This window comes from Quercus robur, chromosome 6 (assembly GCF_932294415.1).
Source record: "Quercus robur chromosome 6, dhQueRobu3.1, whole genome shotgun sequence".
NCBI lineage: Eukaryota > Viridiplantae > Streptophyta > Magnoliopsida > Fagales > Fagaceae > Quercus > Quercus robur.
In genome coordinates, this window is record NC_065539.1 from 48,987,616 (window position 1) to 49,048,563 (window position 60,948).

The 60,948-nt window shown below is 35.1% G+C and overlaps 3 protein-coding genes and 1 long non-coding RNA gene across 13 annotated transcripts; 2 read left to right on the top strand and 2 right to left on the bottom strand.

Annotated features, from left to right (window-relative positions):
• The first annotated feature begins 32,528 nt into the window (after positions 1–32,528).
• LOC126689223 (protein DMP2-like) lies at positions 32,529–33,563 on the top strand. Its single transcript, XM_050384341.1, has one exon. It carries the CDS (start codon positions 32,742–32,744, stop codon positions 33,357–33,359), a length of 618 nt encoding a protein of 205 aa, XP_050240298.1. The 5' UTR covers positions 32,529–32,741; the 3' UTR covers positions 33,360–33,563.
• Positions 33,564–38,790: 5,227 nt separating this feature from the next.
• On the bottom strand, positions 38,791–40,669 carry LOC126689220 (uncharacterized). The gene is made up of 5 exons (XM_050384328.1): positions 40,601–40,669; positions 40,193–40,507; positions 40,021–40,108; positions 39,212–39,931; positions 38,791–39,064 (listed from the first exon to the last, which is right to left on the bottom strand). Exons 1-4 carry the CDS (start codon positions 40,615–40,617, stop codon positions 39,326–39,328), a joined length of 1,026 nt encoding a protein of 341 aa, XP_050240285.1. The 5' UTR covers positions 40,618–40,669; the 3' UTR covers positions 38,791–39,064; positions 39,212–39,325.
• A 68-nt stretch (positions 40,670–40,737) lies between these two features.
• On the top strand, positions 40,738–44,384 carry LOC126689221 (uncharacterized). Of its 10 annotated transcripts, none has more exons than XM_050384337.1 (10): positions 40,743–41,485; positions 41,579–41,625; positions 42,079–42,100; positions 42,202–42,283; positions 42,410–42,503; positions 42,595–42,934; positions 43,044–43,136; positions 43,235–43,339; positions 43,430–43,774; positions 44,181–44,384. In XM_050384337.1, exons 6-10 carry the CDS (start codon positions 42,803–42,805, stop codon positions 44,265–44,267), a joined length of 762 nt encoding a protein of 253 aa, XP_050240294.1. In that variant the 5' UTR covers positions 40,743–41,485; positions 41,579–41,625; positions 42,079–42,100; positions 42,202–42,283; positions 42,410–42,503; positions 42,595–42,802; the 3' UTR covers positions 44,268–44,384. The 10 variants fall into 10 exon arrangements, with proteins under 10 accessions (XP_050240295.1, XP_050240294.1, XP_050240293.1 ...); XM_050384336.1 differs by having other exon boundaries at positions 41,582–41,625; XM_050384332.1 differs by having other exon boundaries at positions 40,743–40,933; positions 41,028–41,485; positions 41,582–41,625; positions 42,079–42,283.
• Positions 44,385–57,403: 13,019 nt separating this feature from the next.
• On the bottom strand, positions 57,404–59,103 carry LOC126689226 (uncharacterized). Its single transcript, XR_007644445.1, has 3 exons — positions 59,037–59,103; positions 58,810–58,870; positions 57,404–57,650 (listed from the first exon to the last, which is right to left on the bottom strand). It is a non-coding gene; the product is annotated as an uncharacterized LOC126689226 (long non-coding RNA).
• Positions 59,104–60,948: the final 1,845 nt, after the last annotated feature.

Below are 60,948 nucleotides of genomic sequence, written 5' to 3' on the forward strand. Positions count from 1 at the left end.
AGCATGGACCACAGCCAGTATGGCTTTCTCCAGGGGTAAGTATCTGACTTCAGCTTCATGCAGCAACTTGCTCACGTAATAGATTGGCTTTTGAAGGCCATTGTCATCCCGTATTAGCACCAAGCTCACAGCATGAGGGGCTACAACAATATATGCGTATAGGACTTCATCGGCCTCAAGACTAGACATGATAAGTGGCCGTGATAGGTATTCCTTGAGTTGCTGGAAGGCCACAATGCAGTCCTCGGACCATTCAAATCCTTTCCACTTGTTGATCAAGAGATAGAACGGTCTGCATCTATCCACTAACCTGGAAATGAATCGATTCAGGGCTGCGATCATTCCAGTAAGCTTTTGAACCTCCTTGGGGTTTCGTGGTGGTTTTAAATTATTAATAGTCTTGATCTGGTCAGGGTTAACCTTAATTCCCCTATGAGTAACCATGTAGCCCAAAAATTTTGCCTGATCCCACGCCAAATGAGTATTTGGAAGCATTTAGGCACAACTTGTACTTCCTTAAGACATCAAAGGTGCTGCCGAGGTCCCCTAAATGCTCGGACACCACTTTACTCTTCACAACCATATCATCGACGTAGATTTTGATGCTCTTGCCCAACTGCGGCTCGAACATTCTTGTCATCATCATTTGATAAGTGAACCCTACGTTCTTCAGACCGAACGGCATTACCTTGTAGTGGTAGTTCCCAATTGGTGTTACGCAGGCTGTCTTCTCCTGATCCTTCAGGGCTAGCGGTATTTGATGATAGCCTTGAAAGACATCTAAGAAGCTCATCCGAGGATGGCTTGTCATTGCATCCACCAGCTGGTCTATCCGAGGCATGGGGAACAAGTCTTTTGGGCAAGCTTTATTTAGGTCCGTGAAGTTTACACAAACCCTCTACTTTCCACTTTTCTTCTTGACCACCACAGTGTTGGCCAACCATTCGGGGTAAAAAACCTCTTTGATAGCCCCTGCACGCTTAAGCTTCGCCACTTTGTCCCTAATCTCATCGGAGTGCTCTCTTGATGGGCACGGGGTGGCTGCTTCTTAGGAGTGATGGACGGGTTGACATTGAGATGGTGACAGATGAAGGCTGGATTAATCCCGGGAGCATTGCAGACATCCTATGCAAATACATCAATATTTCTTTTGAGAAACTCAATCAACTCCTCCTTCTCCTAAAGAGGCAGCTGAGCCCCTATCCGAAAGAACTTCTCCGGATCACCACCAATAACCACCTCCTCCAAATCTTCGCATTTCGTCTCCTCGGCAATTGTATCAAGAGGCGAAACCGGGGCCCTTGATTGCTATAAATTCTTTTCAGCAGAGGCCGAGGACTCCGCATCGAGCCGATGTGAGATGGCAGCCACCACACACTACCTTGTCGTGGATTGGCAACCACGGATTTCGAGAACTCGGTCCCCTAACGGGAATTTCACCTTCTGATGCAACAAGGAAGCAACAGCCCCTAAGGTATGGAGCTAGGACCTACCGACGATGGCTATGTAGGGAGAGTAGGTGTCCACCACGATAAAGTTCACCTCCACTATCTCTGGGCCGGTCTGGATGGGCAGCTTAATCATGCCCTTTGGAATGACAAGCTTCCGGTCGAAACTTATTAGAGGAGAGTTATAGGGCATCAAATCTTCTGGTTTTAACCCCAATCCCTTGTAGAGGTCGGGGTACATAACCTCGGCCCCACTGCCACCATCACCATCACTCTTTTCACATCATAGTCCCCGATTCTAAGAGTGATCAACAGCGTGTCGTCGTGGGGCTGGATGGTTCCGATCTTGTCCTCTTCTGAAAAACTCAAGATTGGATGAAAATTCATTCTGGCCTTCTTCGGCTCTGGCTAGGACTCCTCGACAGGCCGTCGAGTCACAGATTACACTCGTGAAGGGCGCGTGCCTGTTTTTCCTAGCGTGGCCAAGATTACATTGATCATCCTTACGGGTGGCCTTAGGGTAGTATCTCTCTGGGGTTCCTGATTGGTCTGGCCTTGGTGACTACTGGGATGATACAAAAGGTGTTTCAGCTTTCCTTCTCGGACCAGCTGGTCCAGATAGTTCCAGAGGTTCCTGCAGTTCTCCGTGGTCCTGATGGTATTGGCAATAAAAGTTTTGATTGCGCCTCATGGACTCTCCCGCCATCTTATTTGGCCACTTAAAGTATGGCTCGTTCTTGATTTTTGCCAACACCCGATGTACCAGTTCTCGGAATATAGTGTTAACAGTCTGTGTGTTGGTTGCTCTAGATTGCCCTACGAAATCTCTCCTCGGACGGTTTCTGTTATATCAGTCCAACGTGAAATCCCTCCTCTCTTGAGGGATAACTTTCTCTTTTCCTCTACCTTATAGTTGGTCTTCCTCCACTCGTTTATACTTATCGATCTGATCCATCAGTTGGCGCATACTGGTGGCGGGCTTCCAGTCAGAGACTTCCTCAAGCCGTGCTCGGTTGGGAGACTATTTTTGAAGTTGCTGATGGCGACATCATCAAAATTGTCGTTCATTTCATTATACGTCTCCCAATATTTGTTCGAGTAGGCCTTTAGAGTTTCTCCATCATGCATGCATAACGACAACAAAGCACTCAAAGGCCGAGGAGCTCTGCTGTTTGTAACGAAACGGGAACCAAAAGCTTGGGTTAGCTACCTATACGAATTTATGGAATTCGTCTTTAAGCCATTGAACCACCTCATTGCCACTGGTCCCAAGCTAGACGAGAAAACCTTGCACATCAGTGCTTCGTTTTTAGAATGGACAGCCATCCTTTGGTTGAACTGGCTCACATGCTCCACGGGGTCTGTTTTGCCGTTATAAATGGTGAAAGTTGGTTGCTGGAATCGTCGAAAAAGTGTAGCCCCTTCTATGTGGTGTGTGAAAGGTGACTTGGAGAGTTGATCCAATGCCTTGCTCATGGCATCGTTTCCCAAGCCCCTAGGAGATGGGCTTTTACGCTTACGCCTCCGGTAGTACTTTTCTTCATGAGAAAAGGTCTCACTTGGGGGAGTCCTCAATCTTTGCCTATAGTCATCGTCACTTTCATCATTAGAGGGTATGTCAGGCCTAGAATGAGATCGCCTTCGTTGTGTATGGCACAGCTTTCTCTTCAAATTGTCTATCTCTCGCTGCATGGCTTGCTTATCGTTCTGTTTCTGGGATACATGACTCCTAACTTCTTCTGGTTGCATGGCCCGGTTGTAGTTTTGTCTCTGGAGCACGTGACTACCCACACGAGAATAGCTTTTGCTGGTTTGAGTGGTGTGTACACTTCCCTCTCAAAACCTTCCATTCTCTTCATTTCGATCATGCTCAGAGTTAGGAAAGTTACCCTGTTGTTGGGATCTAGCCGGTTCGAGCTGATGGGAGCCTGCTTGATGAGAGCCTGATCCTACCATGCTTGATTGTTGCCCTTACTAACACACAAGTTCTCCCCATAGACAGCGCTAATTGTAGGGACTGGGTTTGAACACTTCTTCTATTGGATGAGTGGAGTTAAGCCCAACTAGCCCAATACAATAAATTTATAGAGAACAGGTTTAAGAACTAGGTTTTAGTGAGGATTACAACAACTAGACATGGTTATGAATGGATTGAACAGCAAGGACATGGACTAAACTATGAAAGTCTGTCCTCGGGCATTTCATCCGAGGGACATAGTGTTCTTCTTCTTTCTTCAATGATAGGTTACAACCGTTTCCAAGATCCTACGAATTGCTCCCGTATTCCCTTTTTTTCTCTACCCCCTTTCTCGGAGGATTTCTCACATTATATATCCCCTTTCAGTCGATTTTGGCCTTCCATCTGTTGATTATGCAGATTACTACTCGCGTGTCTGTCCCATCAGCCACCTTCCCAAACCTTCAATGAGTTGCATCAACCAAGACCGCACTGTTCAGGGGTCATTTCCTCATTAATGCGGCCAGAATGTTAGTTGTGGGCATTCAATATGGAGGTGATAGTTTCTCCTTGAACTGTTCCTACACCATGCTCTTGTGGCTGTCCTACAGTACTTGTCCTTCTTCTTGGGACGCTCTAGGAGGCTGCCATTGATGGCGAGTCATTCTTCCCTACTAGGATCTGGGTTGGCCAAGGATATAATTGTCCTCAGCGATGTTTCTGGGCCACTTGGACTTTCTTTATTCGTCCTCGGCCATTCCTTCCTCCTCGGCACGGGCCTTGGGCTTAGTATGAGGTGGGCCGGGGTTGTCAAATTCTTTGACCCCACATAAATTGTAAGGTTGAATTTATTCAACCATCTAATTGGCTTTATTCCGTGCCAAATTTGCTTGTAACTCAGCATTTAGTAACCCTGTATTTAGGTGGGTTTGTTGTAAGGGTAGTGAGTGAGATAGTGTGAAGATTGCTCAAGAGTGTGCAAGAAAACAGAGTGTCGCGGCTGGGACTCGCGACTGGTCTCGCGGCTTCAACCCGCCAGAAGATGCACACGTGCCAAGCATGCTGGAAGATGAACAGTCATGCTAGCTGGAGCACTACAGGACAAAACAGGACAACTGGCCATACGGTTAACTCGCGACTGGAACTCGCGACTTAGTCAAGCCGCGAGGTCAAGCCGCGAGCCACCCCTGTTTTGGTAAAACCTGACGTTTCGCATTCCACTCCTCTCCAGTATAAATACCCTTTTAACCCACGTTTGAAAGAGAGCTTCCAGAGAGAATTTTGAGAGAGAAACCCTAAAGAAAAACCAGATTGTTTCACCCACAATCTCTACCTTAGAGTCTCATCAAAATCCCTCACTCTCTTCCTCTCCATTGTCAAATCCTTGAGAGGCCATTATACCAAACCTGGTTCTCACCATTATCATCTCTGTGAGACAGACGTTTGGAGTTCTGGGAAGCAGTTAGGAAGGAGCCAATATTCATTGGTTGATGCTACGGTGTAGTAGCGGAATCCGGAAAGCTAGAAAAGAAAAAGGTTCGGCGCAACCTCGTTGGAGCAAGAAGCTTGGAGGGCTTAGGTGCATTGGGTAGATTAGGCTTGGAGGGTCTATTGCTGTCCTTGTATCCCAACTGTATTTTCTAGTGGATTGATTACCGCTTGGAGGGCGGCGGAGAGGTTTTTCGCCGAGGTCTTCGGTTTCCTCTTCGATAACATATCTGGTGTTATCGCTGTGTTTGCATCTTCCTTCCTCTCTATCTCTGCCTTTACATTATCTGCTGTGGTTTATTTTGTTGTGGCTTAGATAGTTGTTTAATCAATACCATGTTATAGCATATGTTAAGTTTCCGCACACTATTGTTTAACATATTGCGTGTGTTGATTAAATTGGTTTTTTGGGGGTCTAAACGTTCAAAAGTGTTTTTGTACACGTTTTTGAACTTTCAATTGGTATCAGAGCGGGTACACAGTTATTTGGTTTCATTACCATTGTGTGATCCTTGACTCCTTTTTTTTGAGATGGATAGGTCTCAATCCCTTAATGCACCTCCATATTTTGATGGAAGTAATTATGCGTTTTGGAAGGTTCGTATGAGAGCTTTTCTATGCTCTATTGATGAATCCGTGTGGGATGCTGTTGAGATGGGTTGGACCAAACCTGAGGCAGCCAAATCCACATGGGATAAGGCAGCTCTTGCTGCATCTAATGCTAACAGTAAAGCACTAAATGCTATCTTCTGTGGTGTGTCTCCAGATGAATTTCACAGGATTTCTCACATTACCATTGCCAAAGTTGCATGGGAGATTCTGGAAACAACTTATGAAGGCACGAAGAAGGTGAAAGATACCAAGTTACAAATGCTGACCACTCGGTTTGAGGAGCTCAAGATGAGTGAGGATGAGTCTTTCGACTCGTTCTATGGGAAGTTAAATGAAGTGGTTGTCAGTAAGTTTAACTTGGGGGAGAAGATGGAGGACTCTAAGATTGTCAGGAAGATCCTCCGATCATTGCCGGAAAGCTTCCGTGCCAAAGTAACAGCCATTGAAGAGAGCAAGGATCTTGACGATATCAAGGTTCAGGAGCTGGTTGGTTCTTTACAAACCTATGAGATGACTCTGCCAAATCAACGGAAGAGTAAATCCCTTGCTCTAAAGACCACTAATGAGAAGGTGGAAGATCAAGGCACTTCAGGAGAAGATATGGTGGACAAGGATGTAGCCTATCTTGTTAAAAATTTCAAGAAGTTTTTGAAATTCAAAAACAATGGAAAATTTGATGATAAGAGAAAATTCCAAAATTCTGGAAGGGAGAAGAGGGATTTCCAAAGGAAAGATGGAAAAGAATCCCAATCCACACAAGGTGTTACTTGTTTTGAATGCAACGGGCATGGACACTTCAAGAGGGAATGTCCTAACTATTTGAAATCAAAAGGCAAGGTGTATGCCACGACCTTGAGTGATTCAGACTCATCCGACTCAGAATCTGAAGAGAGCTGTGATGGAGAAGGGAACTACTCAGCTTTCATGACTATTGCTCATGTTGAGTCTTCGGATGAATTGAATTTGCTTGTTCAAGACCTTGGAGAACATAGTGAGGATGACTCACTAGGAATTGTTGAAGAATCGGAAGCTGAAGAAGAAGAAAGCACAGCTACTCTTCAAGAAAATTACAACTCACTTTTGGAGAAATCTGGTGAATACACAAGGGTGGCCAAGGCTGCTGTGAGAAAGATGAAGAAGGCTGAGGAGGACTACAAAAGTCTCCTAATCCGGTATAGGGAGGCCAAATGCGAGATTGAAACTCTTAATGGTGAGCTGTCCGAAGCCTACACTAAAGTGAGATTCCTTGAGAATGAGGTTGTTCAAGCAAATGCAAAAATAGAGAGGGTCACCACCAAGAAGCTTGATGATGTTATATCATCTCAAAAGAGCTTCTCAGACAAATCCGGACTGGGATATACCGGAGGAAGTAGCTCAACTGGAAATGTCACTAAAGAAGTGAAGTTTGTGAAATCCAAAGATTCAGTTGTAGCGGACTCTACTAGTGTGAACCTCGAGGTGGAGGAGAAGAAGAATGTGGTGGACCAACGGATGCTGAATCATCATAATCAGTATGTGGGCAGGTCTGAGTCTCGTGCCAAGTCACGTCCTCGACCACAAAGAGGTCCTAGAGGAATGTATGTGTGCCATTACTGTGGACTTCAAGGGCACACTCGACCAAATTGCCAAAAGCTAAGAGCAAAGAACAGTGCTACTCCTCAAAGGTCAGGAGGACCAAGAGTTGATAGGAGAACGTGGGCAGGGGATCAACCTAGAGAGCAAAACGGAGATCCCGGAATGATGAACGTGATGAAGATGATTGGTGCATTCACCAACTGCTTGGAAAGCTTCTCACGAAGGTTTGAAAGCCCTAACTCCCGTACCCAATCCTCTAAGGAAATCACCCCAAACGCAAGTGTCGTGTGGGTGAAAAGGGGTACTCATGCATAAGCATTACAACATGTCCATGCATTAATACTTCCTATGCTTTGTGACTATGTTTGTTTGGTATGCTTGTTGTTTTTAATCTTGGTTGTTTGTTTGTAAATATTTCTTAAATGTGATTTATCAATCTTTTTGTTTCTTGAGTCAAAAATCCAAAAATTACATAAAAAAATTTGAAAATCAAAAAGCTTGATTGACTTTGTTGGGTTTTGTCTTAAAAACTCGTTTTGCCTTGTACCTTTGTGCAAATGGCTTTGTGCATTTTCGAGCATTGCTTGTTTTCATGCACCCATATCACTTTGGGAAAAATCTTGAAATCTATGTGATTGTTGTAAATAGATCTTCAAACTTGTCATGAATGATTAGTGAATGGTTATGTTGATCTTGAAACATGCATAGACTTGTGTCTATATCTCTTCCCATTTTTTATTTTTTTTGCTAAAAAGAGCTCACTAATTGTAAATCTCCAAATGAAAAGAGATATTGAGCTGCAAAAGCCTGTCGCACATTCTAGTATTTGACTAGGAAAAAGGGTAAGCGACCTCATATCAAAAGTAAAATTCTTTTTCAAAAAGGCCAAAGGCCTGTTCTTCAAAGAAAAGTATTGTTTATCCCTCTCACAATGAGAGATGATTGCCTCAAAAGATCAAATGTTATGGCTGAAAGTGGAGTCAAATGAAAGGCTCCAAGTTATGTTATCCAGTTGTGTGGGAAGTCATATATTCATATTTCTATAATTGAGATTGGTCACATGATCTAGTGCTAATTGTGTATGCCTTGGTTGAATTGATCATTGAAGCTTCACTTTAGACAAAGGACTATTTCATTGTTGATATCCACACACAACACACAAGTTTATGTTTGATAAATGCCATATTCATTTGTGTGATTGTACTTGATAAAATGTGTTTTCACATGCTCAATCTTTGTTAATTCAGGCACAGAAAGATTTTTGAGTGTTTTAGGTGTTTTTGGAAAGTGTTTTGCTGAAAAATCTGAAAAATTTCAAAAATACAGTTTTGCCCTGTTTTGGCGGCTCAGTCGCGGGTGTGTCAAGTCGCGATCCTCAGTCGCATCTTCGCTGGTCAGTTTTGGCGACTTGTTCGCGAGTGGAAGGTCCAGTCGCGAGATTCACTCAGAGATTTTCGCGGCTCAGCTCGCGACTCTATCGCGGGTAGACCTTCCAGTCGCGAAAAACACTTAGAAAAATTTTTCAAAATTTTCATCTTGAGTGCTTTGGCGGCTTGAGCTGGCGACTGTGTGGCGACTTGACCCAGTCGCGAAAATCGCGTGTTTTGGTCATACAGGGGCAGTTTTTAAAATTTTCTGTTTTTCCCTCGATCTTTTTGTGACTGTTCATTGTCTTTTTCTTCTGCACTTTCCCTTTCTCACCGTGCCTTCATTGTCGATCTCCATTGTTTGCTTCTTCTCCGCTAAAAATCGTCGACTCACAGGTATGGTTCCTTGTCTTGCACTCTAATTGTCCTGTTGTTATGGTTTTCCCTCTGGATTATTCACTTCTGAATGTGGGTTTTGTGTTGGGCTTTGTTGTCATCATTGTCCTTTCTTAGCTTATGATAACCTGTGCTTCTGGTTTTGAGCTCATTTATTTTGTTGGCTGTGTTCTTCATCATATGCTTAGCTAGGGTTAGCTAATTTTTGTCTGATCTGTTGTTGCTATCATATTTCACTTTGATCTTGTGTGGTATCTGGTTAATGTGGTGTTGATTTTCGTCCCTTTACAGCTGTTTTTGTAGGCATATTTGATCTCTCTACTGTGTAGTTCTAAGTTGGGCCTTTGGTGTCCCTAATTTTTTTCTGACCATACTAATCCAGCTGTTAGGGTTTCTTCATTGTTCCTACATTTTCACTAACCCTCTGCTGATATAGTCTGTTGGATTGTGTTTTTGTCATTTCCCTTGTTTATAATACAGACTGGTCATGTCTCCATTCAAAAAGGCTGCTGTGAAAGGAGGTTCTTCCAAAGGGAAGGAACCCGTAATTGATGTTGATGAAGACACACCTCTCCCGAAAGTGACTCGCTCTTCATCACAGCGATTCGATCCCAATAAGTTCAGATCCTATTCAGCATATCAGTCATATGAGAACTTCTTTCTTCATGCCACACCACTACTAGAGAGAGCAGTGGATTTGCCTTCACTTCATAACACTGACATCCCGATATGCTTTGCTCACAAGGATTGGAATTACCTTCTCTCGGATCCGGATATCGTGTATGACGAGTTGGTTAAAGAATTTTATGCTAATGCAATTGTGGAGGGAGATGAACTTAAGTGCTGGGTTCGGCAAAAGAGCTTTTCTGTCTCTCCTACATACCTGGCAGAAATTCTTCACATTAATAGACCAATTTTTCGTCATTCACCGGTCTATGACGATCTATGTCCTGATGAGGAGCTTCTAAGACAAAGTCTTGGTCAAGACTTGGAATTCTCGCCAAATGGAAAATCCATCAGTGTTTCCTCCCTTTCTCCGAAACTGCGAGTGCTTACTATTGTGATGTTTCACAATTTGTACCCTCTGTCCAGTACTGGGTATATGAATCTCGGACGAGCTTTGTTTCTTCATGATCTGGTTTCTGATGAAGAAATTGACATTTGTGCTCACATCTTTCATGTTCTGCGCAAAACCGTTCTACGCAGTGAGTCTCGGATCTGCATTCCTTTCTGCAGTCTCATTTCACGGATCTTGAAGCTCAAGGGGATCTATCCATCGACTGATGAGTCTCCTATCCCCAAACCGAGTCCGATCAACATGCGTACATACAATGCAAGTGTTGGACATAGTCGGAAGAGAGCCAAACCAGAAACTTCTGCATCTCACAGTGACTCTCAGTTCAGCAATCTCTCCCTCGATGAGAAACTTGATCGCATTGTTTCCTCTGTCCACGAGGTGAATACAAAGATGTCTGGACTCACTGCTTCTCTACACCATCAAAGCAACCGATGGGACATGAAGTTTACTTCTCTTCAGACTCAGTTGGATCAGATTCAGAGAAAACTAGAAGAGGATGACTAGCCTATTCCATGACAAAAAGGGGGAGTGATAGGCATAATCAGAGGGGGAGGATATTACCCTAAGGGGGAGTGTCACTATCTAAGGGGGAGTGTCTTTATTTTTTTGTTTCCTTCTTCTCTTTAAGTTGATATACTATGTTTTGTAAAACTGTTATTCTGGTATTTGTTTGTTTGTACCCATATGCTTTTGTAAGCTTTGAGGGTTTATGTTTTATGCATATGTTTGTAGGCCTTGTGGTATGTACCATGCTTAAGTGCAGCCTTTATGCTATGTGAAATCAGTATTTTAAATCCAAATGTTCTGCATTGTGGTTTATGTACTGTCACTCTTGTGCCCTTGTAGGATTGTTCCTAGATGCATATGCCTTGTGTGCTATGCATTGGTTGAGTGTTGTACATACAAGTGTCTTGCCTTGTGCTTGTTAACTTGTATGTCCTTGTGTTCATTCCAAGTGTGAATGAACACTGTGATCACTACCTAGTGGTGTTCACCTGGTTGATCAAGCCATGGTTTGTTTATTAACTCCATCTTATGCTTGATCTCATATTGCCTGTTTCATATGCATTTATAATTTTCTGCTTACAATGATCATGGTGTATTGTTGTGTTTCAGGAGTTTATGTTCATATGATTCAAGTGCTTCACAGCTTCTAGAATTAGGTGTGAGTGAGTTTTGATCAACTGTTCCCAACTCACATGTTAAGTCTAGAGTCTGTTTTAGGGTTTTGTCACGGAATAGCCAAAGGGGGAGATTGTAAGGTTGAATTTATTCAACCATCTAATTGGCTTTATTCCGTGCCAAATTTGCTTGTAACTCAGCATTTAGTAACCCTGTATTTAGGTGGGTTTGTTGTAAGGGTAGTGAGTGAGATAGTGTGAAGATTGCTCAAGAGTGTGCAAGAAAACAGAGTGTCGCGGCTGGGACTCGCGACTGGTCTCGCGGCTTCAACCCGCCAGAAGATGCACACGTGCCAAGCATGCTGGAAGATGAACAGTCATGCTAGCTGGAGCACTACAGGACAAAACAGGACAACTGGCCATACGGTTAACTCGCGACTGGAACTCGCGACTTAGTCAAGCCGCGAGGTCAAGCCGCGAGCCACCCCTGTTTTGGTAAAACCTGACGTTTCGCATTCCACTCCTCTCCAGTATAAATACCCTTTTAACCCACGTTTGAAAGAGAGCTTCCAGAGAGAATTTTGAGAGAGAAACCCTAAAGAAAAACCAGATTGTTTCACCCACAATCTCTACCTTAGAGTCTCATCAAAATCCCTCACTCTCTTCCTCTCCATTGTCAAATCCTTGAGAGGCCATTATACCAAACCTGGTTCTCACCATTATCATCTCTGTGAGACAGACGTTTGGAGTTCTGGGAAGCAGTTAGGAAGGAGCCAATATTCATTGGTTGATGCTACGGTGTAGTAGCGGAATCCGGAAAGCTAGAAAAGAAAAAGGTTCGGCGCAACCTCGTTGGAGCAAGAAGCTTGGAGGGCTTAGGTGCATTGGGTAGATTAGGCTTGGAGGGTCTATTGCTGTCCTTGTATCCCAACTGTATTTTCTAGTGGATTGATTACCGCTTGGAGGGCGGCGGAGAGGTTTTTCGCCGAGGTCTTCGGTTTCCTCTTCGATAACATATCTGGTGTTATCGCTGTGTTTGCATCTTCCTTCCTCTCTATCTCTGCCTTTACATTATCTGCTGTGGTTTATTTTGTTGTGGCTTAGATAGTTGTTTAATCAATACCATGTTATAGCATATGTTAAGTTTCCGCACACTATTGTTTAACATATTGCGTGTGTTGATTAAATTGGTTTTTTGGGGGTCTAAACGTTCAAAAGTGTTTTTGTACACGTTTTTGAACTTTCATAAATAAATGTATAATATTATTACAAATAGAATATTTTATTAAAATAGTACAAATAAATATAGAGATTCAGTACTTTCAAGTTTAAAATATTACTTTAAAGTTTATCTTAATATATTAAATTAAAAAGTTTAACATTTAAAATTAAATATAAAAATAATTGCATTAAAGAAAATGCCCACTCATGCATTTAATTTACCCTTTCCCCAAATAAACTCTCTTCCCCATGCGTCAGTATTCCCCATCCTCATAAAACCATCAGACCCCTGCCCACTAGTACACTACCACTAGGCTAGTCTTTTCTTTCTTTCCCTTACACACTTCTTGTTTTCTTTCTCTCTCGCCCCTCTTTCTTCCAAAACTGATCTGAGCAAACTCTTCTCCCTTTCTTCCAAAACAGATTCGAGCAAAATCTCCCCCAAAACATCAATTTAGCGAACAAGATCTACTTTCGGCTTCTAGTGAACAAGATGACCCTCTCGACGATGAAAGATTCAAAACTTCCGGAAAGTTTTCAGTGAATATTTTCAAACAAAAAGCCCAGGTTTGATCGGAAAACCCATGCACGGTCTATAATGTCCATTTTGTTGCCTTTTTTTTTTTTTTTTTTTTTTTTTTTTTTTTTTTTTTAGGTTCAAATTCAAAGGGAAGTAGGGAACTGTGAGAAGCGGTTTGGTCACAGTTCTTAGAACTGTGAGGTTCGACCACGGTTCGGGTCCTTGCTTTTTTCCCATAGAGCAGTTCTTGAGGCTAAAAGAACCGCAAAAATAAGCGATTTAAGGTTTTTTAGGTCGGACCGTACGATCCGGTCCGGGTTTCAAAACCATGGTCAACATAGGGTTTATACTTTATATATGTGTAGAGTTTGGGCTAGAGGTTCTCACAAAGCCAGCTCTTAATGTAAATCTCAAAATTTTTTGTAATAGGGTCTCGGTTGACTAAGAATTACCAAGAGTTTACGTTTGAATCTCGCATGACCGAGCTTGAGTTTGCACAACTAAGACCTCAAATTTCCCACAACCAAGACTAAATTTTGCACAATCGAGATTGACTTTCTTGTACAGTAACAAAATATTTAACCCAGCCTCAATACCACTTATTACATTACTAAATCAAAACCAAACAATTAGAAATAAAGTTTTTAGCCAATATTTAAGAATCCTAACGAACTCCCCCATTGGTAATTTCTTGACAAAACACTCTAATTGAAACTTAAGTACTATATATAGTGAAATTTCAGAATAAAAGACCAAACTAACTTACACTTAGACAAGAGAGATTAAGTCAATGCACTCGACAAACATACTTGTGTTTTCTGAAAACATTAAATGAACACATTAAATACATGAGATACAAACAGTGTAAAAAAAAATATTGATCAAGTATATCAATAGAACGTTAGAGCAACTGCATTAGTCTGTGCAAAATTCTTGTCTATTTTGCAAGAAAAAACAGACTTTTTTTATTTTACACCCACTTTTACAAAACACCCACATCAGTTTATCTATTCTATCATCTATTTTATTAAAATATTAATATTTCTTTAATTTTTTATTATATCAAACAAACCACTACCCACATGGCCCTACCTACCTTTTTCTTTCTTTGTTGTGAGAAGAAGACAGATGAGAGAGCAACTTAACGGGGAGAGAGAAAAAAAGAACAAAAAAATCATTTGCACATGAACAATAACCGTGCATATATGCACAGTTATTGTTCATTTACAAAGCAATTTTGTATATTTGCACATTTTTACAAGTACTAATGTGGGTGTTTTTTGGGTTAAAATGTGCAACATTGAGCACTTTTTGTATTTTGCAAATTTTTGCAACCACTGATGTGGTTGCTCAACCCATACTTCAAAATACACCAACAGCCATCAAATATCTACAATGACAAATCAAACATGAGATTGATCATCCAAATATGTTAAGCATGTAAGACTAACTACCAATTGACTGAATATATAATAACATGTCCTATAAACATGGTTACACACACTTAACTAGAGTTAAACCATGGAACAAGTAACACAAGTTACACAATGCATAGTAGTGATAAAAAATTTAAAGTCATTGCATAAAACATATGTGCTTCCCACTCGATAAAAGAATACAAAACTATCAAATTCCAAACTAACTTACGCCTAGACTAAAGAGATTAAGTCAGTTTAGCTTTGTCATTGTTGTTTTTTAAGAAACTGGGGCTTTTCAGTAGTTGTTGTTGATGCTTGGAATAGGATGTTAATGCATCTTTAAAAGCAACAAATTTTTCTGATCTTGAAAAATATTGCCCACCACATTGCATTTTTGCGAGTAACACCTCCATGATAGACCTGTGCCTGATTGGAAAGGACAAAATCCCAAGATCAGACTTATTGTTGTTTCCATCTGCAACTTGTTTAATTAGACAAGTCGGTATGCTTCTCATATTTTCTTGCTCATCATGTCATGCATCTTTTGGAAATTTTTTGTACTAAGCAAATGTCTTATTGTCTTAAATTCCCAAGTGGTTGCTTATTACTTGCTAGATGTAGGGAAAAAGATAAAGAAAACTTCAGTCGTGATTGGAAATTGGATAGGCTTTGCTGTTACTAGCATTCTCTTGAAAAGTATAAACTTTCCTATGAATGAGATTATGATAGAGTGTGGAAAAAAAACTTTCTTGGCAAAGGTAAAAACACTGAAACAAAGGCTCAACATACCTCTAGCACCAACTCTTTATAGTTTGAAGTTGAACTGCATGGGTAGCTAGGTTTTCCTAGTGGAACTTAGTTAGTTAATCAATCTAGACCATCTAACCACCATAGAGAATAATCTTTCTTGTTCAATTCTATTAGGACATATGTGTTTCACTTGTTAAGAACATATGTCATGATTTTTGTGTAATTGGCTAATCTTTTGACAAAACGCACTTTACTTGTATTTGGGTAGATTTAAGATGTGGTTTAATACTTTAAGAAACTGTGTTTCAAGATCAAGTGTTGAAGTCATCAAGTCTGTCCAAGAAACAAGTGAAGAAGTGCTGAGTTTTTAAAGCTCAATAGCTGCTCGACACCTCTCGACAGCTAGGCTATCTATCGAGCCTCTTAAGGTGTTTCTTATCGTAATCTTGACACCTTCTCGATAGCTGGTCGATCGATCGAGAAAGTTCTTATCCCCTCAATAGCTTCTCGACACCTTATCTGTCGAGCTTTACGAATTTCAGATTTTTAGATATGATTTTCAGCCCATGATGACATGTATGTGTAGGGTTTCTTTTCTCAAAACCCTAGACCTATATAAGGTTTATTTTAGAGGCCGTCACATAAGAGAATATAAGGAGAACATATGTAAAAGGTGACCGATGACTTATTCTCTCTGAAAGAAGCTATTGCGTCTTTGCGCCTTAGGGTTTTGTAACCAAGTGCTTCTTAATCTTCATTGTTGATGAAGTGAAGAACTTTACAGCCAACATCTTCTTCTAGTTGGTGATTAAGTCGCGTATTGGGATCCGCGCAATTGGTTAGTCACGTACTTGGGATTCGTGCATCAAAAGGTGGCGTTTATATATTGAAGAGTTTAGAGGTTCTAAAGCGGTAGAAGGTTTCTGTTGTAAGTTCATCTACGGGAATTGTAGAGTCTAGGGAAAAAGGTTTTGTACTAGATCTGAAACTTCTCTTTTCTATAGTGGATTGCTTTTCGAGAAGGTTTTCCCCCAGGTTTTTTACTGTGAAACTAGTTTGTTTCATTGGTTTTCCTGGGTCATCATATCTTATCTTATTTATTTTTCAGCTGCATGATTTTGACATGATATTGATGTTTATTTATTTTTACAAGTTTTATTCATAATAAATCTAATTAACAACTTAGGTTTAAAACTTGTTAATTCTATCAACTGGGGTCTAAATTTCCCAACAAGTGGTATTAGAGCAGGTTCACTCTGATTGGATTAATTTCCTGAGTGTGATCCTTGACCCTTGTTGTCATGGATTGTGGACAATCTCTTTTGATTCCTCCTTTATTTGATGGAACTAATTATGCGTACTGGAAAGTTCGTATGAAAGTTTTTTTGCAAGCTCTAGGTGAATAGGTATGGCAAGCTGTTGAAGTTGGCTGGATTAAGCTAAAGGAAGTGTCGGTAGATTGGGATGATGCAACAATCATAGCGGAAAATTTCAACAATAGGGCCTTGAATGCTTTGTTTTGTGGGGTGACCAATGATGAATTCAAGAAAATATCATCCACGGAAGTTGTCAAGGAAGCATGAACCATTCTTGAGACCACCTATGAAGGTACCAAGGCAGTAAAGACTGTGAAACTTCAAAGAGTCACTAGTAGTTTGAAGAAATAAGGATGGAGGAGGATGAGACATTTGATGAGTTCTATGCTAAACTCATGGATATTGTGAATTTTGCTTTCAATCTTGGAGAATCTATTGCGGAATCCAAAATTGTTAGGAAAATCCTTAGGTCCTTACCTGAAAGATTCCATGCCAATATCACTGTCATTGAAGAAGTCAAGGACATTGATCAACTTCCTTTGATTGAGCTTGTAGGAAACTTTCAAACCTATGAGATAGGATTAGGCTCAATGGGAAAAGGTGGAAAGAGTAAAAACTTGGCTCTTAAGGGTATAGAGGAAGAGATTGAGGACTCTGAAGATGAAGATGAAGATGATGATGAGGATAAGGATCTATCCTTTATAACTGATGAGATTATCAAGCTTCTTCAATTAGGAAAAAGGATAAGGGAAAACCTCCTAGGAAATCTAAATCTTCAAGGAAGGGCAAGAATGAGAAACCCGTCATCCAATGCCATGAGTGCAAAGGTTTTGGTCATATGAGGATAGAGTGCCCAAACTACCTCTTGAAAGAAAAGACCAAGGAGTCCAAAGATAAAGGGTTGGTTGCTACTTGGAGTGATACTGAGAATGATTCTTCTGATGAGTATGTGGATGAATGTCGTCACGTTATGACCTTTGCTACCTCAACCGATAAGGTGATTGTGGAGAGTGCTAGTGACAGTGAGGATTCTTCTGATGATGAAGTACCCAAGAAGATGACCCTTCAGGAAGCCTATAATAAGCTATGCACTGAATTTATAAAATCTGAGAAGACTTCTCATTTTTGTAGAAAAGAGCTTAATGAGGTAAAAATTGAAAAAGCTGATCTGTTAGTCAAACTAGATAAGACTACAAGGTTAGTTGAGACACTTGTTGTGGAGAACACCTCATTAGAAGAGAAGGTCAAGAATCTTGAGGTTGAGCTTAGTCAAGCTAGAACTCAAATAGAGAGGATGTCTAGTGCAAAGCTTGATGAGGTATTGAGTGCTCAAAAGCCTAGTTATGATAAGACTGGCTTAGGATATACTGTTTCCTCTAGTCCTTCCTCTTCCACGGCTTCTGGATCAATGACTGTCTTTGTGCCCCAATCTGAGAAAAGTGATAAATGTATGAAATCCAAAACTATTTTGGTTAATTCTAAACCCTTTGTTAGATCTCATGTTTGTCACTATTGTGGTGTTTTTGGACACATTCGTCCTAATTGCTTTAAGTTGTATCCTCATAAGCAATTGTCCAAATAGTCACAGGTTTCCTCTTAAGGACCTACACCTTTGTTTGGAGAGTTATTAAAAGCTTTGAGTTTTTTAACTCAATTTCAGGAGAATCTTAATTCTTCTATGTCCTTTAGTAGACATACTAGGACATGTGCCTTTTCATCTTCATGGCCAAAGACTCGTGCTGTTTGGGTGAGAAAGGTGCCTAAGACTTAATTGTTTTTTCTGTTTATTCTTTGCTTTAATTCTTTCTATCTAAAGTTGGACTTTCTTTCTTGATTTCCTATTTGTTTTTGGTATTATGCCTTCATGCATATGCATCTTTCTTTCATGCTTTCATGTGGTTGTCTTTTTTTGTTTGGTTGTTTTGTTTTCAAAATAAAAATAAAAAGAAAAAATCATAAAAATACAAAAACAGTGTGTGTTTGTGTACTTTGGTACTTGTGTACCTTGGATGGCTATTGAAACAAAATTTTCTAAACTTTGTATCTCTTGTAACTTAGATGAGTATCTCTATGCACAACTAAGCAAGTGAGCTTTATGGCTCTTGTTTGTGATGAGTAAGATTAAGTTATCTCTTGTACTTAACACTCATATCACTCTTTTTGACGGGAAGGACTAGAAAATCCTAAGAGAAAGACATAAATAATAATCTCACCACTGTTGCCCACCAATCATAATATGACACTTGTATGTTTCAGCATAGCAAAAGTGCAATGTCAATGACATTTGTGTGCTTAGGCATAGCAAAATTGGAATGTCAAATATCATTGGATATTTCTTTTCTTTATCTTATATGCCCACACATGATATGCTTAAAATAAAAATATGCAAAGAAAAATCAAAAGCAAAAAGATCAAAATGCTTTAAAAATGATTGTAAATGTGTATACTAGGAGATGTGAGAGTTATAGGATGTACCTCAAAGGTGATAGTCCCCATCAAACAGTTATGATTGTATGTGAGTTAAAGTGATTTTCTCATATCTCAAATCGTCATAACATGTATACACTTATGCAATCTTGCGATGTTTTTCACACACAACACGCAATATTCTTTGCTACTCTTGATACATGTGTAGGTACAATGTGATTTGACCATCACAAGGTTTTACATGTGTTAATGTATGCTCACTAAACTGTCTTGACTTGTTTTTGAAATATAAAATTGGTTAGACTTATTTAGTGTGTGTGTGTGTTTTGGGATCTATGTGTATAACATTTTTTTCTTGTTGAGAGATTTGTTTTTCACATGTTTTGCATCTTTCTATTATCTTGTCATCCATAGCATCTTGTTTCATTACACTCATGTATTTATATGGATTTTTTTGTGCCCCCTTGATCATCCTTGATCATTTTTTTATGTCTCTCGAGTGAAGCTTTCTAGCTTTTTGTACCCTTTGTCAATCATGACAAAAAGGGGGAGAAATTGTGGAGAATATGTGGTTTCTTTTTGAAGATTCTACATGTTAGGGGGAGAAATACATGCCCTTGTAAGGGGGAGTGCTTACCTTCTTCTTCTTGTACCTTGGGTCTTGTGACCATTTATAGACATACATTATACTCATCTTTTTCTTTATGTTGATGTATGTTTTTCTTCACCTATCCTTTCATATGTTGTTTCTTTTCTCTCTTTATACACATGCTTCTTATTGCTTGTATGCAATCTATTATTTCTGTTTCACACAAAGATGCTTTGATGAGTTTTGTTTAAAGTGTTTCAGAAATACAGGTTGTCAAAGTCTACTTGCCATAAACTCTCTTCTTACAAAATTTTTCAAGAGTTTGTGTTAGGATAGATTTTATTGTATTCAACAAGTGAATATGGGTTAAGTGATTTATGACTTCTCTCATATGTTCATTTGTTTGTTGTGGTTTTATCACAGATTGTCAAAGGGTGAGATTGTTAGGACATATGTGTTTCACTTGTTAAGAACATATGTCATGATTTTTATGTAATTGGCTAATCCTTTGATAAAACACACTTTACTTGTATTTGGGTAGATCTAGGATGTGGTTTAATATTTTAAGAAACTGTGTTTTAAGATCAAGTGTTGAAATCATCAAGTCTGTCCAAGAAAAAAGTGAAGAACGTGCTGAGTTTTTAAAGCTCGATAGCTACTCGACACCTCTCGACAGCTAGGCTATCTATCGAGCCTCTTAAGGTGTTTCTTATCACAATCTCAACACCTTCTCGATAGCTGGTCGATTAATCGAGAAAGTTCCTGTCCCTTTGATAGCTTCTCGACACCTGGTGGATCGATCGAGCCTCATCTCTTGTGTCTGATGTTTTAATCCTCGACACTTGCTTGACACCTTATTTGTCGAGCTTTACGAATTTCAGATTTTCAGATCTGATTTTCAGCCCATGATGACATGTATGTGTAGGGTTTCTTTTCTCACAACCCTAGACCTATATAAGGCTTATTTTAGAGGCCGTCACATAAGAGAATACAAAGAGAACATATGCAAAAGGTGACCGATGTTTTATTTTCTCTGAAAGAAGCTACTGCGTCTTTGCGTCTTAGGGTTTTGTAACCAAGTGCTTCTTGATCTTCATTGTTGATGAAGTGAAGAACTTTGCAGCCAACATCTTCTTCGAGTTGGTGATTAAGTCGCATACTGGGATCCGCGCAATTGGTTAGTCACATACTTGGGATTCGTCATCAAAGGGTGGCGTTCATATATTGAAGAGTTCAAAGGTTTTGAAGCGGTAGAAAATTTCTGCTGTAAGTTCATCTACGGGGATTGTAGAGTCTAGGGACAAAGGTTTTGTACTAGATTTAAAACTTCTCTTTTCTATAGTGGATTGCTTTTCGGGAAGGTTTCCCCCTGGTTTTTTACTGTAAAACTAGTTTGTTTCATTGGTTTTCCTAGGTTATCATATCTTGTCTTATTTATTTTTCCGCTGCATGATTTTGACATGATATTGATGTTTATTTATTTTTACAAGTTTTATTCATAATAAATCTAATTAACAACTTAGGTTTAAAACTTGTTAATTCTATCAATCGGGGTCTAAATTTCCCAACAAATTCAAATATGTATAATGTAGGTTTTCTTTGGCTAAGTCCATAATGTACGTACTTGCTACTTATAGCATCATATGTAAAGTCAAATTCAAATCACAACAACTCTTGTCCAAAATAGCGATGTATGCTTAAACAGCATAATTGGACTAACATAATATTGTAGCTGAACCTTATTGCTTATGGATATATTAGTCTATCTTTTTCAGGAAACCCCACCATGGTTCAAATTCTCTCCACGTTTGTTAACAAATGTGGAGAGAATTTGAACCATGGTGGGGTTTAGCTGCGTTTTTTTAAGCGGCGTTTACAAAAATGCGGCTATAGAGTGGCTTTGAGCCGCATCTGGAAAAAATGCAGCCCAAAGATCAGCTTTATAGCTGTGTTTTTTGATGTTTGAGCTGCGTTTTTGTTGTTTGGACTTAGGTCGCGTTTTTTAAAACGCGGCTATAAACTCTCACTCAAACAGTGAGTTTCCATAATTTCATTCTGTAAAATTTTAATTTTTGTTAAAAATTTTATTTATTTATTTATATATTTTTGTGGTTTAAAAATCAGTCACCCAAATAAGAACCCTAATCCGAATTGAAGAAACTGTTTGTGAAAATTGCCAATGCATATGAGGTAATTTTGGATCTTGGATGATTTGTTGATTACTGTTTGAATTTGTAATTTGGATTGTAAATGCTGAAACTTGTTTTTTTATTCATTGTTGTAGATTTTGAAGGACGAGGATACGCAAGCCCAATACGATTATGCAATTGAACATCTTGAGGAGGTAATACATCAAAAAAAAAAAAAAAAAAATGGAAATTTACTTAATTTTGTAATGCTGAAATAGACCATAATTTTGTTAGCATTTGGTATACAATAAAAGTGGTATCCATGGCGAGGTTGTGTTAGTGAAAGCGATGTTGCATTAATCACAACTTGTCTCCTTAGGAAGTTGTGAAATTCGCCTTAGGAATGAATTGGGTGCTAGGTTGTTTTGTGAATCGGGATGCAGAATTGCATGCTTGGTTCTTATGAATAATAACTTTGGAAGATCAGTAGAATTAGGTGCATTGGTGCAGATCGCATTCTCTTAGTAAGCAACTTAGCGATAGAATTGCATGTCTTGGTAGGCATTGTCATTGTATACTTGGGAACAAGTGTGTGCTAGGTAGGGGCGGAACTAGAATTTCATGAATGGGGGGCCAAAATAATAACAAATATAAAATTGAACCAATTTAATAGTGTCATACAAAAAATGTGAAGAGTTTGGAGGGTTAACCATATTTCTTTTGAAAAGTTTATGTAAATTTAGGAGTAAAAAGCTAATATTTGAGAAGTTTGGGGGGGGGGGGGGGGGTACCGTACATCTTTTGAAAATTATAGGAAAATTTAGTGGTAATTTTCTAGTATTGGAACCTAATGAAGTGGTTTTGCTCCTGGTGCTACATCATTTTGTGAATTGGATTGTGAACGGAGCATGAGAAATGCATGCTTGGTTTTTATGAATAATAAAGCCTAAGAAATGGATTGAATTATTCCTGCAACATTGGGGATAGGTTGTATGTTGATTATCTTCATAGTGGTTGATTTACTTAGTCATACATGTAGTCCGTAGCTTAGCGTGGTCATACTCTATCCATGGAGGTCAACGATACTTTAGGTTATTGATAGTTTTTAGACCCCTTAAACAATTGATTAAACCTAGGTAATTAGCCAAGTTGTTACTTAGTCCAATTAAACAAGTCTAGGTTATCACAATATAAAAGATCAAATCATGCAAAGCAGCGGAAAATAAATAACACAAGATATGATCACCCAGGAAACCAAACCGGTAAAAACCTGGAGAGGATTTGACCTAGCTATCCTCAAGGTAAACTTGAATCCACTATCTTGAAAGAATCGAAGTTCATACAATAAGACTTACAAGCCCCCACGCTCGACTTCTTATTGCTACCAACCAGTAGAACTTATTGATACGACCACGTGTAAACTCTGAATCCACGGACTCCTTCTTTCTTGGATTCACCACCAGTTACAAGCACACCCGCTTGTGTTTTCTTTAAGCTTCAATGGCATCAACTGAGTTGATCATCAAGGTGTAGATAAATCTTCTCCTTGAAAACCCTAAGTTTGTGTAAAGGAAAATTCCTCTAGATCTCACAAGAGATTTACACAAATCGCAAATATAAGCAATACTAAAACGTGGTTAGGGTTTTCCTTTTATACTTAGGACAAATAAGAAACCCTAAAAACGTTTTAAAACACTTAGGGCTAAGTTGGACGAATCTGCAGAAAAACATTCTGCCTGAGTTTCGATCGATCGAGCCAGACCGAAAGGCACAATCCTTTCCTGCTTTAACTCGATTCCAACTTTACATAGACGCACAACTTTGAGCTAGATTTAAACACTTCTAAACACATTGTTTTGATCATGGTTTGCCAACAATACAAATTAGAGTTCTAAATACATAAAATCCTAAGTCTTTAGAACCTAACAGTTATAATCTTATAAATTGCTGCCAGAGGATCCTTAAAAATTGCTGAAGTGTAAGGGAGTTGGCATACTTAATTTAGCGTTAGAACTTCTCCCTAATTAACATGTCTCTCTTTCTCTGTGAGTTAATTGAATATCTGTGTGATGCAATGGTCGTCTTAAAATTAGTCAAGGAACTGACACAATGTGTTGTCTGTTGTTTTACAATTTTGTGTAGACTTTTGTAGTAAGTCACTTTGGTTTGTCAAAGACTATTTCTGGTAATCAAATATGTCCACTGTATAAGCATCTCTCTTCCTCTCAACCTGTAGTGTGCATGAACAGTTCAAGTTTCCCACAATTAGAATATTAGAATTATTGAAGTTTACATATTTATGTAAAAAACTATAACTTGTCATACCAAAGTGATACAACTTGTCAAATTCTAAACAAATTTCAATTATTTAATTAATAAAATTAATAACTAATAATCAAGTCACTATTGTGGAATTAATAATTTGGCTGTATATATTATTTCTAATTTTAATGATATTGATGTTGTCCTTAAGTTCTGAAGATGACTCAGCTGTATATGTGGCATCAAATTAGCAAGTACATGTATTAATCTCTCAACAATGGTGATCTAAATTACCTACTTTTTGACTTGAGGAATTCTGCTTTCTTTATTTCTAAAACTATTGCATATTTTCTATTTTTAACATATGACTGGAACCTTTCGCATTGCATCATGGCGTGGAATTCAAGTTGCTGTTAAAACTCTTGGGGAGGAAGTCTTTAGTGATGATGATAAAGTATGGGTTGGCTTATACAAGTGGATTTTATTTCTCCTTTGTTCTTTCTTTTACTATTAATTCCAATTTAGATAGAAGAGTCAAACTTCACAAATATATTTTATAATGATTGGATATTCAATATCTTTAATCTTTATGGCATCTCAGGGAGGCATTTAGGGATGAGCTAGCACTACTTCAAAAAATACGCCATCCAAATGTTGTCTAATTTTTGGGTGTTGTAACCCAAAGCAGTCCAATGATGATTGTCACGGAATATTTACCCAAGGTTATTACTCCTTTTATATCTACCATAACAAGGAAAAGTTTAGCTTCTGAATTATTGGAATATTCTGATTATTTGTTCCTAAATCCTTATTATTTTATCATTTTGTGAATTTGCTTTGTCTTTTCTTTGGCTATATATTGGTGTCATCATCTATTAGCATGTTGCTTTTTTGGTGATGCTGAACTGGTAGTGTAGCAAATAGAAATAACAAGGAAAATAGGGAACTGATCATGAGACCCAAGGCTTCATCACCTAGCGGTGGTTGGAATTGCCACCAAATTATAGATAAACTCTGATGCAAAAAGCACTGCCTCACGATTATAGATAATTTCTCCATCATTTTCAAATTTATGTCTTCCTTTAATTTCAGTGCAGATGCCAAGTGTGTTGCTCATGGCAGCATTGCCCAATTTTCCTATAGTATGTGTCAATTCTCCGTGCTCCTTCTCCCTTAATGAATTAGAATTTTTTTTTCTAGGATTTATTGAATCAAAATCTAACTTAAGAAAACTTTTGGTTTCTCTGCATTTCTCTAATTTTCCTTTCACACATTTCTCAAAAAACTGAAAGTTTTATGGTGCAAGTCAAGTTGATTAAGTTCAAAGCAGGTAAGTGTGTGTACTTGTGTGTTGGACACCTGTGGTCAAGGTAATAATTCATGAACTGAAATATGCTACTTAATTTGACCCTAGAAAAAAATTAACTTTGTTGTAGTGTTAATTCTTCTTTATATATTCAGTTTTTATTTTCAGAGTTTTTTTTTTTTTTTTTAATGGGTTGTTGGATTTGTGCTTGTGGACTTTCGTATGTGTTCATTATTTGAGCTTGCACACAGACTGTGATGTTTGTGTTTTGGGTGATATGTTGTGTTTTTCTTAGTTTGGGCTTTAGGGGTATGTTTTGTGGATTTGTATGTTTGTTGCATAATAAAGTGTACTTAAAGGATTTGTATGATTCAAAGGCTTTCCCCTTCACAGTATGTGTGATCTGCTAAAAATTTAGGCAATAAGTTTGTCTCTTTTGTTTTATTCATTTGGTAGTCTCTATATTTAGTTTGTTCTAGCATTTAGTAAGTAGTTTATTAATCTTATGGATTTTGTATGTTCATCAGTTCATGTGACAATAGAGCAAATACAAAATTTTTGTATATATGATCCTCTTTGTGATGTAAGACTAGGCATTTATGGGTTATGTAGATTTTGTATGTTTGTGGGATAGAAATAGTAGATTTGAAGATTTGAGATATGGTTTTTGATCATTCTAATTTTATGTCTCCTTGTGTTCATAAATTTAGGTTGTGGTCAGGGGCGTAGCCATGAATTTTTACATGGGGGGCCAATTCGAACCATGAAGGTTGAAATCGACGACGATGAGTATCATCGTTGTATGGATAGTCTATATTTTTAGGTTGATATGGACCTTCTTTGAGATAAGCTCGTTGGATTTCATCTTGTTTGTTGATAGGGAATTCACATATTTGTTTACGTGATCCTGGATCACGATCTATCTCTTCAGATTGAATTCTTGAACATTTGGAGGGGTCAAGGTGTTCATTAGGCATCAAAGTATCAACATTTATTTCTACCGCCACAGGTGTCCTAATTTTTGAATTGCTAACATCTTTTTTCTTAAAGAATGCATCAATTGTTTTTCATTTGCTCATAATTCTTTTAGCTTTAAGAATATGACTCAAAAATTAACCTAAAAAGAAGTTTAAAAAATAAAATTTTAATTAGAAATTTTTACTTAGTTATATGGATGTTATTCATACTCAAGAAAAAACAAAATTTCCACTATAATTTAAACATACAACCCATTTTTAATACGACTTTAATTAATAATAACCCCTCAAACAAAAACAAAAATTAAACACACAAGTATTGGTACACAAAACCAAACAACTTAACAACACTCACGGCCACATCCACAGCCACATGATATCTAATTAATCAAAAATAGGTAATAAATCAAAACAATTTTACCTTAGAAACTTTGTCTTCACAAAATGCAAAGATGAGTCACCCGTGTGGCAATGCCTACTGCCTGACTACCTCCAACTTTAGATCTTCCCTTCAAAACCCATCACAAATAATCTCCCCATGCCTTCAATCATGTATTTCTCTAAAAATCTATGAAAATATAAAGAGCATGTGAATATTTAGGTGTAGATAGTTGAGAAAAAAAAAAAAAAAAAAGACACTAAAAAGAGATTAATGTCTAATGCTTAAGAAAGAGAAGAAAACTCACCAGTCACCAAGTTCCAAAACTAAAGCTGATGAAAAAAGAAAAAATTGGTCAAGAAATTTTATTTTATTTTTATTTTATTTTTTATTTTATTTTTTATTTTTTATTTTTTTTTCGAACTGTGAGTACAGAGGACTGGAGTTTTGGGGGCTGGTAGGTGGGCAACGGTACCAGTGCAAATGAAAGTGTATCAAAGAAGACAAAACAAAAGAATAAGAAGTAAAGAAAGGGATTCCGTGGGTCAATGGGTGTATTTTTTGAGATGAAGAGAAAGTGAAGTTTTGTTTTTAGTGTTTGGACTTGAACGGGCCAGGTTATTTTATTTGGAGTACATAAGGTGATAAGGCCTAAAACTAAAGCTAGACTTGGGAGAATATTTGAGCTGGGCTTGGGAGAATAGTTGAGAATTGGGCATGGGGGGGTGACTGTCCAATATTGGGGGGGCTTAATTTTTTTTTCTACCTACTCTGGAAAAATTTTTTTTTCTTTTTTTTTTTTTGCAGGGGTCGGGGGCCCCCCAAGACACTATGTGGCTCCACCCCTGGTTGTGGTTCTTATAATTTTTTCCTATGCATTTGTCATAAGAAACAATTTGAGATTTTCTTATGCTTATGGTATGTATTCTTCTTCTTGAACTTTTGTTTTAATTATTTGTTATCATTTTTTTTTCCATATATTTCTTTAAATTTAGCTTATAGGGCTTGAGAACTTTGCATTTTACCTTTTTTTTTTTTTTTTTTTTTTTTTTTTTTTTTTTATGAATTAAAAAAATGGGGTTCACAGTGCTCCCGCACCACTAAAACTTTCGCATTGCATTGTGGTGCAGGACCATTTGGGCACTCAGGGTGTTATAACTTTTGAAGTTGGAACTAGTGGGGTGGGTTGTTGCCGTGATAGTGTCTAGTGGTTGCGAGATCGGCATGGGTTTGGTAGTTGCTGATTCAGCGTGATTTTGGTTGTGAGATCGGTGTTGGGTTTTGGTGGCTGTGTCTAGTGGTTCTCTTTATACTATAATCTTTAAGGCATTTTTGTTATGGGATTTGTTAAAGATTTGTTTTTTTAAGCTTTGAAAGTTGTATTTGATTAGATTTGTTTAGAATTTATTATTTGGTGGTTCTGCTTTGATTTTTACTTTATTGGATTGCTTGAGTTGGCTGGGATTTATGTGGATAGATAATGGTAGTCAGTTTGTGTTCTGAAATGTACTGAGAAAATTGAATTGGTATTCATTTTTGTGTCTTGAATGTTTAGATGGGGTAGTTTGGTAGTGGATGCCAATTATGTCATGTCAATTAAATTGAAAGATGGAATAAAATTTTCATATTTTGGTTGAAGATATTGCTTCTAAGAGATCAAAATGTTATTACGTGGTTTTCATTGTTGCTTCCAAAACATTGGCATGAAAATGAACATAAATAAATAATTTTTTTTCTGCTTTGCAGAAAAGTTACTTTTGTGCTCAAGATTTGCTGTTAGTAGTTATATCTTAATCCCATTGTAGCCGAATAAGTAATAACAATGATGATGCATGTTAAGAGAATACATACTTACCAAAAGGTTCATTATTTGTTGTTCTTTTCCTCCATTACTCATGTGCTTCTTAAAATAGTTAACTAGATATTTTCCTATATTTTTTAGTAGGCAATTCGCCATGAAGCTTTCACATACATGGAGGGTCAGAAAGAATTTGTGCAGATTGACCACAATGATTTGTTTCTTTGTCTTCTTGTCAACATTGGATTTGGTGTTAGTATGATCAAGGTACCTTTGTCTTTTTCGTTTTTGTTTTTTCCCTTGCAGTTTAGTAACTGATAACTGCTAAGCTAAACAATGGTAATAACTTTCTAATTAATCTATGCTTTTGATTCGAGTTGTGGTAGGTTGATGGGGATGGGAAATTTCAACGGGTTTAGTGGGACAAATGTTGGTGGTGGTACTTATTGGGGCTTGGGAAGGCTGTTAACAAAGTGCAAGAGGTCATTGTGATTTCTATTCAATTTTGTAGTGTTTTTATGTCTCCATTTGTGTCTAAATTTTTTGATGAAGTTCTTGCATTACTTAATTCCATTTTCAGTTTTGATGAATTGCTAGAGCTGAGTCAAAGGGGAGATAATAGGACCATAGACATGCTTGTTGGAGATATTTATGGTGGCATGGATTACTCTAAGGTATATGTTAATCTTAATTTCCATTCCTTCTATACTGGGATATATAATCTGTACATGCCATAGAAAATCCTTAGGTTCTTTGAATTGATCCAGATATTTATTTATAGATTATAATAGCCAGAGTTTTTTTTTTTTTTTTTTAATAATCCATTACTAAGTATTTTCCAACCTTAAATCTTTATAGATTGGTCTCTCTGCATCAACTATTGCTTCTTGGTCCTTTTAATAGAGACATTTAAGGCGATAATCCTAAGTGGGACCTTTATATTTAAATATCAATTAAAAACATTTATTTAATACTAACGAAATAACCAATCTTAATTTGATGAATTAGAAATTTGATGAATTAATACTAACCAAACTAAGGGTTCGTTTGGATTGAGGGGGGAGGGAGGGGGAGTGAAGGAGAGTAAAGCAGAGTTGACTAAAAATAGGCTAGACTAACTCTACTATACTCCCTCTCAATTCAAATGGACCATAAAGTTAATTTCATTTTTTTTTTAAAGAAAATTTTAATTTCATATAGAGATAGTGATTCTTTGATGTGTAGCCATATGAAAGATTATGTAAGTAATGTTGACAATTATATCATGTAGAATGTTGTCTGATTATCTTTTTTTATTTTTTATTTATTTTGAATTTGTGTTTGTTTCTAGTTCGATTGGTTTTAGTATCTGTGTGTGTGTTTTACTCGAACCTTTGAGTTGTAGTGTAATGAATTTGCAGAAATACTATTGTGTGTGTAAATTGAACCCCCTAAATTGTAGAGTAATGGATTTGCAAAAATAGTACTAGGTGTTGACTCTTTGTGTGTGGTCGTGCATTTGTTAATTGAACCCTTATGAATCGTAGAGTAATGGGTTTGCAAAATTAATATTGGGTGCGTCTGCGTGCATGTGTGTGTGTTTATTGAACCCTATGAATTGTAGACTAATGGGTTTGCAGAATTCATTTGGCTCAATGTTTGTACTTTGTATGCATATGTGTTAATTATTCTGTTTGAGTTGTAGAGTAATGGGTTTGCAGACATAATATTGTCTATTTGTATGTGTGTGTTCTAATTGAACCCTTTGAATTGTAGAGTAATCAGTTTGCAGAATCGATATTGGGTGGTTGTACTCTGAGTCTATGTACATGTGTGTGTTAGTGTGTATGCATGTTAATTGAACCCTCTGAATTCTAGACTAATTGGTTTGTAGAATTAATATTGGGAGTCTTTTATGCTGAAATTATTGGCTTTGTTGAAGTGTAGACTAGTGGGTGTGAAAAATTGACGTGATTCATTGATTTTGTTGTAGCAAAAGGTCCTCCAGTGCAGAGGAAGCCTTTGAAACATAGGGATTATGAAGTGGACCTTGAATCTCAGTTGGGAAAAACTCAGGTGTGTTGCTTTGTCCTTGTTTCTTTTCTAGAATTGTTTCTCTTCTTGAATGTGTGCTTATGCCATTTTGCTTGTAAGTTGTACTCTTTGGTTGACTAGTTCTTTTATGAGCAGCTCAATTTGTGGGATGTTTATGACATTGAAATGCATTGCCACATTTTTAGGAGTACAATCAATTTTAATAAGTAATACTTAGAAGTGAGTTATAAAAGTTTTCCTAGTGTGTGTGTAGTCAAGTGACATGGTTAATCTGTTAAGTGCTGGCAATTGTTTTGTTGGTTGCAATTCGTTGCATTTGTTGAGTGTTGGCTTTTGTTTTGGGCAAGAATTACAGATTTAGTAAGAAAAAAAAAACACCTATAGCCGTGTTTTAAAATTGCAGCAATTGGTTGCATCTGTTGAGTGTTCGCTTTTGTTTTGGGCAAGAATTACAGATTTAAAAAGAAAAAAACACTTATAGCCGTGTTTTAAAAACGCAGCTATAAGTTCGGGTTTTAATCGCATTTTAAACACAACCCAAAGCGGGTCTATAGTCACGTTTTTTACAAAACGCAGCTATAAGTCTCAACCTATAGGGGTGGAAAGTTGCAGCTATAGGGGCACCTGTAGCCGCATTTAAAAAAAACGTGGCTATAGACCCAATAGGGGCGCTATTGTTGCACAGTAAAAGCCACGTTTGTAAACACAGCTATAGCTTATAGCTGCGTTTTTAGGGTCTATAGCTGCGTTTTTGAAACGCGGCTAAAGCCCGCGTTTTTTGTAGTCATTAATTTGTAGATATGAGATCAAGAAAGCAATGTTTATTGAACAAAATTAAGTATGCAAATGTTAATTATTTGACCCGGAAAATAAAGAAATATAGCATTACGTAAATTGAATAGACTGTCCTCGTCAATTTGCACCTATAAGAATTAAGAATATGAGGGTCATGGTAAATAATGTGTACTAAAATTTTCAAGCAATCCTTAGAAATTGGAATAAATGTATAAAAATGGGCGAGAGGCATCTATTTTTTACTATAACTTTTTGTTAATATAAGGAAGAAATTATATAGGTTTCCCCACACGCCTTATGAAAGTATATGCTTAGACAAAGCTTTGGACTAGTTCACCCAAAAAATTAAATAAAATAACTGCATGTTTGGTCAACCAAGATTGATTTAGCTAGAGAGCTCCAAGTCACTCTTTTATTAATGTGTGAGGGGGTAAGTGTTTGAACTTTGAAGTACTGTTTACTAGTGTAACAGAATAAATTCTGAAAGCTTGAATTGATAGAAAATGTTGAACATAAAATCAATTTCAAAAATATTAACTAAAAGTAACGAAACAAATAAAAATTTAATTATTATACAAAATATAATATAACTTAAACTCAATTGTGATGCGAAATGTGAAAGCGTCAAGAAGCAGAACACGTCTACTTATATAAAATAAGAAACAAAACACGTTTACTTCTAAAATTACCTCGAATATACGAGGGTCCTCCTTGAATCCATGAGAAGAAAGAGTTCTGAAATCTACCAGAGAAATAATAAACAAAAGTATGAATTTTTATTAATTCCAATATACTAAAAAAGGTTTATAAGATTGAAAGACAAGAAAATATATTCTAAAATATAGCCTAATTAACACATATCCATAATAGGAACTAAATTTGACTTAAAAAATATTAAAAGCACCTAAAAATAAGGAAATAAATGCCCTAAACCTAAAATAACGAAAATTACACAAAAATATCAAAATTAATAAATTACAAAAATTAAATAATAGATACAGTCCTACAGCAAATTCAAATTGGGAATTAAAAAGTTTCCATCTTTAACAAGTATACATGCAACACCACATTCATACTTGTAATCTATGTGTAGATACCACATACATACTTTCATCTTGAGAAAATACTCTCTTATACTCATTATACATCCATAACTTTATACAAAATTCATAATTAAAGCACTGATTACATATTTTAGAAGTGTGGACATGAAAAAGTGCCTGTGAGAAATAAAAGCCCCTTTCATCTTATATATTGCAAATTAACAAGTGTATATAACACTAATTCCACAGTTTGAACCATTTTTCTTTTAGACTTCTACCAATTAAATTATAAGGCTCTTGACTCAATAAGTCATACTTTAAACTGCCTTTACAGGGAAGAGGCTTTTTGTTGATCTGGTATAGTTTATTTGTATCTAAAAATTTTATAAAAAAACTGTACATTTATAAGCAAATATATAAAATAATAAAGATTTTATTTATTTATTTATTTTTTAAAAACCCTTGCCAACACAAGCTTTTTGGAGTACTAGTGTTTGGACGTACAGTATGCTGATCTTGAAAGCTTGGATTAGGAATGAAGCTAAACCTTTCGAAAAGTAAAGCAATAGCATCCAACTCTATTCAATTTCACGTACAAGCAAGGCTCTCTATCTTGCTCTCTATATATACCAAAAACTTAGTTGCTATACTTGCAAGCTAGCTCCATAACACAACACACTTAAACTTAATATCCAATATATAATATTATCCCACACCAAAAACTTCAATTCCCAAATGGGTTCCTCAAAGTTCAAGCAAACCACTCAGTCGTTGTCGTCGTCTTCTCAGACAACAATCAAAGACAAAACATTATCAGGGCTAGGAAACCTCATTAGGCTCCTCCCAACTGGTACAGTTTTCTTGTACCAATTCCTCAGCCCTGTCCTATCCAACAATGGCCACTGTGCTACAACCATCTACAAGTACCTAACCGCTATTCTCGTCGCTGTGTGCGGCTTTTCTTGCTTCTTTTCTTCATTCACTGATAGTTACGTTGGAGATGATAAGAAAACTCATTATGGGATTGCAACATCGAAGGGTCTTTGGCCCTCGGCGGACTCTAAGAACGTGGACTTGTCGGCTTACAAGCTTCGGATTGGGGACTTTGTCCATGCCTTTTTTGCACTGATTGTGTTTGGGGTTCTTGTGCTTTTGGATCAGAAAACTGTGAATTGCTTCTATCCCATGTCTGATTCCACTGAGGAGACTTTGCTCAAGGTGCTTCCTCCTATTGTTGGTGCAATTTCTAGTGTGGTTTTCATGGTGTACCCAAGCAACCGCCATGGAATTGGTTACCCTTCAAGTACTGATACTTCACAGACCTCCAAGTCTACCTCCTCGTCCTCGACCTAAAGTCTAAGAAGTTAGCTTTGGATGAGAGTGTGTCGTTGCATTATATGTTTGTTTATTTATGTTTCCTTGTTTTAAAGGTTTGAAATATGTTTGATGACCCTTTTAGTCAATTGCTGTAACTTGTATTGTAATAATTTGTTCTTTTGAACAATGTCTGTTCTGGTTGAATAACATGAATTCATGAAAGGGTTTGAGTCTCAAAAAGCAGGGTTGGGTATTTCCATTTATGTCCAGTGCAATTGAGTCTTTCGTACATACAATCAATGATTGATTGAGAAAGAAAAGGGTTCGACACACACTCGTATGTGCTTCTCAAGAGAAGAAAGAGTAGTGGATGCTTGCCCATCCTTTTGAACATGTGTCAAGTCTCTATGATACATGAATAAGTTTAATCCTTTATTTTATTTATTTATTTTTTTATGATAGCATGAATGAACTGGGATTGGTTTGCATGAAAAATTCTATGGTAACTTAACTTTTTTTTTTTTTTTACATAGAAATTAGACAGGTTAATGAATGTTATGAAGCAGGTTTAAAGTGTTTTTGTGTTGAATAAAAAACTTACATTTGAATTAATGTTTTAATTTGATAATAATAAAAAGTAATCATTATAGAGTAAATTTTACAAAGTTTAAATCTATAGTGTGTGTATATATAATGTAATTAATCACTATAATAAATCTTGTATACATGTCAAATGCCTTGTAGCTGAATTAGCACATCTTCATATACAAAGTACTTGGAGGTTTAGGGGGGAAAGGATTCGAGTTACAGAGTTAGCAGCATATTGTAATTATTTCTTAAAAAAAAAAAAAAAATCTTGTATACATAAATGACTTGGCATGTAAATTTGTTTTGGGCTGCAACGGTTAATTTCCTTATAACCTACAGAAAATTTTGGTTATGAATTGACCTATATATGACATCATTGACATGTAAGGATTTGAAGTAAAAGTTCCTATTTATACAATTCAATGTTATTGTGCCGCATTAAATTCTTTGATTAAAAGTCTATTATTTTAATTCGTTTGCTTTGCGTTTACGTTCCAAAAGTGAGAAAACGTAATTACCTTGGGAGACTTAACTCAACTTGTAATAATCACTTTCTCTAAAAAAAACCTTGTAATAATCAACCAGCCTAGCTTGCCTAATTCCGAAGATGCCGCTAAAGAGATTTATCTCATTAGTCTTTAGCAATTGCAAACAAAATATTAAGTGTGCGTTTGGATAGTGCTTTTGCGCGTCTGTGTTTTTTTTTTTTTTTTTTTTAAGTGCGTTTTAGCGCTGAAACACACTTCCAGTGGGTCCCGTGCACTGTTCACGGGACCCACAAACCTCTTTTTTCAGCAATTTTTTCATTAAAAATTGATCCCACGATACTATTCATATATTTAAAAATTATCTTGCTATAGTGTTTTCAGTTTTCAGCAAAATAAGCGTTATCCAAACGAACTCTAATTCTACCCAGAATTCTAATATATATAAATATATATATATATATATATATATAAAACCGAAACTTCTGAAGTTCTCACAATTTTTCACGTCAGCACAATATTAAAAAAAAACATAAATGAAAAAAAAAATAAATAAGCAAAGAAAAACCTTTTCTAAAACCTGATAAAAACCTAAATATAAAAAAACATAAGTGCAAAAAAAAGCTCTGCCGTTCCTCTCTCTTCTCTATTTCTCTACCTTCTCCTTCCCCAAAACCCAACATTGAAAAGCAATCCTACCAAGAAGCCATCCCCACACTGTCAGGCCTGAGATAGAAAGAAGGCACCACCAACCATATGGTTTCACAGTCGGAGAGTTTTTTTGGAAGCGAAGGTGACAATGGGACCGCAACAGAGCTTGAAGAGAAAATCAAATCAGACACCGCCACTGCTGGTAAATAATTTTCTGTACCATTAACATATTAGGAATTCATGACCCTATATTATATTTTGATTAGGAATCCATAACCCTATATTGTATTATAAATAATATTTTTTAGGGATTATTTGTTACAATGAAACTCGGCTAAAAATTTGTATTTTTCATTCCTCTCTTCTGAAATTTTTTTGCTCGCTTTGCAATTTCTGAATTTTTATTACTCTCTCTATAATTCTTCAGTTTTTTTGAATTTAATTTTGTGAATTTTTATCTGGGTTCATGTGGCTACCGCTTAAAAACTTGATTTTAGTGTATAGTTTGGGGATTTAAATTCGAAATTCATAAGGAATTTTAATTTCTAATTCTTTGAGATTGTGTATTTGAAATTCTTTTATGATTCATATGTTAGATATTGGGATTGGTATGGGTTTGAATTTTTTATGATTCATATGTTAGATATTGGGATTGGTATTGATGGTGGGATAGGTTTATATTGTAGAAAATAACATTTAGATTGTTTTGGTAATAGTTGATTGTATTGTACAAATTTTTTTTTTTGGCTGCACTATTGTAACAAGGTCTAATTTAGGATTTAGGGAACATTCAAAATTCATCAATTGCTCTTATTGGAGTGGTCTATATTGCACATGTGGTTTGTCACTCTTAAAGAGCATGATGTGCTGTGACGTGCTAAAGAGTACTTCTCTTTATATTGGACACTAAATTTGCAGCCATAACTTTTAATTTTTGCTTAAAAGGTGATCCACAATATTTTACCTATGAATAAGCTCAATCTTTACTGTAGGAAAATAATTCCATCATTCTCAAGTGAAATATGTGGGGATAATGCAGAATCAGTGACACATGAAATATGGGAGTGCTCAGAAGCGCCAAAAGTCTAGAGACCAACCATGATGTTTCCATAGGTATTGTGTTATTAGCAAAATGGGCATGTCATGGAGGTGGAGTTCATGCTGAATATAGCATGGCTATTATGGTACAATCAGAACCAAAGGTGGGTGAGTGAAGCTAGGCAGCAATGAATTTGGTGCAAACAGCTTCTAATCTTGATATGGAAATTTATGGAAACATAGAAAACTAATCAGACAAGAGTGGTTGTTGAAGAGTGTAGATAGAGACCTCCTGTAGGTATCAAGTATGTATTACAAGCTAATCAAGATCTAACATTTTAGATGGTTTTTTAGGATCATCAAGATCTATTATTGCTTAAATTTTATAAATTTTTTCTGCTATTAGATAATGCAATGGGTCTGAATGATTGATAGGATGCTTTTAAACCCATATATAATGGCTGCATGATAATGATTTTAGTTATTAGAGTTCTGAAATTACTAGAAGTTAATTTGTAATATCGACATGTTTAATGTTGACGATGCTCTTTTATTTGTCAGAATTGAATTGATATTACTATTTCATGAATAATACTACATTCTTACATGAAAGCATCTATTAGTGGAGAAGGTTTTGAATTGACTACTTAATTCAACTGAATGTACGTTGTATATTATGTTTGATAACATTCGTCAAGAAAATATGAGGATTATCTGTTATCCATCCTCTCAATAAATATGTAATCCTTAAAAATGAGTGATTTTTGTTATGATAAGTAGAAAAGTTGGAAGCACTACTCTAATTTGGATACATTTTCATTTGCCTCAATTTTTTATTTTGTTGTTGGAAATGAATTTCTTATAAGTAGACATGCATATATTTAATTACTAATTTGATTGTGTTTTGGTTAAATCTATAGTACCTGAACATGTTTCACAAGGATGCAAAGTTATTGACATTACATATGATTTACAATTGATCTCTACTATAATGACTTAAAAATAACTGGGGACAGTTTTATAATCTTTAATAAGAAAGTCGAAAACCTTAGCCTCTGTCATAGCATGAGCAAACCTACCTTTCAGATTGGTGAACATTAGACACACACCTTTCAGTTGCTCGCACATTCCAGAATTCCATATCCTAAAGGACCCAATTCTTCAGATTTCATATTCAAATTTCACGTGATTGTGAAAGAAACATCTTTAGAGGGACTTCATGACTACTCTATACTTGCTTTAAACCAATGTAATATTTTTTTTTCCTTTTCTTTCAATTTGTGGTTTTTTTTCTTTATTTTAAATAGTCTCAATTATTAATTAATTTATTATTTACGAGTTTGCTATGAGAAGGTTTTGGTGTTCTATTTTGGGGAGTCAGCATTAATAGCATTGTGGTAGTCCTACACTCTTCAGTGTTTGTTATTTTTAGTTATTGTTCATACCATGTGTTCAGTGAAATTTCTTTTAGAAACATATAGGAATTTAGCATGCTGTTGTGACTAATGCCTATTAGAAATTTTTGATAAAATCACGTTTCTATGCACCAATTCTTTTGGCTTTTCTTCATTGATAAAGTGGGCTACATCTTCCATTACATCTATGTCTTGCTATTTTCCCAAGAACATATATTTGCTAAATGAGCTTCTATTTGTTTCAAAGGGAAATTAGTTATTTTCAACAAAAACAATTGTTTAACAACTTGCTCTGTTGAGTTAAATTGTTGTAATTGGCTGCATATACTTTCATTCATAAAAGATGCTTAATTCAAGGGCTTTTCACCCCTGAGGGGCTAAGCAATTTAGTTAGCACCCTGTTACTATGATTGACAAAAGAACCATAGTGACTAACCATCTTTAATCTTGCTGTCTGCAGCATCACAAATTCACAATGTTAATATTTCATGAAGGTTATTAAAATGGATATTAGCTGGTGTCATCTCATCATATACATATAATAAATGCAAAAAAAGCTGCATTTGTTGGGTTTTCTTTGGTTTTCAATGCAATTGAGCAATTGTAGTAGGTAGTTATGGATAAAGAGGTTGAACATGACCTAGGTGCTCTAGGAGGGTGCCTATTTTTTTTTTTCTTTCTGTATTCCTAAAAGGATTTAAATTCTAGACATCTAAAGTTTTTGATAGCGTGATTTGTTTCCAATCTAAATTCCAGACCAAAAGGATTCTAATTTTGTTGGCAAAGTTCTGCCTCCTTTGCCTTCCTTTTTGAAAAAAAAATTTGTTGAGAACAATAACTCCTATGAAGGTAAAGCTCCAGTTGTCACTACAAAAAAAATGCCTATTAGCGACCAAAAATTTATGACGGACCCAAAAAGCCCTCTCAAAAAATCTTATTTGTGATGGCAAAATAAAGTCATCGCAAATACTTGATAAAATGTGAAATATTTGTGACCAACAAAAAAAGCTCTTGCAATTATGTGTTATAACCATCACAAATGCTAATATTATTGGTGAAACATAAAGTGATAGGAAATTTGTATTCAAAATTATGCCTATTAAAATTCATAATATCTTGTTTTTTCATCTCTGGTTTTCAATTAGGCCACCAACTTATAGATGGTTTGCTCAAATACTTTTCACAATCTGGACACAACTTGACTTTGAACTTCATAATTCTAATTTATCCATCATTTTCTATCTGTGTAATTAACTGCTACAAGAACTACATGATCACTTCTTTGGAAAGTTGCATGAACTAGACTGCAGAGAAAATGTAATTTACATATCCACAACACATAGCAATTAGTGAATGCCAATCACTCAGTACTGGGAAATAATATAAACAAAAAAAAAATCAGTTTTAAAATCAATGCAAGGCAATTAAGTGGTGAGAATTGGAGGCAGTAATTTAGACTTGGATCCAAGAACTTTAGCCTTTGTGTCTGGGGAGAATTCTGTCTCAGGTAGCACTTTAACCTCTCCTTTTTTAGTGATATGAATGGGATAACTGAGCAAATGACCTGGCAAATCATGGTTCAAGCTCAGACAGAATAAAAATAGATAATATAATCATATATTAAACTCAATGGGGTTAATGAGAGCACTCTATACTAGGGTAATAACCTTAGAGAATTAAGAAAGAGAGCAAGAGAGATAACTGCCCGTACCTTGTCTGTGACTAAATTTCTATTTCAATAAGCATCCTTAGTATTATGCACATGGATAACTAATCTAGATGAAGCCAAATACGGTGATGGAGTTGAGCCTGTAAGCCTTTGAAATCACTCGATTATCATATTCTCAACACCATTCCTTCTCCAATCTATATCATCATCCTCATTTTCTTCTTGCAGCACATTTGCATTACAATGTAAATTGTCTTCTTCTTGGTATGGCTCTTCTTCATCTGATGGCATTTCATAAAGGTTTCGTGGTTTGGTTTCAATCACAACATTCCATGTGGGATCTTTTATTCCATTAACATAGTAAACTTGAGTTGCTTGACTTGCTAATACAAATGGCTCTACGGTTTTCAACTTTCGTGATGTATTAACAATAGTGGTTCCGTGCCGATCTCTCTTATAACCAATTCCTTCCCGAGATACATCATACCAATCACATTTAAACAACACAACTTTGTTCCCTTCAGTATATTGAAGTTCAACAATGTCTGTTAGTTGTCCATAATAAGGCACATTGCAACTTTGATCCTCCCCTCTCACCATAACTCCATTATTTTGTGTTCTTTTACTTTCATCACATTGATTTGTATGAAATCTAAACCCGTTAACATTGTAACCACGATAAAAAACAACCCTTTTCTCAGGACCCCGAGCTAATGAAAGCATATGACTATCAACTTGCGTTGTATTATATAAGTCGGTGATCTACAATAAAAGCTAAATAAGGTTAAACTCAAGTTGTAGTAATTAAAATATAAACAAACATACATTTTCAAAATAAACTACTATCTTACTCTTTTTTCAAACCACGCAATAAATTCTTGTTTATGCACCCTGTCAATGTCAAGAACACCTCCATTTGTAAGGATGTTCTTATGTTCTCTGCACACAGTTAAATATTCTAATCAGTTTTAATATCATATCATGAGAATATCAAAAAAGTAATTTTTGTGAAGATCATCTTACTCAACAAATCGGTCAGCGTCGACACAATTTTGAAGAACATAAAATGTTGCTGCATTGTGAAGATCATCATTCAACTCACACCTTATTGCTTTCCCTAAATGTCGTCCAGGTGTTGAGAATATGGACAATTGAGAGGTATTTGCACATGCGGAAGTACCTCCATCATAATTTCGCTCTACCCGATTAAATTTGGTTTCTATTCCATGTAAATAGCGAGAACAAAATGTTAGACATTCATCTGCTAAATACTTTTCTGCAATAGACCCTTCTGCGTGTGCCTTATTACGAACATAATTCTTAAGCTTGCGCAAATACCTATATTTGAAGGCATAATATGAAATTTTATCAAAAATAAAATACTAGTGTGCAATTGTAATTTAGATTATAATGAAATTTTGTAAACTTTACCTCTCAACTGGATACATCCATCTGTATTGCACTGGACCTGCAACTTTAGCTTCCCAAGATAGGTGAATGGCCAAGTGATCCATCTGTTTCTCTGATCTTACTTTTTTGTTAGTGTTGTTGGTTTCATACTTTCATTTGTTATGGAAATCCAAAGTTAAAATCAGGTAAACCCAAAGATTTATAATATGAAACCCTAACCCCTTCCTTCTTGGTTTCATTATAGGCAGACACGGAGGAGAGGAGAAATAGTCCATCCACTGCTGCCTCTTCACCGCCGCTCGATCACTACCGCCTCTTTTCTGCTGCCTCTTGAAGATTAGCCAACTTAGATCGGTTTTAGATTTGTTGTTCTAATTAAATATGTCTTTTTCCATGTTCTTGATCTGTTGTTGTTGTTCTAATTATTATTATTTTTTTTAAATTTTAGATTGTGTTACCATTACACTTGGGAGAGAGAAATGAACTCGGTTGAGAAGGGAAAGAGTGAAGAAAAAGGAAAGGAGCTGATTTTTGGGGTCTGCTCTCCCAAAAATGACTTTGTACTTAATTGTTTGTACTGGAGATGCTCTTATTATTTTTTTTCTCAATATCTAATTTATGGTTTATATTTTATTTTTAATGGGTTTTGTATATGGTTATAGGATTTTTGAATAAACTTTCAGATGTTTCCTAAAATATTTCCTACTGAGTTTTATTTATTTTTTATTTTTCTCTTCCCATAATTTTTTCACTCTTTGCCGCTATTTCCCATAATTTTTTCACTCTTTTGCCGCTACTTTCTGCTAAAATTTCCCGCACAAAACCTGCTATATATTTCTTGTTTTTTCTACACCTCTAGTTCATCATAGAGAGGCTCGAGAACGAAACCAAGTACAAGGGTACTAGGTATTGATTTATCCCCTCTAGTTTTATTCTTTGTGCCTCTAATCTATATATCTCCCTCTCTATTCCTAATTTCATATTTCTGTTTTCTATTAGCAGATTTGCTCAATCTATTACAGCTTTTGGTGATCCATCAATCAAAGGTATACATCTAGATTAATGTTTTACTATCTATATAAATAAGACCTACTTTAACTTTGAATAAACTAATGTTACAAGGATGACTAGCTTTACAGCATTAATCTTAAGAATTAATGTGATAGAATAGTTCGTTTGGTTTAGTTTATAGGTATATAATTTTTTGAATCTTGTGATATCTTTTTGTATTGTAATATAATGAATTTCTTTCTGTTTCAATTTATTAATGTGATAGGATGATAAGCATGTATTTAGTTTTGAAAAAATTGAGTTATATTTTTTTTTTTCACAATAATGTCATTGAAGTAAAAGCTTTGTGGGTTAGGTAGAGTTGTGTTTCATGTGTAATTTCACATTAATATTCATAATTGCTAGTGTTCTTTATTTTTTGTGACCGCATTAACAAATTTATATTCTACTTTCATTGTGTTGTTTACAAGTGTTAGTTTTTCTAATAGTAGGTAGGCATGGCAAGGAAAGGTAAGAGGAAAGGTAAAGGCATTAGTGAGTCTCAAGACTCTCAACTACAAGAAACTCAGTCAACTAGGCCTTCCTTTGATCATAATGAAGTTTCTGAGCAGGAGCTCTCACAAACTCTACGTCCATCATCTGAGCCTCAAACTGATGAAGGAGCACATCAGGCCTCCAATTCCCTTTTAATAGGTAGTATTACATTATATACCTTTTTTTTTATCGCATTTACTTAAACAATTGACATAATTCTAGATAATTATGTCAATAAGTATATGTTCTTTATCAAATTTTTATTATTATTTGTTTTATCAATAGGTACTAATGTTGGATCAAAAAAGAGGGTTCGAGGAAAGGCTAAAGGCATCAATGCTGGAGATGGTGAAATAGAGGTTGAGATTTATGATGGCAAGTGAGTGACTTATTGCTATGTTGGTTTATTGAAATTAATTATGGTATTATAGTTATATGATATTGTTAACATGTTTGATTTCTATTTTCAGAATTATTACACCAAAAGCCACTCGAGAGATTACCATTCTTTTTCACCAAAAATTTAAAGGAGCTTGGACAACTTTTACAGAATACCCAAATTCTGAGCTAGAGACTTTATATGCTTGATACAGAGCTCAACGCTTTAAGCATAAGCAGCCTGATGAGGAAGTCAAGAAGGCATTTATAGAATCAGTGAAACACCGCTATTCTGATTGGATGTTTCGCATTAGAAATCCTATTTTTCAGAAGTACGAAGCAAAAGAAGATCGTTACAAGAATGGTCCGTCCTTCATTCCTACACCTTTTTGGAAAGAGATGGTGGATAAATGGATGATGGGAGATTGGGGGGTGAGTATAAATGAAATACAAGGCATAAATTCTATCACTCTCTTTCTAACCATTATTTGTTAATATTTTCATAGAAACTAATGTTTTATTGTATGAATTATGCATGTAGGAGAAAAGTTTGAAAAATAAGGGTAACAGAAATAAGTCTAAAATTTTCTCCACTACAGGTTCTGTACCAATGGCCAAGTACAGATATGAAATGGTATATTATACTATCATCAAATAGTTTTACATTTTATTGTGTATTTACATAGTTTAATAACTTTACCAATGTTTTTTTTATTCTTTTAAATATTGCAGTATCTTGAGACGGGCTCTGAGCCTAGCCCCATTGATTGCTTTAAGAAATTTCACACAAAGAAGGATGGCAAAGAATGGGCAACTGATCATGCTAAGACATTATATGTATGCAACTTATACCAAAGTTTTAATTTTGTTATCAACTTTAGTTTTTTTGTTGTTTTGATTATCCACGTGGTTTTTATTTATGTGTAGGAAAAAATGGATGCCATAAAGGCCAAAGCTGTTTCTGAAGGGACTAAGACAAATGATTATCAGATCTTTCGTGAAGTGGTTGGTGAACCAAGTCATGGTCGTGTTCTTGGCATGGGAATAGGTATTAAGGCTAAGGATGTGTACGGCTCAACTTCATCTGGTAAAGGATGTAGCAAACGTTGCAGAGAGGATTTTACAAAAGAAAAAGAAGATTCGGAGGCTCGTCTTAGAGAGGAAATGGATTCCAAACTTGCAAAAGTTGTGGCGAAGCTTGAGGAGAAGTTTGCTCAAAAGTTGCAGTCGATGGGCATACTACAACAATCTGACATAGATCCAGCTACCACGGTACAATTTCAAACTTATGCTTTTGCCTCTTTGATCTTCTACAACTTTCTATTGGTTTGATGTGGTTTACCGCTTGCATCTATTATAATATTTTATTATTTTATATTTAGTTTTGATAAATGATAATAGGACTATTATGACACTATCTATTGTTTTGAGTTTTGACAACTGTGTATAGGTTTTGTATCTAATTTTGTATATCATGTGTTTTGTGGTTTACATTTTTCATAATTGTTATATTATTTTAATTTATATTTAATTTTGATAGTAGTTTAAGTAATCAAATTAAGTTATTGTTAATTTCAAAAAAAAAAAAAAAAGTTACTTTGAGCGGTTTGGGATACTAGAATTCATTTCAATTGTTTCATTTTAACTCATGTTTAATTTTTTTTTATTTATTTTTTAGGATGGTACTAGCGGAGATGAAGAGGACAACTCAAACAATAACATAGAGGTTGAAAACAACTTGGAGAGTGACTCAGAGGAAGACTAATATAGATCTTGTCATAGAATAGTTGTTTTAAGTTCAAAACAAAGTTGAATTTCAGGATTTCTTTGTATTTTTTATATTTTAAAGTTTGAAATAAATTTTTATCTTTCATTGGATCAATTTATTGTAACATGGTAGTTAAACAAAAATGATATAAAATAAATTAAACAAAAATGATATAAAATAAATTAAAAATAAATAATAAAATATTTCAAAAATTATATAAAATATTACTATCGATGACGTAAAAATTTGGTCATAAATAATTTTATAGTGATGACAAAGTCTCTCGCAATAAATAAAATAGTGACATCCCTAACCTATCGCTAAAAATAAGTTGCGAGGGGTTAAAAGTCCTCACAAATAAATTTTAGCGATAATATTGTGAGGGTATAAATGTCCTCACAAATAGTTAGTAACGACAACGGCTTTTTCTCACTAAAAGCTTTTTCTCGCTAAAATTAAGTTGCGAGGGTATAACTATCCTTACAAATATTTATTAATGACGACTGCTTTTCCTCGCTAAAAATAAGTTACAAGGGATTAAAAATCCTCACAAATAAATTTTAGTGATGCCATTATTGCGAGGGTATAAATGTTCTCACAAGTAGTTATTAACGACGACTACATTCCCTCGTTAAAAATAAGTTACAAGGGGTTAAAAGCTTTCACAAATAAATTTTAGCGATGCTATTATTGTGAGGGTATAAATGTCCTCACAAATAGTTATTAACGACAGCTGCTTTCCCTCGTTAAAAATAAGTTACTAGGGGTTAAAAGCCATCACAAATAAATTTTAGCGACGTCATTATTTGTCACTAAAAAGTATGTCGTCAATTTGGAATTCGCAAATAACTAATTGCGATGGTATAAGGGTCCTCACAAATAGTTGTTAACGATGACTGTTTCCCCTTGCTAAAAATAAGTCATCGATTTTTCTCGTCGTTTGGTAATATATTTGTGAGAGCGAATTTGTTCAATAGTGACAGTAAATTGCCCTCGTAAATTATTTATTTGCGAATGTATGGTCGCAAAATTTCTTTTAGTGAGAAGTTTAAATATGACGGCCTTCGAGGGCCATATGCCCTCGCTAATAACCTTTTGCGACGATATTTGAATTTTTGCGAGGGCATATGGTCCTCACTAGTAGACTCTTTTCTTGTAGTGTGTTTCCAATTGATGATGGTACTCACAAAATGGTGAGAGATTCAAAAAAAAAAAAAAAAACTTCTACTTTTTGATAAATGAGATTTAAAGTTTAAAAAAAAAAAAAAAAGCAAAAAAAAAAAACTTAAAGAGTAGCATAATCCTCACATGAGGCTCTTTTTTTGTGTGAATATTGTTACTTTTTAATTGATTTGGTTGTTTGTAGTTCTTTTGGGCACTTTTATATATATTATTGTGAATGATGCTTTGATGAACATTTTCTTTCATTCTTTTTATTTTCTTTTAGGTTTGGGAAGCGTTGTAGACTATGCATTTTCTTTTCTTTTTTTAGCTAAATTGAAGTAATTTCCTATTTGTAGTCAAAAAATTTTAACTGAGGTGTTGGTCTTTCTTTCCTCAAGCAAATGAGTTAGGCTGCTTATATTTGTACAAATGTAACTTTTGCTTGAAACCATGAATTGACAATTTTCATTCTTAAAAATTTTAACTTGCAGGGTATGGGATAAAGGAGGAGGATGCTTGCGTCAAGACCATCAGGTGGAATACTCTCATGGAATTGAGCAATCGTGATAACTCTTGCAGCTACTATTGGCTTGCAAGAAGGAATGGGAGGACTTGCATTTTTTTTTTTTTTTTTTTTTTTTTTTTTTTTTTTTTATAGTAGTGGTTCATCCTAATAGTTTAGTTTGATTTGCATTTTGCTTGCACCCCATTAAGTTGAAATGTTCCCTCAAACATCACTATCTTAGCTTTAAAATAAAGATAGACCTAGCATTATTAGTTACTATTGCTATATAATTTTTTTTCAATGGCCTGTTGTAGTAATTGTGGAAATTGTTAACAGATGAATAAAAGCATTTAGAGTGTGCAACAATTTGATATACAAAATCTGATGCTTAGTAAGCATTTGGTTCCAAGAACACTAAAGCCAAGATTGTGAAGTAGTTGCATGTTTTTTGGGGCTGTTTGCTTTTTTGGCTTTATGTCAATTGGGCAAGAGGTTTTTATGGGATGCTACGCTTCTAAGTACACATCCATACAGGTGTTTGGTATAGTAGCAATATGAAGTTGAGACAACTAATAATGAAATTGAAAATTGGGAAATGGTTTGTTGCGCGCTTTAGGTGGAAGTTGAATCTAAATTGGCTCTTCGATTAAAAGTTCATGTAGAATAATTGTTTAAATTATTCTTTATTTTACTATTATTATTTTTTTTTTTTTGAAAAATGTGATGCAAACTTTGACCGGTGTAAAATGTCATTTTGGTCAATTTTGTAAAAAGTTAATTGGCCATTGAAACAAAAGTGTGTAAATATTAACTATAAACACATCCAATTAAGAAAAACTCCAATCCTCTAATACAACCTTAACTAAAAGATAAATGCTATAAATTTGTAAAGTTATTATAAAATGTGATAAAAGTTACGCTTTTATTTAACAAAATTAATGCATTTCTGAACCTCTAAGAACAACTTTTCATAGTTAGATTTTACACAAACTCCTTTGTGATCCTAACACATTATGCCATTAAGAAAAAAAAAGTTTTAGATGTTATTAAGGTAAAAAAAAAGTCAAGATGTTATAAAACTATAGATTTACTATTCAAAATGATGTTATACCCTTTTTTTTTTATAGTTTCAATAAAATGTTAATCTATAGCGTCCGTTACACGATGATTGTTTTTTATCATTAGACCTAAACTCTTATTTTAAAAGAATAAAAGAAAGATTATATTTAATAAAACAAAAAGACGGATTAAATTTATTTTCCAATAGTTTTCCCGTACATCGCACGGGTTAGTGACTAGTGAATATTATAGATAAAGAGATTTCAACTAAAATATTAGAGCAGTTTGAGAAAGCTATGTGGTTATGTTTGATAACAGTTTTTATTTTTTATGTTCAAAAACTTGTTTCTAGGAATATAAAGAAAAACAATTTTCTTTTATTTTTGAAATAAAAAACATGTTTGGTTAGTTGAAATTTAAAAAAAAAAAAAAAAAGATTTTTGAAGAAAAACTAGAAAATACTAAAATATGTTGTTATTAGGATTTTAAATTTAATACTAGCTTATTAAATGAGACAGATTCATTAAATTAAATACTTGTTTTCATTAACTTTTGAAAATTAGAAACTGAAAACAGCCTTTTGCATGTTTTTAGTTTCTTTCACAAATTGAGTTTTGAAAACAATTTTTATTTTCTGTCCATTTTGAATTGCCAAACAAATTTTTTAGTCTTAAAAATAGAAAATTGTTTTTGGAAACAAAAAATAAGGGGAAAAAACAATTACCAAATGTAACATACCCTATGTGGTGTGAGCTCCGATAGCATCTCAGTTCTTTGCCCCTGTCTCTCCAAGTTGGGTTTTTATAATTTGCACAACAAGGTTGAGTTTTAATTTTCTAATTATAAGAATTCTAGTTTCGTATTAGATTTTAATGAGAGTATATATATTGTTGCGGTTATTATTGGAGTGTTTAACAAATAAATAATAACTTTTATATGTTCTTATTGAATTTAATCTCACAACTAATAGTAGTATATATAAATATAGGCAGGTTAAATGATCTTAATGGGTTTCTCCAAAAAAAAAGAAAAAAAGATAAAAGATCTTAATGGTGTCTTTTATGGTGTCTCATATCAGTAATTTGAGTCTCACATTCCCCTTTCTCACAGTCGATGTATAAAAAACAATTATATATATATGGGTTGAGTTCAAGTTATAGTTGGTATAACTCTAAACAATGTTATATCACTCAATAACTTGTTATTGAATTTATATCTTAAAAATTCTTTCGTCAAATTATATGTTTTTAACATACCTACTAATATTCATGCCAATCAGTTGTTATTTATCATTTGATCCAAAAACTTATTTTTAATTTATTATTTTAAACTACAAAAACTTGATTGATTGATGACATGACTATTGATATTTAATCATCTTAAATTTTGCAAGCATGAGGAATGCACGAAGATAATGTAATTCAACAATGGATTTGTTAAAATTTGTATTCAATTAAAAAATATTGAGTGATGTAACTCTAAGTAATCTTACACCATCCAACAACTTGTTATTGAATTTATATTTTAAAAATTTCACATTTCACTACAACAAAATGTATTTTTAGTGACGAAAAAATTCGTCACTAAAAGTCCAGTTTTTCGTCACTAAAGACCTTTAGTGACGAAACGCATTTCGTCACTGTAGCCCCATCACTAAAAGTCCGATTTGATTTTTTTTTTTAAAATTTTTAGTCACGAAAACATTTCGTCACTAAATGTTTTCCTCACTAAAAACACTATTTAGTGACAAAAATATTTCGTCACTAAAACTATGTTCGGGTACATATAGTGAGGAAAAAATTCGTCACTAAAACTATTTTTAAAAAAATCCAGGCACATATAGTAACGAAAATTTTCGTCACTAAAACCATTTCTTACAAAAATTTTCTATATTTAGTGATGAAATTTTCGTCACTAAAACAATTTTTTGTTGCTATATTTGTGACGAAAAAATTCATCACTAAAACTCATTTTTTATTTTTATTTTTTTCATGGCTTTGATATTAACCTGTAACCTGTCATTACATGATTAAAACCTCATATTTGAATAACACATTTATTTCAACAACACATTTATAAAAAAAAAAATCCATATATTCTACAAGTAAAAAATAAAACAAGTATCCAATTCAAACTCCTTCCATACAATAATTGTTTGCAATACATACAAAAATTCTACCTAAACCCTATTTTAGAACTAACGGAAGATGTCCTCATATGTCTTCAAGTAATGCCAAAAGTAAATCCCCTAAAAGCCACCAATTAGAAATCTGCACAAATATAAAAACAATACTTCGTTAAAATCGTAAAGTAAAAACATTAGCTATGTTATAAGAAACACTTCTAACAATGCCTTAAGAGTAACCACACCAATAAATTAAAATTACAACTCCTAATGTATAAGTTGTAGAAAGCAAATAAAGTACTAACCAAATAATCATGAATGTTCTTGTTCAATACACGAGGTTCTCCATGATTATACCAATTAATGTAAGATTGCATAATCCCACGATGAAGCAAATGGATATGCATAGTATGAGGAGATTGTCGATAGCAATTCACATAGTGAATACATGGGCATGGAATATTACCACTCGAGTCCACAACCGCTCTTGTAAAATTATTAAATGCATTGACCCCTTCAATATATGGATGACTTAATTTGCCATCGAGTGTCTTACCCATTGTCATCCAACTTTTATCCATATTTGACTACAATTACAAGATGAATGCTACTTTAGTAAAATAATGACAACTCATACAAAATATATTCTAACATCTAAGTCTATAAGCTACTTAGATAAAGTTCTATCTCATACATGAATGCACAAGTCTATATTAATCCTTAAACAAATATACATTGCACACACAAATATACACTCTCAATATGAATTTAAACCACCTTATAACACCATGCAAGCCACCCGCTTGCTTCAACACAACAATCCACCACAAAATCAATCATAAACATCACAAGTACAATGCTTACAAGTATTGAAATCAAATAAAGAAACACAATTGCTACTAATCAACAAGTTTCATTAACATTTGCAAGAAATGAAAAACACTCCCAATATTAGTTTAACCCACCTTATAACACCATGCAAGCCACCCGCTTGCTCCAACACAACATACCATCACAAATTCAATTTTCAACATCACAAGTATAAAATTTTACAAGTATTTAAATCAAACTCCAATACTATTTTTCACATCTAATCAACAATACTCATTCACATTTGCAATAAATAAAAAACACTCTCAATATTAGTTTAAACCACCTTATAACATTATGCAAGCCACCCACTTGCTCCAACACAACATACCACCACAAATTCAATTTCCAACATCACAAGTATACAGTTTAATAAGTTTTTAATTAGAATTTACTTACTTTGTTCAAGCTAAGTTTACAACTTTTAGAAAAAATCCAAAGTTACTGCAAACAATGTGTATTTAGTCTGCAAAAGAAAAGTTAAATTTATAAGTACAAAAGTTAAAGAAAAGCTTGTAAAAGCTTGTACAAGGGGAGCTATATCATTAGGAGAATGCATTATTATGTTTCTAGAGTTAAATTTACAGATACTTCAACTTTCATTGGAAAGCCAAACATATATATAAAAGCCAAAAAGTATGGATTAAAACTGAACTAAACTCAATGCTTTTGAGTGAATAGACCATTGTCCAATTTGTCTATTCAAAACTTACATCCATTACTTTGATAGTTCTCCTACACCACATTACCCATTGTCAGATTTGTCTTTAGAATTCATTGCCCCTTTTGACATTCTGAAAAGAGTTCTAAAATAAATATAGATTCCTAAAACAATTTTTATAAACTCCTAATCATGGAAAACTAATAAAACAAAAAATTAAACATTTTAAATCCAACCCAACTTTTTATTATTATTATTGACCTGTTTGCCATAACAAATAGAAGAAAAACTAAAGCTCACTTTAATAGTGAATACTAATCTATCACCCCATGTATTTAACAATTATCCTGAATTCCCATCCAAGAAATTCATTCAATAGAAACCACCATTATGTAGTCTGGATTGCATACAAAATGTACAAAATGTAGATTTTGGTATGGGTTATCACTTTTCACCAAAACTAAACAAAAATTTACCCAAAGGAATCATTAAACAAAAAAATTAACATCAAGCATTTAGAATCATTAAACAAAAATACCCAAAGGAACTAGAATCATTAAACAAAAATTAACAAAAAAAATTAACTCAAAAGGAAAAAAAAAATACCCAAGGGTCGCAAACTGAAGCTTCGCCGGATGCGTCGCCAACTGCAGAGGATGAAGCGTCGCCGATGAAGTGTCGATGATGAAGCGTCACCAATTGCAGAAGGATGAAGTGTCGCCGGCGAGCTGAAGTGTCACGATGGCGAGCTGAAGCGCTGCGAACGACGATCTGAAGCGTCGCGGCGATCTGGGCTTCTAAAGCGCTGTGAACGGCGATCTCAAGCACCGCAAACGACGATCTCAAGTGCCGCGACAGCGATTTCAAGTGCCGTGACGGCGAGCTCAAGCGCCGCGAACGGCGATCTAAAGCGCCGCGACGGCGAGCTCAAGCGCCGCGACTGCAAGCTCAAGCGTCGCAACGGCGAGCTCAAGCGCTGCGACGGCGATCTGGGCTTTCTCCATTTTAAGAATCGTCTGAGAGAATATGTGAGGGAAAGAGAGAATAGAGTGGGAAAAGTGAAAAAGAAAAATGGGGTTAAGTGTTTTTAGTGTTATACTTTTTAGTGATGACTTGTATGTCGTCACTATAGGGTACCTTTAGCCAGAAAATTAGGATTCGTCACTGATACTCCCATCTAATTTTATATTCCTATTTTTAGTGATGACTTATTTTCGTCACTATTTGTCACATTCAGTGACGAAATTAGTTTCGTCACTAATAGTGTTCTTAGCAACACCTTTAGTGACGAAAGTTTTCGTCACAAAAAACTTATACTTTTAGTGACAAAATAATTCATCACTGTAGATGAATTTAGTTTGGCGCCTATATTTTTGTTTGGCACCTTTAGTTCAACACAACATATAGTGACAAAATTTAATTTTCGTCACTAAAAGTTACTAATTCTTTTTATAAATAGTGACGAAATATAAATTTCGTCACTATATGGTACCTTTTTGTGACGAAAAAATTTTCTTCACTAAAATTCGTCACTAAAAATACATTTTATTGTAGTGTTTGGATTATGAAATTAAATTCTGTAAGGATGTGGTGTAACGACCCCACCCTACTTGTGTAGATATTGTCCGCTTTGGGGTCTTATATCCCTCACGGTTTTGTTCTCCCCCAAAGCACATAGCAGTGGAAGAAAAGACCTCTATACATTTAAAGGAGGTCATTCCTTATAAGCATATCTCCATGTGCTTCCCTAGGCGATGTGGGATTCCATGAAATGCAAGACCCCCCTTTTGGGTCACTACAATCCACCACCCTTATGGGCACACGCGCCCTCGCGTGTGGAGCCCACACTTTTGGCTAGGGCATAGCTTTGATACCATCTGTAACGACCTAGGATGTGAGACCCTAAAGCGGACAATATCTACATCAGTGGGGTGGAGTCGTTACAGATGGTATTAGAGCCGGCCCGGTAACCCTATGTGGGCTCAGAGATACTACCCTACAAAGTGGGCCTTAACGAGGACGTTAGTGATTTAAGTGGGGTGATTGTGATGCCCCAATTTGATTGATAATGTGATGTGTGTGGGTGTGTGATGAGTCCCACATCGGGTATTTACTGGATAGATCTTAGCTTTATTAACAACTACAAGGAACCTCAATAGTGACTAGTCCTTTTGAGGTATAGCGCAGATGTGGCTAGCGCTTTTCCTTGGGTTGTTACATATGATATCAGAGCCGGCCCAATGCTTTTCCTTGGGTCATTATATAAAATCTGTAACGACCCCACCCCACCTGTGTACATATTGTCCGCTTTGGGGTCTCATACCCCTCACGGTTTTGTCCTCCCTCAAAGCACACAATAGTGGGGGAAAAGGCCTCTACACATTAAAGGGAGGTCACTCCTTATAAGCACATCTCCATGTGCTTCCCTAGGCGATGTGGGATTCCATGGAATGCAAGACCCCTCTTTTAGGTTATTACAATCCACCCCCCTTACGGGCACACGCGTCCTCGCGTGTGGGGCCCACACTTTCGGCTAGGGCATGGCTCTGATACCATCTATAACGACCCAAGGAAAAACACTAGCCACATTTTCGTTATACCTCAAAAGGACTAGTCACATTTGAGACTCCTTGTAGTTGTTAATAAAGCCCGGATCTACCTAGTAAATACCCGAAGTGGAACTCATCACACACCCACACACATCACACAATCAACCAATCAAATTGGGACATCACAATACTTCTGTAATGACCTTACCCCACCTGTGTAGATATTGTCCACTTTGAGGTCTCAAACCCCTCAGGGTTTTGTTCTCCCCCAAAGCACACAGCAATAGGGGAAAAGGCCTCTATACATTAAAGAGAGACAATTCCTTATAAACACATTCTCATGTGCTTCCCTAAGCAATGTAAGCGATGTGGGATTCTATGAAATGCAAGACCCCCCTTTTGGGTCACTACAATCCACCCCACTTATGGGCACACGTGTCCTCGTCTATGGGGCCCACACTTCCAGCTAGGGCATGACTTTGATACCATTTGTAACGACCCCACCCCACTTGTATAGATATTGTCCACTTTGGGGTCTCATACCCCTCAGGAAATAAAGGGGGGTGGATTGTAACGACACCACCTCACTTGTATAGATATTGTCGGCTTTGAGGTTTCATACCCCTTACGGTTTTGTTCTCCCCCAAAGTACACAGCAGTGGGGGGGAAAAGCCTCTACATATTAAAGGGAGGTCACTCCTTATAAGCACATTTCCATGTGCTTCTCTAAGTGATGTGGGATTCCATGGAATGCAAGACCCCCCTTTTGGGTCACTACAATCCACCCCCCTTACGGGCACACACGTCCTTATGTCTGGGGTCCACACTTCCGGTAAGGGTATAACTCTGATAACATATGTAACGACCTCACCCCACCTGTGTAGATATTGTCCACTTTGGGGTCTCACGAGACTCCAAAGCGGACAATATCTACACAAGTGGGGTGGGGTCATTACAGATGGTATCAGAGCCGACCCGGTAACCCCATGTGGGCTTAGAAACACTACCCCACAAAGTGGGCCATAATGAGGACGTTAGGGATTTAAGTGGGGGTGATTGTGATGCCCCAATTTGATTGATTATGTGATGTGTGTGGGTGTGTGATGAGTCCCACATCGGGTGTTTGTTGGGTAAATCTGGACTTTATTAACAACTACAAGGAGTCTCAATAGTGACTAGTCCTTTTGAGGTATAACGCAGATGTGACTAGGGCTTTTCCTTAGGTCGTTATATATGGTATCAAAACCGGTCCAATAACCCCATGTAGGTTGAGAGACACTACCCCACAAAATGGACCCTAACGAGGACATTAGGGATTTAAGTGGAGGTGATTGTGATGCCCCAATTTGATTGATGATGTGATGTGTGTGGGTGTGTGATGAGTCCCACATCGGGTGTTTGTTGGGTAGTTCTGGACTTTATTAACAACTACAAGGAGCCTCAATAGTGACTAATCCTTTTGAGGTATAACGCAGATGTGACTAAGGCTTTTCCTTAGGTCGTTATATATGGTATCAAAACTAACCCGGTAACCTTATGTGGGCTCAGAGACACTACCCCACAAAGTGGGCCCTAACGAGGATCTTAGGGATTTAAGTGGAGGTGATTGTGATGCTCCAATTTGATTGATTATGTGATGTATGTGGATGTGTGATGAGTCCCACATCAGGTATTTACTGGGTAGATCTGGGCTTTATTAACAATTACAAGGAGCCTCAATAGTGACTAGTCCTTTTGAGGTATAGTGCAAATGTAATTTCCTTAGGTCATTACATGTGGTGTAAAACACATGTTTTATCCCTCCAATCCCAACATGTCATATTATCTTACCACATATTTAAAAATAAGTACAACCATACTCAATTAATTCTAATGCCCATATATAAATCAAACCAAGTTAGGAGTTTATTGAGATATTTTTGCATGTAGTAAGATGTATTGAATTTTAAGTAAAATACTAATGTGACAATCTCTTATTAGATGATATGAAACATGGGTTTTACACCAAATCTTTACCAAATTCGAACTCTTGGATTATATATTCTATATGTTCTTAACATGCATACAAATATTTATGTTAATTAGTTGTTATTTACCATTCGATCCATAAACTTATCTTTAATTTATTATTTTAAACTACAAAAAATTGATTGGTTGATTGATGACAAGACTATTTATATTTAATTATCTAAAAATTTTGCAAGCATGAAGAATGCACAAAGATAATGTAATCCAACGATGAATTTGTTAAAATTCGCATTCAAGAATTACTTAAATAACACCATAACATGCTTCCACAGTTATTCTCCAACTCATATCCTCCTTCCTTCCCCTAACTGTCGAATTATAAATTAATAATAACAATAATAATAAATTTCCCTCTCCCCCACAGATCAGACTAAAATAAATTGAAACCATTTTCAACGTTCCAAAAACGTGGACGGTATAAAGAAGACAAAGAAAAAATGAGGAGAGAGAATTGGAAACAAGGGGCCGGGAAGTAGAAGCGCAGGCAGGAAGTCAATAGTAGCCAATAATTTACACAATATAGATCCATCATATTTCAACCCTTTTGATAGTAGTTGCATTGTCTTTACACGGCATTGCACTTTCGATATAAAGATAATAGATGCTATATAGAAAGTGTGCTGCAGGGAGATCTAAAATATGAGCCAACCACAAATTTGATGGAAAGAAAATTTAACCAACTTCTATAGCTTCATCGCCTAGTCCCCAGCTAAAATGTCATATTATTATTATTATTATTATCTATGCCACATATAGGTTGGTGACACACTGACACCAAAAAAAAAGAGAAGCAGCAAAAATCCGAAAGATAAGAGGGCAAAAGCTTGCTAGACAATGCTGTCGAGGTACGAACCAAAGATGGAGGAAGATTATGCTCCAAACTATTCATCACATATATAGTTTCACAATGACTTGCTACCAATTTTAATAAATTTGTAATTTATAGTCCAAGTAGGGATTAATCACAAAGTTAGAATCTAACAAGGAAAAACACTCTACGGTCTAGCATAGAATGTTAAATCCACTATGAAAATTTGCGATACAGGCTGACTTACAAGACCTCCAATACAAGTAATTAGACATTGTATCTGGGCTTCTTGCTCTTGCTGCAACTGTTGATCCAATTTCCGTCTTTACAATGATCCATCACTACAAGTCAAATCACCAACTGCAAAATAGATCTCTTTGTTAGAAGACAAGAACGGGTTCTATGGGTTTTTCTTTGTATTTTGATACTCTTCTTCCTTCTATAGAGATTAGGGTCAACATAGGGTTTATATATGTGTAGAGTTTGGGCCAGAGGTTGTCACAAAGCCAGCTCTTAAAGCAAATCTCGAAATTTTTTGTAATAGGGTCTCGGTTGACTGAGAGTTACCAAGAGTTTATGTTTGGATCTCGCACGACCAAGCTTGAGTTTGCACAACCAAGACATCAACTTTCGCACAACCAAGACTAAACTTTGCACAACCGAGATTGACTTTCTTGTGAAGTAACAGAAGCTTTAACCCAGCCTCAATACCACTTATTACATTACTAAATCAAAACCAAACAATTACAAATAAATTTTTTAACCAACATTTAAGACACTACAAGAAATTTGGTCTTTAGCGATGGCATATAGTCGTCGCTAATGCTTTAAATATCGTCGCTAATTATATTGGCGACGAAAAATGTCGTCGCTAACTTTCGTTAAACGAATTTGGTTACAAAAAAGTTTTTTAGTGATAATATTAATGTCGTCGCAAATACAATACTATTAACGACGACAAAGTCATTGCTAATAGTGACAATTGTCGTCATAAATAACTCAAGAACCCAAGACGAAATGTCGTCACTACTAGCTCATTAGTAGTGACGAATTTTTTTGTCATCGGTAGTAGATTATTATTAACAACGACATTTTTGTTGTCGCTTATATGTCATTACTAGCGACAATGCTTGTTGTCGTCATAGATAATAATATATTACTAACCACAAACATGTCATCACTAAAATTTGCATGTTAGCGATGATATTATTTGTCGTCACTGATGATATGATAAAATATTAGCGACGACAATGTCGTCACTAATAACATTTTACATTTTTTTGAATTTTTCTATAAAATTTACATTTTGAATTTTACATGGGTACCTGATGGAAAATAATAAATCACAATCCCACACATCACATATTTTCAATCACAAATACTCATATAAGCATAATAATTGCTCAATCAATAACTACTAATAAGGGAAAACATACCCAAGTTCAATATCATATACATAATTTAAGTTCCAATTTATTCTCTCAAATACTAATCAAATAATAACATATTGCTCATGAAGATATGCTGCCAAGCTAAAACTTGTTGCAATGAAATGTATCTCCCCTCGACATCATATGTAAGATTGTAACCCAAGGCACGAGACATTTTAACCTGAAATAATGAGCATAAACCAATGTAAAGGTCAACTAAAATAGATGACAAAAATACTTACTAAATAGTTTTAACATTCAAGTAAAATTTTTACATTTATATTTTTCAAAAATATCATAGATGAAAAGATATGAAAGCTTTATGTATTTAACAAAACTTAATCTGCATCAAGACTCATTCTACAAAAGAAATAAGTCCAAATTAACAGTCATAACAAGGAACATATCAAAAGATATTAGGCAAAATATGATATTATGGTCAGTAACATTTTGGTAAAGTAATTTATTCAAAGTCTATACAATGATAAAGATAACTACATAAAAGATTATACTAACTACTACAAAAGTGGACTATGGGGACGAAACATATTCCCACCATATGCAAGAAACATAGTTATCCAGACTAAGCACCTTGAACTTTTTTTGTGATGGAAGTTTTGCAACTTGGATAGCTTCAATTAGCTTATGAGAAATAGAATAGATTCACAATATATCAATTATGTATACAAGCTGACTCACAAAGCCATTTTCACTATTCGAGCTTCTCTGCCCCTAAGTTGAATGTTTAAAAGTCAAAATCTACCATTATTGGAGATTCTTCATATGATTTGTTACTTACAGTCCATTAGTCCTACTATTGCAGTGCCTTGTAGCTAGCTACTAAATGACATGCAAAAAATTTCACTCACTTTTATTTTAAAGAAGCGAAGATTCCGTAAGAACACAACACTTCCCTTCCCATTATTTTGCTAAATTCATATCTAATAAAATAAGCAATAGAAGTCATCTTCCTCACCATGTTCCATAATAATAATAATAATAATAATAATAATAATAATAATAATATAGAATATTATATTATATTATAAGGACCCACAATATAAAAACTAAAACTATGGTGCTCATGTTCTTTCAAATCCAAATAACAAAGTGTACGAATCGCTTACTGTGCCCATGGCTTCAAACCCAAAAACTCACAATATCAAAATTAAAAAAAAAAAAAAAAAAAAAAAAAAAAAAAAAAAAAAAAAACCGAAATAAAGAAAAGAAAGAGCTTTTAATCACAGGGTTAGTTCATGCTTTCTTAACATGAAAGTATAGATCATTGAAAATTTAAAATTTTTAAAAAAAAAAATCAAAATCAAAATCTCTAAAATTACCTTTGAGAGAGAACAGCAAAGAGGGAACGACGAAAGTATAGATCCAATTAATCTTTTAGAACTGAAAAGAAAAGCTTTTGTTATAGATGAACATTCAGAATTGGAAAAAAAAAAAATCAATCACAATTTTCATTATGAAATTCTAGAACTACACAAGAAAGAGAGAAAATAGAATTAGGGAATGGAGAAGAAACAAAGACTGACAATGAGATAGAGAGAGAGCTTACCGATTTGTGGAGGTTGAGTCATGAGGAGAGGAGAGAAAGAACGTGAAAAAAAAAAAAAAAAAAAAAAAAAAACTGTATATTTGGGTTTGTTTACAGGTTCCAAAAAAAAGGGGGTCTGTTTACATTTTTTTTTTTATTTTTAATTTGGGTACTTTAAAAAATTTCAATTCGCGCCTAATAAGTAAAAACTAGAAGAAGAACTGAATAAGTAAAAGGAAAATGTTAGGTACACAAAAAATTTCATAATTATTGTAACAATTTGTCACATGGCAAGTTGTGAAGAGTGAAGGTCAAATGGTGGGTCCAAACCTCCACCACTTATAACTCACCACATGACAAATTGTGACAAAAATTGTGAAATTTTTTGTGTCCCTAACATTGCTGTAAGTAAAAACTGAGAAGCTATTAACGTGTCTGAGTGGAAAACTTAAAAAGCGGTTGGGAGAAGTGAAAAAACAGTAAAAGTAGGTTGTCATTTTTTGGGTTTTATCACCCTCTTTGACTAATTAGTTTTAAAAAAAAAAAATATATATATATATATATATATATATTTAATACTATTTTGCTAACCAAGGCTAATCCCAACGTCCCTACTAACTATCTCATTTACTAATTTTAATTGATATTTTGTGGTTTTGTTTAACTTTTTAATAAAAGTTACAAGTCCTTTACTTTTTTTATTTTTTTATTTTTAACTTATAAACTTGTAAGTGTTGTAACCTGTATTTGTAAAGATCCATAATAAAATATACGGTTTCTATCAAATAATTAAATCTATAAATATGAAAGTGTGTATATATATATATATATACACACACACTTTCAAATTTATGAATATATAATTTTTTTTTAAATAGCGGTAATTCTGAAATGGTACACTGATATTGACTAGTACCAAAATATTTTGTTTCTTTGACTAAACCTTAACGGCCATGGATAATGAATTAAACTCGATGAAGAATAAGTAAATGTGTGATTAGTAAAAGTGTGTTCTCACATGGCCCACAGACACACTTTTATCAATCACAATTCATTATATAGTAAGTTGTGGTACAAAATTATGCCTATTTATGTGGTCTTAGCATAATTCCAAAATAAAATCAAATGTCTAAATGGATAAATTATAAAGAGAGAAGTGGAAGAATCCCAAAACATGTGGAGGAGAAACAACTAGAGAAAGAGTTTTTGGATTTCCATCCACAAATTTTTAATTTTTTTAATCATTTTTTTACTCCCAACGTGTCCATCAATGTATCATTTACCATTTCTTTTTTAATGTTGTCATGTCTTGTCCCATGGTCTTTTCTTTCACTTTTTTTTTTTTTTTTTAATTATATATATAACTTATAAGCCCGTTGGGCTAGATATAAACTAACTAGTTACTTTTTTTGCAAAATATAAACTAACTTGTTACTTTTATCATTTATAAAGATGCATAACATATTACATGGATTGTTACCAAAAATTAAATTTATAAACATTCAAATATATATATATATATATATATACTATTAGATTCATTAATATTATAATTATATATATATTTTTGTTTAAAAATAGTGGCAATTCTAAAATGGTACACCAGTATACATGTGTGGAGGAGAAAAAACAAGAAAAAAAAAGTATGGATGAAAGAAAGGAAAAATAATATAAAGAATAAGAAATCACAATTGAGAAATGCTACAACAATATATGGAAAATAATTAATTTATTCTAAATCTAGTATGTATTTCAAGTTTTCAAAGACAATAAAAACACACATTTTTATTATGAGAAGTGCTACATATAGAAACTAAATTAATTTATTCTAAACCTAGAATGTATTTCAAGTTTTCAAAGACAATTAAAAAAAAAAAAAAAAAAAACACACACACACATTTTTTTATGACAAGTGTTACATTCACAACATTTT

What these genes read in the sequence shown, in the direction of transcription:
- LOC126689223 (XM_050384341.1), top strand. Translation starts at nt 32,742, where the DNA reads ATGGGTTCCTCAAAGTTCAAGCAAACCACTCAGTCGTTGTCGTCGTCT.
- LOC126689221 (XM_050384330.1), top strand. Translation starts at nt 42,803, where the DNA reads ATGTTTCGCATTAGAAATCCTATTTTTCAGAAGTACGAAGCAAAAGAA. An exon ending in GGATGATGGGAGATTGGGGG is followed by an intron (nt 42,935 to 43,043) that starts GTGAGTATAAAT and finishes TTATGCATGTAG; the next exon opens with GAGAAAAGTTTGAAAAATAA. An exon ending in ACATAGATCCAGCTACCACG is followed by an intron (nt 43,775 to 44,180) that starts GTACAATTTCAA and finishes TTTATTTTTTAG; the next exon opens with GATGGTACTAGCGGAGATGA.
- LOC126689220 (XM_050384328.1), bottom strand. An exon ending in GACGCTGACCGATTTGTTGA is followed by an intron (nt 40,109 to 40,192) that starts GTAAGATGATCT and finishes AACTGTGTGCAG; the next exon opens with AGAACATAAGAACATCCTTA. An exon ending in TTGCGTGGTTTGAAAAAAGA is followed by an intron (nt 39,932 to 40,020) that starts GTAAGATAGTAG and finishes CTTTTATTGTAG; the next exon opens with ATCACCGACTTATATAATAC.